General features: G+C 35.3%; 1 protein-coding gene across 2 annotated transcripts; it reads left to right on the top strand.

Annotated features, from left to right (window-relative positions):
* Positions 1–235: 235 nt before the first annotated feature.
* LOC142335133 (neuronal acetylcholine receptor subunit alpha-10-like) lies at positions 236–52,938 on the top strand. 2 transcript variants are annotated; one of them, XM_075383497.1, is made up of 7 exons: positions 236–593; positions 31,298–31,414; positions 40,500–40,739; positions 41,013–41,179; positions 42,108–42,391; positions 47,623–47,999; positions 52,615–52,938. In XM_075383497.1, exons 2-7 carry the CDS (start codon positions 31,339–31,341, stop codon positions 52,884–52,886), a joined length of 1,416 nt encoding a protein of 471 aa, XP_075239612.1. In that variant the 5' UTR covers positions 236–593; positions 31,298–31,338; the 3' UTR covers positions 52,887–52,938. The 2 variants fall into 2 exon arrangements, with proteins under 2 accessions (XP_075239612.1, XP_075239611.1); XM_075383496.1 differs by lacking the exon at positions 236–593 and adding an exon at positions 16,859–17,927.
* The last annotated feature ends 8,010 nt before the right edge of the window (positions 52,939–60,948 follow it).

Below are 60,948 nucleotides of genomic sequence, written 5' to 3'. Positions count from 1 at the left end.
AGAATTTAAAATACCAGAAGTTTCTACTTAAAACACTCACGTGTACATTTAAAATGCTAAAAGTCTGCAGTGTCAGAAGTCAAAATGCCAGAAGTTGAATTTCTTTGACTTGCGTCATTTTAGAACGTGCGCGTTTTGTGTTTTAAGCATGGTTAAGTGACTTTGCAGAAGTCACTTCGAAATTCTAACTGAATATCTCGAACCACTTCGCGGTCTTCGATAAACGCCAGAAGTTCTCAGTGACCTCAAGCAGAGTCACTTAACCATTACTTCGATATTCTCCTGGAATTTCCAGATTCACTTTGACTCTTTAACAGTGGAACGCATTGAGTGTATTATCGAGCTCAAAACAAGTGAATCATCATTTCAGATTATTCAGCTGGTTGAATTTGGATGAACAGTGGTTGAATACAGCTGTAATTTGTGAACTTAGGTGACATTTATTGCTCATGCCGTTCTTTGGGACTAGCGAAGAGGTCGGGAGTTACTTTGTTACGATGGCAAGTAGACGGATTTTTTGCCTGCAATCAAGACAGAAATGCCGAGCCGCAGCAGTACTATAAGGGTATGGCTGATGGACGAGAGATAGTCAGGTAAATATAAAGTTTGAGCTTTTGCTTTGGGTCTTTCCCATTATTGACCCCCCCCCCACAAATAACAAATATATAGCCCCCATTTTGGTATGGCGTATGCTATGACGTCGAAGTTGGGCCATCACTTCAGTTGCTAGAAGGAGAAAGCTTTTACAACAAATCTGCTAGAACTGATGACAACGCTCGACTTGTCATAAAATCAAAGGGCTTGTGGGGGACCAGATTCAGCAGAACTTTGCGACGTGAAAATGTTTAATCCGGTGGCCAAGTCATATCCAAAAGAAGCCAAAAAAGCCTACAAATATGACATGGCAATTAAAAATCTAAAACATGAACACCGAAATTGGGAAATAAAAAAAGTTGTTTTGTTCCGCTCGTGTTTTCCTGCATGGTACACGCACGGCTCTGTGCCACACGCACAATAAAGCAAGGGGCAACAAAAATCTCTGACTGAAAAGACGACTCGGACGCAATAACATACATTCGAACAAAAATACTAAATGCTATATAACCTATAGCCACCCCTCATTCGGACCACCCTAAGCTTTCCGAATAAGAAGTTTTCTTTTTCTCGGAGGGAACCAAGTTTCATACAACTTTGCTGTGAACCGAAGTTTTTCCTGCCTGCGAGGACGTAGCTGGCTGCGAAGAAACGGACGTGCTCAACTCATCCTCCGCCATTGTTTAGGGGGGCTTCTACTTACGCTTGAGTTTGGAAAAAAGATACCTCTGCTAAGATATAGTTTTTCAATGGACATACCTAAAAACTAGCGGGTTAAACATGCTAGGCTCTACAACAATCACGCGTTGTTCGTATTTCGTTTCCGTTAGACTAATGATACTTTTACGCATCCGGCAAGCTTTTCGGAGATTTTCAAGGGGGTAGAAGATCAAAGATTGTTTGGAGGAATGAGTTCTCCATTGACCCGTGGCTTTGATTTCAAGTCTTTCATCACCATCGACAGTAGTTGCGTTTCTGGAGAGGGTCTCGCCTTCGAGCGGCTGATGATGGGGCTTGATTTGAACATCGTGGCCTATTTCGTCTAGGAGACTGAGAAGTGTCTCTGATATGATTGTAATACAAATGTGTAACCACCTTAGTGCAATGCACGGACTGTGTTACTGAAAAACTTTTACCGCTGGTGCATGTGATGGGACCTATTCTTTGTTCCATCCAGATCTCAGACATAGACCATCCCTGAACTCTTGTTTGCTTTCATCGAAATGACAGTTTGAAAGCTGAAGAGCTTTTAGCCACTTCGATGAATTTTTTCTGAAGCTAGAGTGAGATGTTTCTGAGATTGAGATGATTTTTCTAGAAAGTTTGGGTTTTTAGAAGACTGGTTTTTTCCTGATTTTGTATTCTATTTCTGGTTTCTTGCTGCCTTGCTTTAGTTGTCCTCAGATTTTCAATATTCAGGCAGTCTGAAAATTGAATTGAAAGTTGATGACCGCGGGAAAAATTGCTGGGCAGCTGAACATTCGAACCTCCCTAGCGCAGTGGTAATGAAATGATTTCTCTCGGCTACTCTATCAAAAAGAGGCGAGGTTTTGGTGTGGTTCGACATAGGATTGATAGTTTGTTGTGAACTTCTTTGGTGAAGCAGGATTATGCATTCTTTGGGGATGTTCTTGCAAAAATTCTTTTGTGTAATTTGCTGATACTTCGTGTCGCATTGGTTGAAGTAATTTGCGCATGCTTCATCTGAGACAAGCACCAAATCAAAAAGACGTGTGTTATATGTGATTTCAACCTCAGTGTCCTGAAAGAGTTCATTATTTCAGATGTGTTTTTGTAATTAGCAGATGTGTTTTTGTAATCAGCTTGTATTTCTGAGCGTTTACAATGTGTCCAATTGAACCACGGTTATTTAGATTTTCAAATCATGCAGGAAGCGATCAGAGGGAACCTGCGGCATTTTGTGCATACATTTTTTGCATAGTGCTTTCCTGGGATAGCAAAGCTAGTAATGGCAACACTTTTTGCATCGATTTGAAGTATAGCTTGTTGCGCGAATCTTGCTGACAGTTTGTGTATTTCATGTTCCATTCCGCACTTTTGTCCTATTCAAAGCTGCTTTTAGTAGTAGTTTTTGCCGAAGAGTATTAGGTCAACGAACAGACAGTCCACTCTTGCTTTCCCCAATAGCGCGCCTGAGAACTTCGACACCTATTGGTCTGACGCCTGGACATTACAAAATGGAATATGTCTACAAGCATTATACTGCGCTAAGGTGTCTGTAATATCTTTCGTTGAGAATTGGCGTGCGAGCCTGGCAACGAGTTCACGAATGTTTGTTGATGTTTGTCCAAAAGCTGTCAAAAGTCGTGTCTCCACTTATCAGTCTGAAGACCAGAAGGGCCATGACTTCCGTGCGTTCGGAAAGCTGCTAGTTTGGTAACTTGACTCTTGATTTTTATCAGAGATCGTGGGGGCGGTCAGGGGAGGCTGACGAGTTTTCCAAGACAAAAAATGTACATTCAATTCTAAGGCTGCTTGTTTTTCGTTTAAGATTACTACGAAAGTTTTGCTTCCTATTTTTTTAACTAGAACAATTAGAACTTTTAACTAGACCAATAACATTCAATGCAGAATCGAAGTATGATAGGATGAGAATTATTTTCCGTCGTGACAGAACATTTTACTGCAAAGTCGAAAGATAGAAAAATCAGACGACGGAAATGAATTGTCATTTTTAAACGCATTTATTAATAAATTTTTTGCAGACACTGCGGACACTTTTTAAAGCTGTTATTGTTAAAAGTCGCGAATTTGTATGTTGTAAGAGTTATATGTGCTGTAAAATCATGAATGCACTCCATACAAGTGCCTTGGTCATCACTGAGTCCTCCGAGCAGAGTAACTGTACTCAGGCCGAGAGAAGGTACTGACGCACAACATCTATAAGGTCATTCATGGTCCCCCGTCGGTATGAATGAACAACAACCGACTTAGTCTGCTGATCACTAGCCCCTTGGAAGGTTTTCTGCGTTGACCCGTTGAGACCTGCTCGTCTGACACTAATCTTCGCAGGGTCCTCATTCAATCATTCATTCTTTATATGACACTTTAATGAGTTTATCACAAAATTTAGGTTAACTTTAATTCGATTTTTTACATTTAAACAGTGCTTTACCTCGGTTTAATTCTGCGTTTGAAATGCAAAATCTGAGCCGCTTTTTTGGTGTGGTTCGACATAGGATTGATAGTTTGTTTTGAATTTCTTTTGTGAAGCAGGATTATGCATTCTTTGGGGATGTTTTTGCAAAAATTCTCCTCTTTTGTGTAATTTACTGATACTTCGTGTCGCATTGGTTGATATAATTTCAGCATGCTTCATCTGAGACAAGAACCAAATCAAAAACACGTGTGTCATTTGTGATTTCAACCTCAGTGTCCTGCAACAGTTCATTCTTTCAGATGTGTTTTTGTAATTAGCAGATGTGTTTTTGTAATCAGCTTGCATTTCTGAGCGTTTACAATGTGTCCAATTGAACCACATTTATTTAGATTTTCAATTAATGCAGGAAGCGATGAGAGGGAACATGCGGCGTTATCTGCATACACTTATCACATAGTGCTTTCCTGGGATAGCAAAGCTAGTAATGGCAAAATTTGAATTTTAATCGCCACATTTTTTGTATCGATTTGAAGTATAGCTTGTTGCGTGAAACTTGCTGTCAATTTGTGTGTGTCATGTTCACTTCCTTACTTTTGTCCTATGCAAAGCTGCGTAAAGGAGTATTTTTTGCCGAAGAGTATTAGGTCAACGAACAGACAGTCCACTATTGCTTTCCCCAATAACGCGCCTGAGAACTTCAACGCCTATTGGTCTGACGCCTGGACATTACAAAATGGAAGTCTACAAGCATTATACTGCGCTAAGTTGTCTGCAATATCTTTTGTTGAGACTTGGTGTGCGAGCCTGGCAACGAGTTCACGAACGTTTGTTGATGCTTGTCCAAAAGTTGTCAAAAGTCGTGTCTCCACTTATCAGTCTGAAGACCAGAAGGGCCATGACTTCCGCGCGTTCGGAAAACTGCTCGTTTGGTAACTTGACTCTTGATTTTATCAAAGATCATGGGGGCGGTCAGGGGAGGCAGACGAGGTTTCCAAGACAAAAAAATACACATTCAATTCTAAGGCTGCTTGTTTTTCGTTTAATAATACTAGGAAAGTTTTGCTTCCTATTTTGTTAACTAGAACAATTAGACCAACAACATTCAATGCAGAGGCGAAGTATGATGGAATGAGAAATATTTTCCGTCGCGACAGAACGTTTTACTGCAGAGTCGAAAGAAAGAAAAAACAGACGACGGAAATGAATTGTCATTTTTAAACGCATTCAATTTGTTAATTTAATAAATTTTTTGCAGACCTTGCGGACACTTTTTAAAGCTGTTATTGTTAAAAGTTGCGAATTTGTATTTTGTAGGAGTTATATGAGCTGTAAAATCATGAATGCACTCCATACAAGTGCCTTGGTCATCACTGAGTCCTCCGAGCAGAGTAACTGTACTCAGGCCGAGAGAAGGTACTGACGCACAACATCTATAAGGTCATTGATGGTCCCCCGTCGGTATGAATGAACAACCGACTTAAAGTCTGCTGATCACTAGCCCCTTGGAAGGTTTTCTGCGTTGACCCGTTGTGACCTGCGCGTCTGACACTAATCTTCGCAGGGTCCTGATTCAATCATTCATTCTTTATATGACACTTTAATGAGTTTATCACAACAATTAGGTTAACTTTAATTCGATTTTTTACATTTAAATAGTGCTTTACCTCGGTTTAATTCAGCGTTTGAAATGCAAAATTTTTTATCTGAGCCGCTTTTTTGGGTGCTGGTAAAGTTTAATTTGACTAAGAAGATTTTACTGAATAAAGTTTCCTAGTTATAGTTGGGACCGTATAAGATATAGATTACATGTGCATATATGGAGATGTTTAATAGAGCTCATGCTAAGCTGTCCAGAACTATGCTATACTTACATCAGGCGCAATTATAGCTACTTCGTCTAGGAGACTGACAAGTGTCGCTGATATGATTGTAATACAAATGTGTAACCACCTTAGTGCAATGCACGGACTGTGTCACTGAAAAACTTTTACCGCTGGCGCATGTGATGGGACCTATTCTATGTTCCATCCAGATCTCAGACTTAGACCATCCCTGAACTCTTGTCTGCTTTCATCAAAATGATAGTTTGAAAGCTGAAGAGCTTTTAGCCACTTCGATAAATTTTCTGAATCTAGAGTGAGAAGATGTTTCTGAGATTGAGATGATTTTTCTAGAAAATTTGGGTTTTCAGAAGACTGATTTTTTTTCTGATTTTGTATCCTATTTCTGGTTTCTTGCTGCCTTGCTTTAGTTGTACTCAGATGTTCAATATTTCGGGCTGTCTGAAAATTGAGTTGTCAGTTGATGACTGCGGGAAAAATTGCTGGGCAGCTGAATATTCGAACCTCCCGAGCGCAGTGGTAATGAAATGATTTCTCTCGGCTACTTTATCAAAAAGAGGCGAGGTTTTGGTGTGGTTCGACATAGGATTGATAGTTTGTTGTGAACTTCTTTGGTGAAGCAGGATTATGCATTCTTTGGGGATGTTTTTGCAAAAATTCTCCCCTTTTGTGTAATTTGCCGATGCTTTGTGTCGCATCGGTTGATATAATTTGAGCATGCTTCATCTGAGACAAGAACCAAGTCAAAAACACTTGTGTCATATGTGATTTCAAGCTCAGTGTCTTGAAAGAGTTCATTCTTTCAGATGTGTTTTTGTAATTAGCAGATGTGTTTTTGTAATCAGCTGGTATTTCTGAGCGTTTACAATGTGTCCAACTCAACCACGGTTATTTAGATTTTCCAATAATGCAGGAAGCGATGAGAGGGAACCTGCGGCATTATCTGCAGATACATGTCGCTTAGTGCTTTCCAGGAATAGCAAAGCTAGTAATGGCAAAGTTTTAGTTTTTCATCGCCACATTTTTTGTATTTTATTTGAATTGTAGATTGTTGCGTGAAACTTGCTGTCAATTTGTGTGTGTCATGATCACTTCCTTACTTTTGTCCTATGGAAAGCTGCGTATAGGAGTATTTTTTGCCGAAGAGTATTAGGTCAACGAACAGACAGTCCACTATTGCTTTCCCCAATAACGCGCCTGAGAACTTCAACACCTATTGGTCTGACGCCTGGACATTCAGAAAATGGAATAAGTCTACAATCATTATGCTGTGCTAAGGTGTCGGTAATATCCTCCGTAGAGACTTGACGTGCGTTCCTGGCAACGAGTTCATGAATGTTTGTTGATGCTCGTCCAATTATATAAACGACTCATTTGCCAACCTACTGAGCTGCGCTAAGACATATCTGAAACATATAGATATCACGAGAACATAAAAAAGTTTGAAGTACGACCAAAGATTATAGAGTCGAGAAAGGTACCTTCTTCTTCACTGACGTGATCACATACTTCGGATAAAAAAATTTGCTACGCTCTTGTGTAACTCCATACAAGAAATCGGGGTGAACGATCAGTGCTTCGGTGTCCGTTGTTGGAGCACCCATTTGGAAGATTAAAAGAAAGGAAGGTTGCCGGGTGCTGTTCTTAAGTATCCTGTAAATTTTGTTCTAATTATAAGCGCTTTGAGTGCATATTTTCTCATTTCTCTTAAGATGTCTTTTCTTTATGATGTCTTTTAATGTTTGAGTACTGTCGGATTCTCGCCCCCTATCCTTTTTAGGGAATGGGCTTGCTTTTAACTGAGGTTTTTATGTCGGAGTACATTCGCAATTACCGTCCTCGTTTAAAAGTATGGGTTTTTGGTGTCTAATATGAAAAGTTCCATGGGTTATTAGTTTCTCTGAGTCAGTACACTGATTAATCTGATTAGTTATTGAGCACTGGAAAGCTGTAAAAAATCCTCAGCATTTTATAGCGTGCTGTCATACGATAATCATTCGTTTGATGTTCACCTGTCCGCAATGCTAGATATCACGCAAAGTCTGCGAAACAGATGGGCTCATTCCCATAATTCTTCATATTTTGCATCAAATGTGTTACAACTTGCGATTTATCTTCAGTTTAGGTATGAGAAGCAAGATCATAATAATCTGGTTTTGAAAAGTCATTTTGGGACATAAATATTGCATCCTCTTAAAGTTTTTAAACTAAATTCCCCGTGTACTATAAGAAAAGCCTGTTGGTGAAGTATCTTCTGACAGCTTGGTACCTCTCCATTCATTTATGTTTGGTTGTTAATAATTCCTGTTGTGATGAAATTTTTCATCAGTAGATTTTGGAATCAGCTCTCACCTTGTTGACGCTATTACGTATTAGCTGAAACTGGAATCTTTTCACACAGACTTCAACGCCAGAAGGCATCTAGTTTTAATGATACTTTTGATTACGCATACTAATGCAGGAAATCAACATTTGCATCTGACCTTGAACGGCTTGACTCCCTGACCTAAAACCTTTAACAGTACAAAAATGAGATTTCTGGCCACCATTGTTTCGAATTCGATCTGCTCTTCGTGATCCTTTTGTTGCCGGTATCCTGCAAGATAGATTACTGGATCGCGATTATTCCGTTGCCTACGAAAGTTGATGAATGCTGTTTGTTCTTCATTGTTTCTAGTTTTAGATATGGTATTGCCGTATGATGTTCAATGATTTCTCTTGATTAGGTACGTTATATTATTCAACAAAATTACCGAGTGAAGTAGGTGGAAGATAGGATACCAAATTTCCTTTTTTTGATAAAAATTCACCCTGTGGTTAGTTTTGTCTCGAAGGAAACTTGAATTTGCATCAGCATGCCAATATTTTACGCTTTATGAATTATACAGATAGAAATTTGTTGCCCGGCAGCTAGTGTATCTCATTTTACGATGCTTCGTATAAATGTTGAGCATATTGCGCTATTAATTGCCCTCGAACGATGTTTGAAGCAATTATTGTAAACGTATGTTTCTTTTTAATTGCCCTCGAACGAAGTTTGAAGCAATTATTGTAAACATGTTAGGCTTTTTTATGCAAATTTTTTGCTTGACAGTTTTTGCGTAGAGTACTGGTTAAGATGTCGCACTGCTATCCTGGAGGTCACGGGTTCGAATCCCTCAGAGTTTTCGCACCCATAAATAATTCTGAGCTATACCCCAAATTTAATTGCCTCCGCCTGTGGTTCGAGAGTAATTCATCCAACGTTAGTGGGTTATGTTTTTTATTCAAAAGTTTTGCTTGATCATTTTTGCTCTTTTGTTCTAGGACATTCTTTCACTTGTCAACTTATTTATCGCCCTTTTCTTTTTTTGAGTGATCTCAATTGCACTCACTCTGAAGTACAGTCTGTTGCTAAAGTAAAAGAGATTGTGGAATAAGAATTCTCAAGGTCCTGATAGCCGAGTGGTGAATGCGTATGTCGAGGATTCGGGAAGTTGCGGGTTTGAATCCCAACCTGGTCGGAGGTTTTTGCATCCATTAACAAAGATTTATTTAGACTACAGCCATTGAGTTAAATTGCGCCACCTGTCGATCGAGAGCAATTTGTCCGGCGTTAGTGGGCTTATGTTATTGAGTGGTTAGAAGGATGCTGAAATTTAAAGTCCTCGTTCATTTTCTTTCCGATTTTTAATACAGATAATTTACTGTGAGATATTTGTAAATATGGGCTTGTAAGCAATTTAGCGGGAAGCAGATACGATTGAAAAGTTGAGATACTTTCAGAGCCGTTTTTTCCTACCCTACGCCTTTCAATACAGGTTGACCAAACAAGTTTTTTGTCTGTCTTGTACATATCGGAGCGTATCAGTACAATTTACCCTGACTTTTGAGAACTTGAAAACAGCATTATTAAGTTGATAGTGAAATATGGCCATCTTTCATTGTCAGTTTTCTAGTAAATGAATTGGACAATTTTTTATGATGATTGCGTCTAAAGTTTTTGCTTGAACATTAACTTCTGAGTTTCGCGTTCCTTGAAACACTTGACCAATTTTAGTTATTATTCTCACTTTAATATGTTTGCTATTTTAAATAGCCGCGTCAGCAGTTCCAGGCGGCAATTATAGCGCTCCTAATTTTTACAATTCAAAGAATTTGAATTGTATTGGGGCGCTGTTTTTTTAAGATGTGTTCACACATTTTTCAATGACTTTGATCTTTCAAAACGGGATAAACAGGTAAAGCCCAGTGGGCATTAAGTTTCATCAGAGGCCCAAAGTGGGCTGTAGTAGTCCTTCACGTTCTTATAGTGGTGCAACTGCTGGGATGGCCTTTATTAAAGGTTAAAAGGCCATTTTTAGGAGTTTTTAGGCTCAAAATATTGCAATTTTTTTAATGTTTTTTTGTGATTTTTTTTGAATTTTTTTGTTTTAATCTTACGTTGAAGTTTTTGAAGAATGATGAAGGCCTTTTGCGAGACAAAATAACTTGTTATGACCATTTTTTTTCAATTTTTCAAAAAAATTTTTGTCATTTTTTGAGTTTTCCAGCTTCAGGGACAGGAAATGTCATTTGTGGCTTGACAATAGAGCACTGCATGATTTGTAGTAATAGTGGATTGGTTTTCAACATTTTAATGTCTCGAAAATTGGCATTTTTTTAATATAAAATTTGCGGTTTTTTCAAGTCTTCCTAAAATTCTTGTCACTTTTTGATACTTGTCCCTTCTCAAGTGCCAGAAAACCTATTCCACAGTCTGATGACAAATTACTGCATGGTTGTTGGCTTCAGTGCATTTGTTATCAATAATTTAGCTTTTCGAATTTTAGAAATTTTTTGATAAAATTTGCAATTTTTTTCATGTTTTTTTTCAAAATATTTGTCTTGTAATCAATTTTTCTTGCCCCATTAGCCAGCTATCCTCATCCAGGGTGTGACTATATGTTTTTATAGCTGCTATGGGGCAATTGAGCGGTTTTCAACATTTTAATAGAACGAATTTCTAACTTTTGAAATTTGAAATTTTTTCTAAAGGTTATTGCCTATCAATCTTTGAGCCAATGATTTTTTCTAATGCTTGGAATTGGGCTAATTGTAGCGTCTAGAGACACAGAAATGATTCTGAAGATATTAATATCACAATTTTCAGCAAAATTTTATTTATTTTTTGGTCATTTTTGAGTTAATCGATCTTCAAGGGCCAATGAATTTTTTCAGGTCATGCAGATATAATACTGGACCGATTTCAAAAACAAAAAATGGTCTTGAACATATTTTTGAAACATGTATTTTTAAAGGGATGAAATTTCGCCTAAGGGAAAAAGCTTCAAGAGTTTTAGTAATGAGTTTATTTTTGTTTAGTTTGTTTTAGTTTCTCAATTTTTTGAGATGATTTTGTTTGTGTTTTGGCTGGCTTTGTTCAATTGATCTGCTGGTCAGGTAGAGTACTTTTAAGTTTTTCATTCAATTCATTGAATTGTATTTCAGGGCTTGTCCTGCTTTGTCTTTTTACTTCGTCTAACAGATTTTTGTTTCGTCTTACCCTGACTTCTTAGAATTGACTTTTTATATGACTTCAGTGACTACTGCTTTGCAGTTAGTTTGTGTTCGTGACGTCATTTCTGCCTTTAGGTCAATTGCGTGACTAACCTCACTCCAAAAAATGACTTCTGAACTCACTTATGAACATTTACTAATTAAAGGCCAATAGTGTGCATCTAAGTAGTGCCAAACTTATATGCACTAATTCCTGAATAATAGAGTCCTGAGTTTTAATATCGAATATTAATTTTGAAAAATCTCATTAGCGGTTTTTCCTTGTAGGGCAAATGTGTCTCATAAAAATGACAGTCCGAATCTAACCCAAAAAGTCTAGTGGTCTATTAAAAAGCTGGTGGTCGATCTTTCAATCTTATTTCTTTAGTTGTTTCAATTCATGGTAGGCCACAAGCGTCTATCGCGGCTATTTTCCGGCAATCTGCCGGCTATGTTTTCATATTTTGCCCTTTTCTCTTATTAGTTTTACTATCTATCCTTGTTCAAATGTAACAAATCGCTTTATTTTTCTGTTCAGAAAGGCTCTGCGAGGCTGTCTCAGAATAAAATTATTGAGGTAACACAAATTTGCTCTATTTTCATTTTTTTGTAGCTTTCAAACGAAGTTTTGATCCTTCGGTCCATTTTCGGTGTCCTTTTAGTGGGTTTTTGTATTGTTCTCGGACAAATAGTTTGGACTTATCTATTATAACTTTTCAAGCTCCACTTCTTGGTTTTTGCGTAATATTAATTTCTCCAATTCAGAACTTTGATCAGCAGAATTCATTTTGCAGCAGTTTAGTAATTGCTCTCGAACGAAGTTTTAAGCAATTATTGTAACCGTGTTGTTCTTTTATGCACAATTTTTCTTGGCCGTTTTTGCGCTTCTGTTCTAAAGCATTCTTTGACTTCTCAAGTAACTTTATCACACTTGAATTCTTCATTTATGAGTGTTTTTTTCCGTCGAGGAACTCTGAAGGCCGGGGTTTTAATCCGTCCATGGTAGGAATGTTTTTTTCACCCATGAAGAGAAATTTATCTAGGCTGCAGCACCGGAATTAAATTACACCGCATGACGTTCGAGAGCAATGGATCAGATATTAGTCATTTTAATAAGCTTTAATAAGCTACAATGCTCCATAAAAGCATTTTGAGTCTTAAATCACTTGATTTATGTTATTTTGATTAAGATTTTATTTACTGGTTATTAGCGTTGTTAACGCTATTTTAAGGCTGGAGACATTCATTTTTTGTGTCTTCATCATCTGCTAAAATTAATATTCAAATAAACTCAGAGCTAATTTTGACGTTTGAAGGAAGAACTCGAAATGTTTGATTCCAGAACAAAACTTTTCATTAAAATGTGAAATTCAACAAGGCAACCTCTTTTGTAGGAACAACTCATTCAAGACGTTGGCTTCAGCTGCATATATGTTTTTTCCGAAATAGGGTTGCTAAAAAATCATCCAGTAGAGATCTGGCAAATGGAAAAGCATAATCTTGTTTGTTTTCAAGACGATCGCACTTCAACGCCAAAAACGAAAGGTTTTGTAATGTACCTTCCTTAAACTTTGAAATTTTAAACTTAGAAGTTTATAAGTTGGGGTGAGCCTGCAAAAATGAAGTATTCTAATAACTTTTTTGTAGTGTTGATAAAACTATTTGTGTGTGTTCTCAGGGAAATTTGTGGAAATTGAGAAGGGAGACTACAATCTTGACTATTTAAGAAAACGTGACAAAGGCTCCTTCAAGCTATAATTTCTTCCTATGATCCTACATCATCCAATATTGATACTACAAGAAGGACCAACTGTATATCTTTGAGCAAATACTTAACGGCAGAATATGAAAAAAGCAAAACAGAAAATACAATTTTGGAAAGTGGTTGTTTCAGAACAATTATCTTTTAATTTTAGAAAAATAACTATTCAACCCTACTGTTCCAAAATAGTATTAAAAATGAATACTGGAGACGTTTCTACCGTGAAGTGATAGGAGGTTAGAGTTTCAACGAATTATTACAGATCTAGAGCACTCCAATCTCCAATTAAAACGTTTTGTTGAAGGACGGACAAATAAAAAAAATTTGCACTGAAAGACGGCTGCGCATGGAAACAAAAAAAATCAAAAGTTAGCGATAATGAAACTCCAAGCGATCTAATTCATCAAGAAGGAAAACAATTTTTCTCCAGTTTGTTTGAATTGAATAATGAAAGAGCCAGATGCAGCTTCATTCAGAGCATTCGTAATAGAAAAGACTGGAAAAATTCAAGCTAGCTTTTAAAATTTTTTTGGAAACTTGATAACAAAGCCTACAGAAATTGCAAATTACTAAACAAATTTTCAACTTTCCGTGTCTTCAAAAGGCTGCAAAAAAAACTTTGTCCATTCTAAGATCACTGCGAATATCGTATAAATTACCGGTACATAACAAATAAGAGACCAATATGCTGTACTCGTATTCATGCTCTACTCAATATGCTGTACTCATATAGTTTACTCGTATTCATTTAGTAAATACGAGTAAACCTGTCGGTCTTTCAAAAATACCAGCATTGGCAGCAGATGAAAATGCAGAGTTAGTGGAAACCCTCTGTTATCTCATAACTCATCACAGAAGGAAAGTTCCCTGAACATTTTGTGGAAAGAGAGCAGTTATTGTCTGCTTAGTCAGTTTGGGCAAAGAAATCAATTTTCGACAGTTGATGCTCTCATAAAATCTACGTAACTTAGAACGTCATAACAGGAAAATCTTAGTACGCGCTGTTTAAAGATTTTTTAAGGCTTGTGATTCCTTAGACCACAAAATATTCCTACGGAGACTTGGAAACTTAAGTGTCCAATTTAATTGAAAACTATTGGTGTAGATGAAAGCGTAGATTTGTCTTAAATAGAATTCAATCAGATGGGATAGCCTTGTAAAAAGTACCGGTACATATTTTTTAGGTCCTGTTATTAAACCCCATGAACACTTTATCAAAAATTGCAACGATACTATTATACAGACGATACTTTTTTTGACATTAATAGATGAACTTTTGTCAAAAATAAAAAAAACTTAAACATATGATTTCAAAATTAGTTATTTCATGAACCCCAATTAATGGTGAACAAACGAAATGCAGTGTAGATAGTCTTCAGTGCAGAACAGGAAATAGGTTGACTTATGCCGTGTATAATGAAACTTTTGCAGTAGACGATAAATGTAATGTGAGGTGTCTTGACGTAGTTATTGATAGCAAACTAGTTTTTAATGAATCGAAAGATACTTGAATTATTTCTAGAAGGTGTTGAAATATACTAAGCAAAAGCTTACCAGATTTTACTCATTGTTAGTACAATTTTTAGTACATTTTTAGTACAATTCTTTTAAGGTACGTACGTACAAATTTCAGCTGTATTTTTCGTTGGTTGGCAATAAACGTTGATCAACTTTGGCGAAACTTCTCAGTTGGGGAATTACAAACTGTTGGTACCATTGCTCAACAGATATCAAGGTTTTAGAGTTTTTGCCGTTTACCTAGCATAAAAATTGTCCGAGGTTATAAAATTGTGTTTTTTTTCTACTTTAAGAATAAAGAGCATTACAAGTGAAAATGAAATACTTTTGATTTTGAAAAGAACAATAAGTTTTACGTGATTCTTTTGTTGGACGATCCATTCTTTTTAGTAGCCGCACAGCGATAGCTGGGGCTATTATTGGCCTTCTCTTGGTTTTTACAATTCAAAGAATTTGAATTGTATTGGGGCGCTGTCTTTTTTTTTTTTTAAGGTCTGTTCACACATTTTCATGATTTTTGAAGTCAAATTGGAGTGGTGATTTTGGTCACGCCGAAACAAGAAATGGAGCGAAAAAGCGAGTGGTTTTGCGGCGTGAAATTTTTTCGCTCTAATTTTAAAGTAGAGTGAGAATACGGTGTTTGAACAAAAATTCGCTTTATCGGTAGTGGTTTTTTGTTCACATGCGGCAATTTCACTTTGATTTTTACTGTTTTTCCGATTTTTTGGATCGGATTTTTTTCTAAATGGTTTTTCCAAACCATTCATAGTCCGTTCTAGGTCTAGTTTTCTGTTTAGTCAATGAAAATTCTTTGAATTGTACGTCAGGACTTGTCCTGCTATGTTTTTTATTTCGTCGTCATGATTTTTGTTACGACCATATGACGTCACAGCCACTTTTTTGTTCATTCCTTCATGCAATTTCAACTGAATTGCATGTGTGACGTCATTTTTCGCTCTTAGTGGAGCGAGTTTTTTTGTTCATGCGCGTGATTAAATTTTTGGTCACACTTGACTTACCTCACTCTCAAAAATGACTTCCTCACTTTGAAATTGACTTTTATTTACTTTAATTCAAAAAGATAACGTCAAATGGGTGTGTGTCACTCTAAATGAAGGTTATATGAGATCAGCTAATAGGGGCAGCAATAACTTATACAGAATTTTAATCAAAATATAACAGATCAGCCTTCAATGAAAAGACGAATTTGTTTGTTCTGTCTTTTTTACTGTTTTTTTAGACTGCCGATCTACGAATCTACTGCGGCTATTTTCTGGCAATCTGCCAGCTATGTTTTAATGTTCTGTCTGCCCACACCAGACAAAACAAGGCGAGCGCTTCCTTGAAAAAAGAGTTGAAGAACATTTTTGGAAAAATTTTTGAAGGATACAAAAGTAATTGATATGCAAGATATCATTGAAAACAATCGATTTGAAGTTTTGATTGAATTTTAAATCTTCACGCTGTACATTGAAAAAATTATACTTAAAATTTTAAGCTCAATTTTTCTAATGTAAGGTCAAGGTCTTTAAATAACTAATTTAATGTCTTTTAATTTTGATAATGATAAATTCTTAAGTGTACATTGCCTCGACACCATTTGCTTTTTATTTTTGCGTATTAGAGGAAAGTTGCAATGAGTTATAGAGTTGCCTGCCCTGCTTTCCAATTGTCCTTTTTCTTCTCTTGCTATTAACAAAATCTGTGTTTTTTATTGGAGGCATATACTTCAAAGTTGCTGAGATCATATCTCTGCGGAAAACTGCTTCTTTTTACAGAGACGTGAAAATGAGTTCGAACCATTTTTGGAGCACTAATTACATGAACCCATCATTGTGAACGAATGTAAGAACGTCATTGAGTCAATTGTACCTGAACGGGTCGAGGAATTTCTAAGGAAGAAGCTTGATTCACTTGGACCTAAAAACTTCTCTAAAATTAATTCTGGTTTTGTTTGTACCTTTCTCACAGATTGTTTGTTTTTCGAATGCGCTTTTAATTTCAATTTCGTTTTGTATGTTCAATTTGTCCTAAACAATTCTTACTGTATCAATAATGGAAGTAAATGTATCGGTGATTTCACGTGCATCTTGTACTGATTCTTCAACAACACTTTTCTACGTATTGCCATCGGTGCTATTTTGTGCCGGTTGCATGTAATAACTGGTCTTGCTCGCTGGAATGATTGCAAAATATGAGGAGATGTGATGAATGGAAAACTCGCGGGATTTATAAAATTGATAATAAAACGAGGTATGTAGTTTGAAAATTAATGGTTTCCTGTCAATTGACGCTCTTTGTGCTTTCATCACGCAATGCGGATTGTCAGCTGTATTTAGATAGCCTCTTGGGAGTTTGAAAAAGTTCCCCTCTCTTACACTCTGCCCCTGCCCCACCTAACTACCGTCCGTACATTACACTGCCAGACCGCTAGACTAGGCATTTGCCAGTTTTTTCATTGTGTGTATGTTTGCGTGTTTTCCTGAAGGAAGTGATATTGGCCGAAGTACAACCAAGAAGATCATTATTATATATTACAAGTTTTGTGTCTGATTGGTTTCATCGGACTCTACTTTGAGTTTAGAAGTCATTAACAATAGCAATATTTAATATCAGCACCAACGCTAAAAGAACAAATTTGCGCGAGAAAAACTACGAAAAAAACTTTCGGTTCAACCTAGAAATTTTTTAGTTAAACCAATTTTTTGCCGTATAAGAAATTTTTTGGAAAAACTGCAGTTTAATTTCCAGAACATGAATTATTCAATTGAAATAGGTTGTTTTGTAGTGACTCGTACAAAACCATTGTTCCGTTTAGGCGTACTTGTTTGTCGGCTTAATTGAATGCGAGAGTTGCATGTGTATGAATGTGGTAGTTGTAGCAGATTAATAAAAAGGCAGGAGTTGTTAGTATGTATCGAATTATCCTCGAATGTAGTTCCCACTTTATACCACTGACAATTGCTTTCATCACCACTAAATACTTTCCCTTGTTGCCAAGGATAAACTGGCCCCCTAATAGTGTCGTTATGGCTTATACTTTATCCAGACTGTTTTGTTTACGTATTGAAATATTCATTGGGTGAATATAGAAATATTCAAATTTGATTCCCATTGTCCATTTACCTATCTAACTAGTAATTCTTTTCCTTTAATAAACCGTTTCCACGTGAGCTACCGGCCGGGGAGATAGAACGAGCAATGTTAAATCATTGTGAAATAGACAACTTACACAACTGATAAATAATCAATTGGTCACCCTGTCGCTGTCTGAGAATGTTTAGACATTGTGTGTGTGTTTGTATGCCTGCCACCCTTCAGCTTATTTTTATAATCAGTACCTACCTGGAGGGGTGATAAGCAGGAAGGTGCTGCTGCTTTAGGCGACTTGATTTATTCTTTTTCGCACTTGTCTATCCTCGCCTAATTAAAATGCAAATACGTGACATTGCAAAATCCGAGTCATTGAAATAAGTTGCTCTTCCGTGACTTATTAAAATGTTAAGAGCTGGTTTGGTTTTACTCCTCGGCCTATTTGGAGGTTTGACCGATTACGCAAATGCGGGAGGATACGGTTAGTGATTTTTGATTTTTTAATGATTTTGATTTTAATGATCTTAAAATTTTTTCATCCCAGTTCATTAATCTAACCAGTCTTATTTATGCTGGCTTCCAAAGATTGTTTCAAAGCGCCAAAATGGAGCTAATGGTTATATGTTAATTGCGTATATAGTTTTTGTTTCTGCAACATGCTCAGTTTTCATTATTTATCCGGCAAAAAAAAGATCACTCTGTACATCTAACAAAAAATCTGATTACCCTCAAAATCAGGTTTTCTGGTTTGCCAATTTGATCTTATGTTTTTAGTCATATTTTTTTGGACTGAACACAATTCTTTTCTCATGGTCATTTCGACCTATTGATTTACGTGTGGTAAAGCCAATTGACTTTTTCGCTGAGCCAATTTTGGCCACTTGATGTCTTTTGCAGAGACGTATAAAAGTGGCATCATCACAGAGTTGTGGAAGGAACTTTTTAAATTTTCGCTTTGCGACGAATAGAAGGATTTTTTATCACAAAAAATTATTCTGCTTTTTCGTCGTCTGGTGACAGAAAAATCTGCATTATGTTGAAATACATAATATTCCGACCCGGCTCATCCAAATTGATGTCTTAAATATCTACCCTTTCACGCGGAGAAATGGTCAAAATAGCAAAGGGTAGAGCATGCTTTTTAACTTATTCTCCAATTCAGACAGACATAAAAAATTAGTGAGGTTAATAACATTCTGGTTATTTTTCGTTCATTTGATTGAACAAATTGAACTGAGTGACACAGTTCAAATTTAGTTGAAAGGAGAAATCTTGATAAATAATACAACTCGACTGGCGAAAACAACGATTTGCACTAGTAAAAACCTAAATTTGACAGACGAGAAAAATCAGATTCTGAAATTAACTTCTATCCAATTTTCAAACTAAACACTGAGGCCCTTAGAGAAATGAACTTGTTGATTACCAGCTTTATTAACCCTTTATTTTTAAAACAAAAATTGCGTTCTCAAATAATATTTAAGTTTTCTTTAAAGATTCTTCTTTCGATTGGTCAAATCTGAGGCAAAAATTATACAGCAGATTTTAGGAAAATAAATTTACTCTATTTATTACCAAAAATTATAATTCTGCTGAAAACAGTAGGAAAAAATTAACGAGAAAAAAATGAATATGTGGGGAAAATGAATGTGGAGAAGATTTTTGACAATTGGTGGCGTCAAAAATAAAACACGTAAACGGAGTTTAAAGTCGTTAATAATTTCATATTGATCAATAAATGAAACTGCTAGAATGGTTTATTTACTACAGTTTAGCGACAAAGTGACAAATATAACAACAGGTCAAGTAAGTACCAGCAGACGAAAGCAGCATCCGACCAAATCACAAAGTTTTCAAAAGAAAAAGGTTTTAGTCGTTAATTTAAGCTACCAAATAAAGCCAATAAGACTGCATTAGAAAGAAGTCGAAAGTTTTGCTAATCTAAAACCAATCAACAAATTCACTTGGTGTTACTGGAAGCATCCAAGAGCTGTCATTAATGAGACTCATATAGAGGTGGAAAAGAAAAACGATAAAAAATGTGTGAAATTTAATAATTAAAGTTTTTGAAGACAAAAGATTTCAAAGTCGTAAAATCATAAATTGCTTTTCTCTAACAAATTAAGAGTCCATTGGTGGCTGCCTGGAAAGCCCAATGGTCTCTCCATTGATAAGATTGAGCAATAACACTAAAATAAGAAATCAGGCAAAACGAAAACACACGATTACAGCGTTGTCTAATTTCCCTCTTCTTTAGAGAGCCCAACAGTACCATAACGTAATGAGATTTATTGATAGGAAAGGAAAATGAAAACAACAACAAATGTAAACGGAACTCAAAATTTATCAAGTCCAATGAAACAGTGTCAGGGCCATAAAAATCATAAACAATTGACTAAAGAGGCTAAAAAACATCCCATAATTTGTTTATTAAATTTTTTTTTCCGCACCTGAAAACAGTTTGATATACGTTTGACTCTTGTTTAACGTTAAAAATCGTGAAAAAATAGAAGGATGCTTTCGGTTGTAGAAACCACCTGATACTAATAACAGCCTCGTTTGTAGGGCAGGCGGGTATCAACACAAAATTGTTTCTAAGATTATCGTAATTGGGCAGAATTTCGAGAAATTTTTTGGAACTTATTCTAAGAGTGAATAAATTTGCGGCAAAATACCAAATGTGCACAAAAACTTTAATTCTGGATAACTGCTTGAAAAGAAAAAAAATTGGAAGTCTTTTTAAAATACTGTTATTTGCACAAAGGGCTCTCTAATGAATGAAAGCATGCCTTTTTGCGTCAAATATTTCGAGCGGCCGAATTTAATTATAGAAAAGTTTTTAAGGAGGATACTTTAGAAGGAGGATTTCAGTCAATATATCCTTTATCACCTGAAACAAAAGTGCTGGTTAAATTTATTTCTTTTTTGGGGTGAAATGAGAAAGTTGAATAATAGTGTTAATAATAGGTGTCTCATTTAGGTTTGCGTCGTTTTTTAATTAAGTAATCTAGGATTTTGTTCTTAATTCCTCTCAAACGGGCAGCAATGAATAGTGTAGAGAGAATTTCATGTGTTTCAACCCCCTCCCACTCCAGTCTCACCCTGCCCACTCAACCCCCACGAGGTTTTTTAGACAATATATAGTGTGAAGGGCAATTTAAGTTTTGGACTCACTCTGCATTTATGCCCACGCCTTAGGTTTGCCCCCTTCAATTTCCTTCATGTCTCGAAAGATGTCTCGCTATGCTTAAGCTATTGACTGCCAAAGCCAACCTTTCAGTTGTGTGAAAGCATTGCGTACGATGTTATTCAGTTGTTTTTAAATACTTATCAGGGATCTTTTTCTTTGATGAAAGCAGTGTGGAATCACTGATTTAAAATTAATATGCCTAAAAAAGGTCGGAATTTCGATTGCTATCTTAGTCGGGAAAAGATTGTCATATTTCTTGACTCCGTTCTTTCCACTGCCTTATGCTACATTTTGTCATGGACAGTGTGATTGAAAACTGCTCGTCCTATTGAGCAAAAGTTCCCTACTCAAAAGTTTTCAACAGTTGATTAATTTACTTTTCTCAATTGACCGTTTCCGTCTTCAATTTGTTGTTTTTGTCATGATTCCGGCTCATTCTTTCTGTTCTGACAAATTATCTGTTGCTCCTAATTTTTTTTTCTTAGCCTTAGTTATGTTTTAAATAATTATAGAGTTCAAGCATAAGAAAGATGCATTGAATATCGAGCAAAAGAATATCTTTTGTTGGAGTTTTTTTCAATGGGAGCAATGCTTTCTAACTTTTTACCAGTCTTTCATTATTTTTTAAATTGTGTATGATTTCATGGTCTTTTGCGGAGATATTAATCACGGAGAAATCTTTTTTGAGCCTTGCGTTTATTAGGACAGATTGTATTGTCATAGAGATGCGATTTGGAAACTTGAAATGTGCATGAATTTTTCATTGAGTCTACAATTGGTGTTTTGTCAAGCATCAAGACCGGAAATGACTATTGTGAAAAAATTGGGAAAGACCGTTAAACCAATATTTTACTGACAAATCCGTATGGTTCTAAAGTACAGAGGCCTCTACGGGGCAGAACTACAAGTGGGAACCACTCCCAGGATCTATCCGCTCTCTTACCAGACTGCGACAACAAAACAGTGGTTTTTGCACAGTTATTAGCGGTGTAAAAGTGTCTGACAGCAATAACTTACACAATGAGGGTGAAATGGTGTCTGTTGAAGCTCACTGAAATGTTAGCGCAGCAATTTCTGGCCGGCAGTTATCAGAGCCACCGTTCTAATCACAAAACATTTTCAAGTTGTATAGACAAAAGATTTTGAAGTCGTATAATCATAAATTGCTTTTCTCTAACAAAATAAGAGTCCATTTGTAGCTGCCTGGAAAGCCCAATGGTCTCTCCATTGATAAGATTAAGCCATAATACAAAAATAAGAAATCAGACAACATGAAAACACACGATTAAAACGTTAATTAATTTCCTTCTTTAGAAAGCCTAACAGTACCATAACGTAATCAGATTTATTGATAGTAAAAATGAAAATAACAATGGAACAACAATAGAGACGGAACTCAAAATTTACCAAGTCCAATGAAACAGTGTCAAAGCCATAAAAATCATACACATTTGACTAAAGAGGCTAAAAATCATCCAATAATTTATTCATTAAAATTTTCTCCCCGCACCTTTTAACAGTTTGATATACGTTTGACTCTTCATTGACGTTAAAAATTGTGAGAAAACGTGGAAAAATAGAAGGACGCTGTCGTTTGTAGGAACCACTTGATACTATTAAAAGCCTCGTTTGTAGGGCAGGTGGGTATCAACACAAAATTGTTTCTAAGATTATCGTAATTGGGCAGAATTTCGTGAAATTTTTTAGAAATTATTCTAAGAGTGAATAAATTTGCGGCAAAATACCAAATTTGCACAAAAACTTTAATTCTTGATAACTGCTTGAAAAGAAAAAAATTGGAAGTCTTTTTAAAATACTGTTATTTGCACAAAGGGCTCTCTAATGAATGAAAGCATGCCTTTTTGCGTCAAATATATCGATCGGCCAAATTTAATTATAGAAAAGTTTTTCAGGAGGATACTTTAGAAGGAGGATTTCAGTCAATATATCCTTTATCACCTGAAACAAAAGTGCTGGTTAAAATAATTTCTTTTTTTATTTGGGGTGAGGTGAAATGAGAAAGTTGAATAATAGTGTTAATATTAGGTGTCTCATTTAGGTTTGCGTCGTTTTTTAATTAAGTAATCTAGGATTTTGTTCTTAATTCCTCTCAAACGGGCAGCAATGAATAGTGTAGAGAGAAGTTCATGTGTTTCGACCCCCTCCCACTCCAGTCTCACCCTGCCCACTCAACCCCCACGAGGTTTTTTAGACAATATATAATGTGAAGGGCAATTTAAGTTTTGGACTCACTCTGCATTCATGCCCCCGCCTTATGTTTTCCCCCTTCAATTTCCTTCTTGTAGTGACAAAAGATGTCTCACTATGCATAAGCTAACGACTGCAAAAGCGCACCTTTCATTTTTTTCAAAGCATTGCGTCCGATGTTATTCAGTTATGTTTTTAAATACTTATCAGGCATATCTTTTTTTTTAATGAAAGCAGTGTGGAATCACGGATATAAAATTAATATGACTGAAAAAAGGTCGGAATTTCGATTGCTATCTTAGTCGGGAAAACATTGTCATATTTCTTGACTCCGTTCTTTCCACTGCCTTATGCTACATTTTGTCATGGACAGTGTGATTCAAATTTGCTCGTCCTGTTGAACAGAAGTTCCCTTTTCAAAAGTTTTTAACAGTTGATTCATTTGCTCCTCTCAATTGAACGTTTCCTTCTTCAATTTTTTTGTCATGATTCTGGCTCATTCTTTCTGTTCTGGCAAATTATCTGTTGCTCAAAATTTATTATTTCATAGCCTTAGTTTTTTTATATGATTATAGATTTGAAGCATAAGAAATTTGCATTGAATGTCGAGCAAAAGAATATCTTTTGTTGCAGTTTTTTTTCAATGGGACCAATGCTTTCTAACTTTTTACCAGTCTTTCATTTTTTAAATTGTGCATGATTTCTAGGTCTTCTGCGGAAATATTAATCACGGAGAAATCTTATTTTGCGCCTTGGGTTTAGTAGGACAGATTTTCTTGTCAAAGAGATGCGATTTGGGAACTTGAAATGTGCATGAATTTTTCATTGAGTCTACAATTAGTGTTTTGTCAATCATCAAGACCGGAATTGACTATTGAGAAAAAATTGGGAAAGAAACTGTTAAACCAATATTTTTTTACTGACAAATCCGTATGGTTCTCAAGTACGGACGCTTCTACGGGGAACCACTCCCAGGATCTATCCACTCTATTCACAGAGTGAGACAATAAAACAGTGGTTTTTTCACAATTACTAGCGGTGTAAAAGGGTCTCACAGCAATAACTTAAAATGATTGATGCTGCCTGTTGAAGCTCACTGAAATGCTAGCGCAGCAATTTCTGGCCGGCAGTTATCAGTGCGACCGTACTAATCACAAAACAACCTGTTTAGCCAGTTCTGGACCCATAAGATAGACAATGCTTGATACTTAGAGACTGCCTGAAAGAACACACCAGCAATAAAGAGCAAATAGATCGCAAAGATTACAAAATGCACTCAAAAGCGTAAACTTACACAAGATCCATACTCAGCTAAACAGAGACAGCAGGGAACTAGGCAGAGCTCCACTAAAAATAGCAGAGGAAGAACAAATGCTTCCAAATTGCACATGTCTGATTGGCACAACAGAAATTGATACTGCACCCTGCTGAACTCTTATTTGAGTAGGATTTGTAGCCATCTTGGTAACCGATCTTCCAAATGTGAAGTTGCACCACTTGATGTAAACCACATTTTCAATTTTCAACTGCAGTAAGAACACCATGGACCTGAAAGGGATTGGCCTAGGGGGTGGACCCGCAGAGGTAGCTAACTAGCTGGACTAAATACCATCAGTCCAAGACGACCACACTGTACAGAATAATCCGCTTCCCTTGTCCCTCTCCCCGATGTTGACGTTGCGCCTTAGGGCCCCATGAATCAGAGACCGAATGTCACGCACCATGGCGTAAATGCTGAAAGATGGACGCACCACAAGCAAGTTTTGCATAGGCAGTCACCTACCAAAATATCTTATTTTTATTAGACAAATGCCGCTAAGGACCCAGTTAAAAATTTCTCATGCACCACAGTCATTTTATGCTCAACTGAGGTCTCGTGTCTGCTACAGACCAAATTGTAGTTTTTATTTTTGAGTGATTAAACGTTGGTTAGCAGTTGAAAGGTGAACCCTTATGAGCACACGCACATTACCGATCCTCCTTGTAAAAATTTTAAAATCACGATAGATGTGATGAAGTTGTAAATTAATTTCTAACAAAGTTTGATGCAATTATTCTATTCATGTGTGTCGTTTTAATGCAAAATTTTTGCTTGACGATTTTCTGCTGGAGCATTCTTTGACTTCACTTCTCAAGTGAATCTTTCACGCTTGAGTTTTTTACTGATTAATAGCCGCGAAGCGATAGCGGGTATTATTAGGGAAATCGTGGTTTTCTTTTAATTCGTCGTCTCCTTCGATGATTCTTCCGACCTGATTTCTTAACTGATTTTTTCAATTTCAGTGACTTCTACTGCTTTGTAGTTAAAATTTGTGTGCGTGAAGTCATTTGTTCTGGTTTTTGGTCAATTACGTGACCTACCTCACTAGAAAAGTGACTTCTGAACTCAGTTAATTAACTTTTAAATTTTATGAACATATACTAGTTGAAGGTCAATGGTGTGCATCTAAGAAGTGCCAAACTGTATGCCCTAATTCATGAGTATTAGTGTCTTGAGAGTTTGGTTTTGAGTTTTAATTTTGAAAAAGCTCAATTAGGGTTTTTTCATTTTAGAGCGTATGTGTCTCATAAAAATGACAGTCTGAATCTAACCAAAAAGTCTAGTTGTCTATTAAAGAACTGGTGGTCAATCTGTCTATCTTATTTCTTTAGTTGTTTCAATTCATGGAAGGCCACAAGCGTCTATCGCTTGAAACCCATTTTGAACCATTAGTGGGCATAGCCTGTATAGCGCAGCGGTTAATATCGTTGACGCGCATCCAAGATGTCGATGGTGCGAGACCCTTAGAAGTCTTTTTGCACCGTAAAAGTTTCTCTAGCCTATGCCCCCTTCTTTATTGCTTTATTTGGTGTTTCATTAAAGGAAGTTCGGTCCCTCTTTAAAAGCTCTTAAATAGTCTTCTAAAAAGTGAATTGCAAAATTTAATGAGTGAGCTAACTGCAAAATTACAGCCGTCAGAAGGTGAACAAATCTTTTGCCACCGCTGTGACTTCTGCGACGAAAACAAACGGATAAGACTCCTTTTCCAAATCGAAGTGTAATGGAACTGACACAAAACAGGTGAATTTTGGACAACCTCCTGTCAAAAAAGATGCGCAGTCGGATCTTGTTCTTAACGAGGTGTTTTTAACTAGTCGTAGTCTGACAAGAAGACTAAGTTGTTTACTGCGCATCATGCACGGCTTGTGGTTCTAAGTTTGGAATTGCCATTTGATTTATGCAGCTGGTCTTGCTTTGTCAAGGAAAACAATAAATCTATCAATTGTTTGGGTTGGGTTTATGTTCAAAATTATTGGAGCAAAATTTTAATGATTAATCTGAATTATAGTTATTTTGATGGTTTCTTTGATTGCAACTGTTTTGTGCAAGTTTAATTTCCTTTATAATTCGATTTGGTATCAAGTGTTTTTGTTTGTTTTCGCCATAAAGAAGTGATATCGGTGACATCTTTGGTTTGACATGGAGAGTATTTTATCTAAGCATGTTAAAGTCCTTCATTGCATGAGGACCAAGCTATTGTTTTTTAAGGTAAACCGTTTGCAAACTATATTTTCTTATTTAGCAAAAGGAGTGTTTTTGTCCAAAAAATTTTTTTGATTTGTCGCTAACCTGTCAATGTTTTGTAGTCTCAATTTCAATATTGCTCGTTTTTTTTTAGGCTGAGAAGATAAATCAATCTAGAAGATAAATCAATATCTTTGTGATTTCATAAACTGTCAATCAAACTTACTGTTCTGTTGTTCTAATATTCAGTTTTCTTGAATTTTTCCTCATAGGGTCTTGAAGTGGGGTAGCTGAGACTTTGTAAGCCAGTTGATTTACTGCAGGAAGTAGTTTTTTTCCAAAAGGAAGCAAATGGAAACTATATGTTTGCGTTACTTGTCAGCTCCGTGCTTTCGATCTGCTACGGGACATGAATGATTGATGTTGTTTAGTTACAATATTTTAAAATGAAATGGTACCAGATATTGATTCAATATTTTTCCACGTTTTGGGGTCATAGTTGAAGTCTAGTACATCAGACGATCTCAGATGCGACTTTCTCCGAATTGACTGGAAAAAATGCATTGGTGACAAATTTTTCCTTAATTCTGTTTTATTCAAAAAAAACTATGCTTCTAAGCCGGCACGGTCGACAAGATCTTTGAAGCGGTTAGCTTATTGAGTTATCAAAACAGCTATTTTGAGATTTTTTCTCTTCCGATTATAATGACTGGATTTTTCTGAACGATTACCTGGCCCAATTTTCAGCCCTGCCAACTGAATCGGCCTCCTTTAGTTTAAACCAGATAAGTCAAAAGCAGACTCAAACTTACTTTTAGAGCAATTCGTCCAACAGTCTGGCATGTTCTCTTTTTTTTTGCTTCTGACTTGTCTAATTTGTTTAATTTGTCTAATTAAAGTAATAGCTGCGATAGCGAGCTATTACTGGCTTCTATTAACTTTTTCTTTATTTCATCAAGGTTTTTGTTAATATCGTACGACGGTACGCTCACTTAAAATTCGCTTTTTTCCCATGTATTCGCAATTTTGACTGAATTGTGAGCATGACGTCATTTTTCACTCTTAGTGGAGCGAGGTTTTTGCGTGAATAAGTTTTTTTAAGGACGTCACTCAAAAATTACTTTCCCTACTTTCAAAGTTACTTCTGTTTATTTAATTGAAGGAGATGAGATTAGCCGAGTATATGGCACTCTAAGTTTGATGGCAGCTAATAGAAATATCGCACGTTAAACAATTTCATCACAATGAAATTGACATCAGCAATTTATATAAAAAAGTTCTCTTCAGTCTTTTTTTTGTATTTTTGAGACCGTAGGTCTACAAAGCTGTCACAACTATTTTTTGTGAGAATCTGCCAGTTATGTTGTTAACATAGAGCAAAAAAGCGAATTTCCATTGAAACATTTTGAGTTGTTCAAAGTTCGAGAATAAGTTAATATTGTTGAAACCTAACTAAAAGTTTTGAAGCTGACGATTGTTGTCTTATATATTTGTCAATAGCGCACTCGTTACGCATTGTTGTTCTATGCAATTATTTGTGCATTTTTAACCGTAAATTTGCAGTGTGACCTTGTATGACTTGCATTGGTCTAAAATTGCGTTTTTTTTACACACCAGGGCGCTATTATTGAAGGAAGGCAGGCGGCAGACCAGCCTAAGAAAGATGAAAGGGAATGCTGAATGGAATTTTCTCCCGTTAATGTTCATTTAGCTGTCATATACAGACTGTGAACTAACTTGGTCATAATTAATATATCATCTCTTTTCTATTTATTCTAGTTTTATCCTTTTAAATATATTCTTTGAAGCTGGGCAGCCTGTGACAATGGTGGTCTACTGGGTCGATTGTTTAAAAATATTGAGTTTCTTAGATTTAAGAACGTGTGCAAAATTCAATTTAGTATTCTAAATGGAATGAATTCTAATGAGCATAATTGTTTGGCGTTGAAATTTGGAATTAAATATTAACTTCAAAGGTACTGAAATGACAGGCAGAATATTGTTTTTCAGAAAGGAGTCCAGATTGAAGCAAATCTAGAGTTTAACGTGCAGTTAGCAAATTTTAGTTTGAAACTAAACTGCAAAAGTTTATTTTTAGTCTGCTTTATTCGGTCCAATTTTGCAGATTAGTTTGTCCGTTATCGATTATTCCTTTAGCATATTTAATGACATGGAATGATTGGAAATGTCAGATGCAGCTCTTTATTAAATCATTTTTGTTGCATCACCATTTTCTGCTTTCACTGTGCGCCCGCCTCGCTTTAATATTAGAAACTTATTATAGGCCTTTTGTGCGTTTTTTGAATACCAAGTTAATGAATATGGATTACTTTTAGTAAGAACTACTATATAATTTGCCATAAGTAATGTGACGTGTTAATATAGATAAATGAAACATGTAAATATGTTCATTCACCTATGCATCATAGAGAAATGCATTAATCAAAAGAAACGCTAGACAAAGAACTCCTGGACTGGACCTCTAGCTGTGCTACGCGGAATTAACAGCATTTTTGTTCAATTTTTACTTGTTTGTTGTGCACAGTTATTTCGGGAGATTAACACCAGGTTGTCTGATGAAAAAGAATAACATAACTAGAACCTCCTTTTGAAAGATCAGACAACTTTTGTTCCTCCTTGATATTTCTATTAGAATGACGATTAATAAAATGGTTGTCTGTCTTTGGGGGAATAGCTTGGTATTTTCCATCTTCAAAGAATCAAAGAATTTTGTTGCAAATGTCTTCGTGTCTTTGCAGAACCGATTGTAAACTGTCTGTTTTGAAATTTTTGTTTTTTAATGGGAGAGATCTCAAAAATATCAAAGGTTTCTCAATGATTACTTTCTCTACCACTTCTGTGGGCGTTTTGCAAGTAGTTGGCACTCTTGCGGAAACTTCTTTTTGCGTCGGATCAGTGAATGTTTTGTTCTTTTCTTTTTTGACAGTGCTTCTAAATAACAGCGTTGTTTTTTGTCTTGTTCTTTTTTATGCGATATTTTGCTCGATATTTTTCTGTGAGGGACTTGAAGTTTCGTACTCAGAAACAGGACAAATGGCTAGCTCGAGGAAATTAAGTAGCTTTTCAATGCACAACTCCCCTTTTCCCCCTTTCTGCTCAACTACTTTTTCCTCGATTCCAACTTATCCCCCTTACCAAGTGAGGCTAGTCTACTATTAAGTTGGCTACAACCAAAGCCAGCTCCACGCCAATTGTTTGTGATCGATTTGTCCGCCAATAGTGTGTTACCTTTCTGGAAATTTTGATCTCGGCTCCCAGTCCTATTCAAATGTGCCCTAGATTACCAACCGGATTCACATCAATGAAGATAAAACTTATTGTTTCTTTCTATAAAATGACACGCAGAGTTTGAGTAAAGATTTTAACTATTTTGATGCTTTTTGAATCAAGTTACGATCTTAATGTGTATCTTTTATGCTTGACCGTTTCACCTTTCATTTTTCTTCGTCCTTGACTTCCTGAACTATGTTGATCTAAAATGATAAAATGGTCTGCTATTAAGTTTTAAGCAGGTGATCTCATTTGGTGACAGGTTGCAATCAAAAGTCTACCACGTTGGTTGAAGCCAATTTTCAATCGAGCACCGCCTTTAGTTTAAGAGCAATTACCCGACCTTTGGTGACTGTGTTTAAGCTTGTGTATACTATTCCAAGCATAGTTTGCATATAGTAATCCCGGTATGGCCATATGGATTTAAAAGATTTTAATTACTCTCAAACGAAGTTCGTAGCATTTATATTTGTCCCGCTGCTCTTTTTAATGCGTTTTTCTTTGATAGTTTTTTTCGTCTAAACATTTGAGTTTCGTCCTTAAAAACGGGATAAGCAGGTAAAACCTAGAGCGCTTTACTTATCTATGTATACAATTCGCTAAAACTTGAGGAGACTTAAACTCATGGTGAGTGCAGCTTTTAAGAATTTAACCACTCATCCCCCCCCCCCCCCACACACACACACACACACACACACACACACACACTGCTCTCGCCGTCTGCCCTCCGTCACCTTATTCCAACCGTAGCCCCGAACAATCTAGCCCTCACCGCCACTCCGCTCCCTTACTTGCTCTACAAAGTAGCTTGTGCTCTTTTTAACTGTCACTGCTAATTTTTCAATACAGTTCAAAGAATAATAAAACTTGAGGTTTCCAGTGCCGAGCTAACAATTCAGGTGTTTATGCAAATGATCGTTGAGTTCGATAACACCAAATAAGAGTGGATCTTTCTTGCATTCTATGGAGTTTTTCTTGCTTGGATTCAAGTTGCATACGTTGTTTATTTTATTGTCTTGAAATAAGTGGTTGTAATGTGCAATTGTCGCACTAAATGTCCGATTTTCATACATTTCCAAGAATTTTGGGGTGTTCAAATGGTTTATGAGTGCACTTTTACTTTGTACTCTAGCAGGGCGGAGCTTAAAATTGGGAAGCTATTGTAGCTTATAAAACGAATGACTGTTATTATAAAAATTTTGTTGGGCAGACCTTTGATCTGAGCTTTCCAACAGGACGGGGTGAAAATGTGGATGTGTGTAAGTCCCTTATTTTTTTGCAATGGTTACAGGCTAAAGTAAAGCAGCTTTTTGTCTTTTCAGTAATAACTGGCTGCGGTGATATTCGGTTAAAATTACTTGGAATTAAATTTTGAGTTTATTTGTAATCTTTCTTTAGGATAATGGTCTGGAAAATCTTGTTTTATGTGGTGGTTATATGATTAAGTGATGGTATCTTAATTCATTCATTCATTTTTTGCGATAGCAAAATTATACTGTTTTTGACTATTGTTATTTGTTTGAATGCTATCTCTAAATGGATTGACCTCTAACTTGACAGCCAGCTGTCATGTATGTGGAATTCATGAGCTCGTTTAGAACCGTTATATTATTAATTATTACTGGTGTTGGTATTGATAAGAATGTTGCGGTTACAGAGGACATCCACCCCGAACTGTACTATGAGAACCTGGAGGACATGCATGCAATATTTGACACGAAGAGGCTGCTCAACTACTCAACCATTACTCTGCCATCAACGCCACTCTCCCTACGTAAGTTGACTTTTCTATCGATGGGTTTGATTGGAGGTATCTTTTTCTTATTAATAGCCGCCCTCATCTTCTCAGCCGGCTATTATTGCGCTCCTATTTTTTTACAGTTTAAAGAATTTGAATTGTATTGGGGCGCTGTCTTTTTTTTAAAGATCTGTTCACACATTTTCATTATTTTTGAAGTCAAATTGGAGTAGTGATTTTGGTCACGCCGAAACAGGAAGTGGAGCGAAAAAGCGAGTGGTTTTGCGGCGTGAAATTTTTTCGCTCTAATTTTAAAGTAGAAGGAGAAAACGGTGTTTGAACAAAAATTCGGTTTCTCGGTTGTGGTTTTTTGTTCACATGCGGCAATTTCACTTTGATTTTTACTGTTTTTTCGATTTTTGGATTGGATTTTTTTCTAAGTGGTTTTCCCAATCCATTCATAGTCCGTTCTGGGTCTAGTTTTCTGTTTAGTCAATGAAAATTCTTTGAATTGTACGTCAGGACTTGTCCTGCTATGTTTTTTTTACTTCGTCGAACTTTTTTTCGCTTTACCATTTTGCAGCTTTTCAGCATTTTGCGTGAAATCTTTTTGACTTCTTCAGGCTAGTTTCTCTCTTCTCTCATTCTGCTAAAAGTGAATTTGAACATCAGTTGCTCAGCAAAGCAATTCAAAATGAGTTAGTACAAAAATGGATGTCAGAAATAGAAACGGGATAAACCCATAAAGCCCAATTTTAGATGCCCGCTATTTGAACGTCGTTCCTATGAGTCTTATTTACCATCTCTAATGCTTATTGTTATCGATAGGAGCCCCTGTAGCCTCTCTCTCTAAGAAACAGAAGTACGTTATGTTCAACTACGAAATTCCATCAAAATAAATCGGACTTAAAAATGTTTTTGTGCAAAATCTTTTTTTTTCGATATCTTCTATTCTCTCAATCCCAATCATGCTTATTGGAATCAACGGCGGCTATATTCCGGCAATCTGCCGGGTATGTTTTTTATAGCTGCGAAGCTGTAAGCTGAGCGTAGCTATATTGCGGTCCTCTTGGTTTTTTTTACAATTCAAAGAATTTGAATTGTATTGGGGCGCTGTCTTTTTACGACTCGAAGAGTAGTATTGGAGAAGTCCTTTTTACAATTCAAAGAATTTGAATTGTATTGGGGCGCTGTCTTTTTTTTTAAGATCTGTTCACACATTTTCATTATTTTTGAAGTCAAATTGGAGTAGTGATTTTGGTCACGCCGAAACAGGAAGTGGAGCGAAAAAGCGAGTGGTTTTGCGGCGTGAAATTTTTTCGCTCTAAATTTAAAGTAGAGTGAGAAAACGGTGTTTGAACAAAAATTCGCTTTCTCGGTAGTGGTTTTTTGTTCACATGCGGCAATTTCACTTTGATTTTTACTGTTTTTTCGATTTTTGGATTGGATTTTTTTCTAAGTGGTTTTCCCAATCCATTCATAGTCCGTTCTGGGTCTAGTTTTCTGTTTAGTCAATGAAATTTCTTTGAATTGTACGTCAGGACTTGTCCTGCTATGTTTTTTTTACTTCGTCGAACTTTTTTTCGCTTTACCATTTTGCAGCTTTTCAGCATTTTGCGTGAAATCTTTTTGACTTCTTCAGGCTAGTTTCTCTCTTCTCTCATTCTGCTAAAAGTGAATTTGAACATCAGTTGCTCAGCAAAGCAATTCAAAATGAGTTAGTACAAAAATGGATGTCAGAAATAGAAACGGGATAAACCCATAAAGCCCAATTTTAGATGCCCGCTATTTGAACGTCGTTCCTATGAGTCTTATTTACCATCTCTAATGCTTATTGTTATCGATAGGAGCCCCTGTAGCCTCTCTCTCTAAGAAACAGAAGTACGTTATGTTCAACTACGAAATTCCATCAAAATAAATCGGACTTAAAAATGTTTTTGTGCAAAATCTTTTTTTTTTCGATATCTTCTATTCTCTCAATCCCAATCATGCTTATTGGAATCAACGGCGGCTATATTCCGGCAATCTGCCGGGTATGTTTTTTATAGCTGCGAAGCTGTAAGCTGAGCGTAGCTATATTGCGGTCCTCTTGGTTTTTTTTACAATTCAAAGAATTTGAATTGTATTGGGGCGCTGTCTTTTTACGACTCGAAGAGTAGTATTGGAGAAGTCCTTTTTTAAAATCAATTTTATTGGAGTGATTTTTGAAGCAAGAAATGAAACGCGTGAAAAATTTGGAGTGATTTTGGTGCTGAACAAAATTGAAAAGCGGAGCGAAAAGAGTGGTTTTTGTTCATACCGCTGTTTTTGAGAGAGCGAGAAATTGATGTGTGAAAAAATTTTCTAAGTGAGCGAAATTTTTTTTGCAGATTGTGATGGTTGTGAGGTTTGATTATGATATTGTATTAGTTTTAGGTTTGTTTTGATAGGAATTGAAGCTTACAAGTAGTTAGTTTGATTTTTAATGCTAATTTGGAGGTTTTTGATCAGTTTTGCTGATTTTTAGACGAAATTTATTAATTTTTTTTCCTGTTTTTTTGTTTTACTGCTTTAAGTGGGATTTGAATAGAAGCTTTTTAATTAAGGAATTTTCAGATACCAATTGACTAAAGTTTTGTCGTGTAAATCATTTTTTTCTAAGGAAAAATGACCGAAACATTTTAAACCATTTTTCTCATTTTTTGCAGTTTTTCTTTTTTTAAAATCTTACACAAGTGTCTTACCCACCCTATTATAACTTGCGCATTCTTTTGCGAGTTTCTCATTGCTCTAATTGCAAAGGAACCTTATTCGGCTTTGTTTTTCCTTGTACTATTAAAAAAACTCATTTAGTTTTTATAGTTTTTTGTTGAATTTGTTTTTGAATGCCGTTTCTATTCCTTAATTTTTTATGGCATTTGTGGAAGTTTAGGTTTCGTAATTTTTGTTCTAGTTGTTTAGTTATAAGTATGGGCAGTTTTGGATATGAATCTTTTTTTGTTAAGAAATATGACAAAAAATGGCGAAAATTGGATCTATTTTCTTAATTTCATTGCAGTTTTTCGGGTTTTTTTCCCGTTTTATGAGACAAGTTTCTTAGACTATTATGATTTGTCTATTGTTTTGCGAGCATCCGGATGCCCTATTGGCTGAAAAGAATTTTTCTTTGGATTTTTAGTGCAAGTTGTTAAGAGCTGTTTTTCATAATTTGGCCCCAAGTATTTTTAAAACATTCACTCAAGTGGTTTTAGTAAGTACTAGTTGTTTTGATGAAGTAATTTTGGCAGAGATAGTTATTTCGAGATCTCAAGTTATGACAAAGTTTGATCAGATTTTTTATCATATTTTAACAGATTTGATTTTTTTTAAATTTTTTGTTTAACGGTTTGGTTTCAAGAAAATCATGAGTTAGTGGAGGCAAGTTTTTTCTGATGAGTAGTTAGATGGCGGTTAAATAGATTTTCACCTCGAGTCGTTTCCGGAATTCTCCCGGCTATGTTTTTTTTTAAGATCTGTTCACACATTTTCATGATTTTTGAAGTCAAGTTGGAGTAGTGATTTTGGTCACGCCGAAACAGGAAATGGAGCGAAAAAGCGAGTGGTTTTGTGGCGTGAATTTTTTCGCTCTAATTTTAAAGTAGAGTGCGAAAATGGTGTTTGAAGAAAATTTCGCTTTCTTGGTAGTGGTTTTTTGTTCACATGCGGAAATTTCACTCTGATTTTCTGTTTTTTTCGATTTTTTGAATCCGATTTTTTTCTAAATGGTTTTACCAATCCATTCACAGCTCATTCTAGGCCTAGATTTTTGTTTGAATTAAATTTTCATTTCTCGCTAGTGGTTTTTTTTGTTCACATGCGGCATTTTGACTTTGTTTTTTTGTTTTTTTTCTTATTTTTTGATCTGATTTTTTTTAAAATGGTTTTCTCAATTCACTCATAGTCCATTCTATGTCTAGTTTTTCTGTTTAGTCATTGAAAATTCTTTGAATTGTACGTCAGGACTTGTCCTGCTATGTTTTTTTTGTCGTCGTCTGCCGCTCTTTTTTCGTTTTACATTTGTTCACACAGCAAAGCTGAAAAAGTCAAATTTTCTGAATTACTTCTTCCTCTCACTAACGGCATTTGCGCGCGTGATGTCATTTCTCACTCGCTTTAGCGAAAGTTTTTAGGGTATTTGCGTGATTAGATTTTGATCATACGTGACTTACATCACTCGATAAAATGACTCGATAAGGTCAAAGGAATTCATATGTGCAGTAAAGGTCCCTAATAAGAGGCTTCTGTGGAATGAATTTTAACAAGCTTTATTAATTTATCGGTGTTTTTTATCCTAGTTTTTTGAGCGGCGTCAATTTTTTTTAAATATAGATCTGTATCTGTTTCCATCTCTATTAAATGGCACGCAGGTCTATTCTTTCGCAGCTATTCCGGCAATCTGCCGGCTATGTTATTCAACTTGAGCATGATGTCAAAATCTTATGTGGGCATCGGTGAATCCTCTCAAGATGGTTCATGTGATCTATTTCATATCTTAAATTTTAAGACTTATAGTCAAGTTATCGGAATATTTGACCCGGAATGTAGTGGTCACTTGTCTCCTCCCTATCCGTACATGGCACCAGTATCTTATTTCGAAAGTCTTTATTAATCTCGTGGTTTCTTATATGTCCATCAGCTTCTTTTTGCCACTACTACAATCAGTGAGATTCATCATTACTCGAACTGTGACAAACCGCCAGAAAAAAAACATCTGAAGTCAAAACTCAAAAATTTGCTAAAACAAACATTTTCAAACCTCAATACCACAAACTGAGGAAAAAAGGCATTACTAGACCTCGTTAGAACATCAACGAGACCTCTCAGTATTTGGACTTAGTAACAATACAATCTAAAATCAAAAAATGCAAAGAAAAATAATGAAAACAGTGTCAAAGTCAATAGAATCATTAGTTGCCCGCGTAATGATAGACGTGTATGCAAAAACGGGATGGAAAATCCCTTTTTTAGATCAATTTTAATTCAATAAAAGAAAACTAGAACTGATGGAACTACACACATTGAATCAACTCTAATGCCATTTCAGATTGGCTTTCAAAATATAGTTAAAATTGTATAATCTCTCATGTGAGAATTTCGTTATTATTCAGCTTACTTGGCCTCTTTATTGTTTTGATTAGATTCTAATGGGCTCAATTTAGATTTATAAGTGAGCGCAGAAGTAACAAAAATGATATCTGCACTCAAATTGAGAATACAAATTAAAATGGGGTCTTCCCATCTAGATTATGAGTGAGGTGAGGTATACCAGGTTTGCTCTGGGAATTTATCAAACGCTGGTTCTAATAGATAACCAATTACCACCTCACAGAAACTGAATAAACCTCAACTACTAGGAACCAGCACACGTTTGAATCTGAACCAGCTAGAACTTCTTGAAACTAAGAATAAGTTACAGGTCGGAGAAATATTGAGAAAATTTTCTTTTTCGAGATCCGTTAAAGTTTTTGAAATGTTTTTATTTTTGAAATCATTTGCTCTCAGATGGACACATTCAGAAGTTTCAATTATACCTCCTTAGACAGAAATTTGGACCGTCAAGCAATCAGAATAAGCTCTCCGATTTTTTACAAAATTGGTTGACTTCAATTTTGATCTATGATTAACTATCAATAGAAAAAGAATAAATAAATTTCGATATGGCTCATTATCGTTTTACGAAAACTGAATTAACGAAATTAAAGGGCAACACAACAGAATAAGCAAAAACTCCGAACTCAAAATAACCTTTACCAACATCTAAAACAATAATCTCTGAATTTTTTTGGCGTTCAAGTAGACCTGTGTGATGTGAGAGGTGTCATTATTTGGACTCAGGACCGGTACAACAGAAAGGAGAGAAAACAATTTAATGGATTTTAATGAAAAAATTTGTGTCAAAGTCAATAAAATCATTAGTTGCCCACAGACAACTTCAGACAACAACATGTACTCACCTTTAACACGTGATTATCAATTAGCTTACCCAGAAAGTCACGAGAAAAACCAAAAGAGAAGTCAGATGGCACAAAATTATTAAAAACCCGCTCTGAAACCCGAAAAATCGAAACCCGAAGGTAGCTCTAAAACCCAAAAAATCTACATCTAAGTCCAAACTCCAAACTTGTTTTATTCTAAAAAACACCAATAAGACAATAACCTGGGTATCACTTCAGCGTTACTAAAAATGGACAAAAATGAAAAATTAAACATAATTGAGCGAATATTATAAGAATAAAGACCTCAAATGTGAACAAAATTTTTCAACCTCGATAACTCTTCAAAAGTTTTAGCCTCAATAGCTCTTCAAAAAAGCTATATAAATTTTAGAAGCTTTTTAATTTCACACTCTACGATGGAAGGGCTTTCTAGTGATACCTAGTAACAACTCTCCACTATAAATATATCGATCGACCAAATTTGACATGGAACAAGAACATGGAAATCAACTGCTTAGTTGCACTAAAGGAAAGCAAACAATTTAAGTCATATTGGTGGTTTTTTTTTTTTCATTTTTGACTGAACAATTCAATCTTTGTCGAGTAAAGTCGGGTAACAAGATAAAGTCGATGAAACGACAGGGCAATAAGTTCAAGAGCTGTTTTTAAGCTCTGTGAGTGCACACTTTCTCGGGTTTGCATGGGTAACAGTGCGAATAAAATTGATTTTTAGTTCCTGGTAAGATATATATTCGCCCTAGAGCAATTTAGGTTTAAAAGTTTTTCTGTTTCTGATTCTTTAATATAAACAAATATTTTTTTCTTAACCTTTATTATTTTGGCAAATACTTGTACGGACGTGAAATGTTTCAGAAGTTTCGAAATTCCCACTTTTCACCACTGTTTTGTTTTGGCTATTACCTAATGATTATCCAATTTTTCGTACCAATTTGTTGTCTCGCTGTTTTTTCCATCTGATCAACAAATGGGACTTGTTGTCTTGAGAAACGGGATAAACGGGCAAGTCCGCTGTGCTCTCGGTTGCAAAGCTCTAAGATAGGAAACACAAATTCATGGTGTTAAGAATGTAATTCATGGTGCTCTTTACATTGTACAATTTCACCGCCATCCTCCCTCCACCACCATCACACCACAGCTCTAGCGATCATGAAAGAGCAGTTCTATGTGGTTTGGATACCCCCCCCCCCACTGTGTAAGGAAACCAACCCAGCCCAAACGTTTGAGAAATTCGTTTGACGTTAGTTGGTTATTTTCCAAATATTAATCATTTTACCGAAATTTAGCAAGCCTGTCCTTATGTTTTTATACTAGCATTGCAAATTTTAGCTGACAGAAGCTTATGTATCAAACCACTCAGTCACTTATTGATTAATAGCCGCCCTCATCTTCTCAGCCGGCTATTATAGCGCTCCTATTTTTTTTTTTTTACTTCGTCGAATAAAAAAATGTTTCGCTTTACCTCATTTTGCCGCCTTTTCAACATTTTGCGTGAAATCTTTTTGACTTCTCTAGGCTAGTTGCTCTCTTCTCTCATTCTGCTAAAAGTGATTTTGAACATCAGTTGCTCAGCAAAGCAATTCAAAATGAACAGAGTCAGTATAAAAAATTGAAGTCAGAAGTAGAAACGGGATAAACCCATAAAGCCCAATTTTAGATGCCCGCTAATTGAACGTCGTTCCTATAAGTCTTAGTTACCATCTCTAATGCTTATTGGTATTGATAGTAGCCCCTGTAGCCTCTCTCTAAAACAGAAGTACAACCACGAAATGCCATCAAAATAAATCGGACTTAAAAAATGTTTTTGCACAAAAATCTTTTTTTTTCAATGTCTTCTGTTATTTCAATCCCAATCATGCTTATTGGAATCAACGGCGGCTATTTTCCGGCAATCTGCCGGGTATGTTTACTATTTGGTTGTAAAAATTTTTGAAATAAATTTACTTCCTGCACTTTGAGGTTGATCAGAGCCGGATAATTAAAAGGGACTGGTATCTTTTGTTTTAAGAATAAAATTGAATTCTGTACGAAGCAGTCATAGGAAATTTGAAAAAAGGAGTGGTGCAGTAAAGCTTTTTTTTTACCTCGCAAAGGCTTTTAACAAGATCGTTTTCGGACATGAATTATTACTTTTTAAACGATCTTTTCCTAGTAGTACTTTTGATCTGAGTTGTCAGATAATATTTTAGATAACCACGGGTTTTCAGAATGCTTGTTCCCTGGCCGAGAACGGATGTTAATCATGAAGGAACACCTCCCAAGGAAAATATTGCTTTTTTCTCAAAGACGACTCGATATTTTTCATTTACCGATGATACTTTTTTGGCGATCTGATTTGGTTGCATTAAAACGAGCGAATGTTTATGAGACAAATGCTACGTACAAGAGAGCGGTTACAATTAATTGCGGAGAAATTGTATATTTCACCAATAAAAATGAATACAGGAGATGCAATTGAGAGATCTGCTTATTGAACCTTTATGCTTATTGCGATATCTAAAAATTAAATGCTTATTGTGATATCTAAAATTAAAATCTTGCTCTTGTGGTGAACCTTGTGAATAACCGGTGGCGATAGTTTTTTATAGTTTTTTTTTAAAATCATGAGTAATTTTGCATCTTTCATAAATAATTGTCTGCTAAGCAATTGTGTCGTTTAAATCGACATATTAGTTGGGGCATTTTAGTTTGTTACATGCGTCAAATTTATTTCGTTTCCCGAGATCTGGCAATTAAACTGATGTCAGCCAAATTAATCATCAATGGTCTTCCTAACTATTATTCCTGACTTATTACACTGGGGAATATCAGAGTTTTTCAATAGGTGCCAACTACTTAGGGGTACGAAGAACCGAAAGACGAATCAGTTGTTCACAGCTGAAAGTGGCAAACATTTGCTAGTCCTGAAGAGCTACAAATAGGACAAATTTTATCCAAGAATATTGGAAAGCAACTTCAAAATAAAACACAATTTACAATTTGTTTGCTGGAAATCTGCTCTAGAATTTTAACAATTCGGATCATTTACGTAATATTTTTTAGAATAAATTGTATTTAAAGTGTGCGGTTTCTACGTATATAGCCTTTTGATTTACTCTGAAATTACGTGATTGAGCCTCTCTCTCAAAATGCTGTCTCCGAATTTTCAGAAGTGAAGCTGATAGTTCAGGAGCTGATTGAACTAGACGTGAAGAAAGAGCAACTTGAGTTGATGGGATGGATGCGTCTTATTTGGCAGGACACCCGTCTTTCCTGGGACGAACATATCTTTGGCATCCGGGAGGTCCGAGTATTCCCAGCTTGTATCTGGACACCAGACATTGTCATCATCAACTCAGGAACTGAGGTTCCTAAAGGCAGCAGTCTTCCTGCTACTGTAGACTCCAGTGGTTAGAATTAGAATTTACTTTGAGCTTTCTGAAAATAGTGCTAATAGTCCTGCTTCATATAAGCTATTTTTTGTAGTAATGTAATGATTTAAAACAATACCCCATGATTTCTGTTAACTGAAGCGACTTCGAAATTTTGAACGCTGGTTAGATTGATGAGTTTCATTTACCAACGTTTTGAGATCTCAGGCTTCGGATAATGCATGCGTGAATGCATTAATTCTTTTTTAAAAAAATGATGAAAGCGGAGACAGTACATTTCCATCTGTTCAGGAATTGTGTATTGGTTTATGCCTGCAAGAATAACGACCAAATGTGAGACGGATGTCACCTTTTTCCCCTTTGATGTGCAAACCTGCTTCATTGATTTGGGGTCTTGGACCTATTCACAGGACCTGATGAACCTTACGCTTTCGGAATATAGTACGCTGCTTGAGAAGGTGATCAGTCACTCTTATTTAAGAACTTAATAAATGCTATTTTATATCCTTTAATGTGTACAGGGGGAGACGCTTTTGTACCAGTTTGACGGTACGTGGCGGAACTTTTGACGGGCGGGGAACTTTTGGGGGAATCTAATGTTTCCAATTAAAGAACTTGGAAACATTAGATTTAATTCACGTGTTTTGAGGCGTTCATTTTTAATTGCTCTCAAACGAAATTTGTAGTAATTTTATTAGTCTTGTCGGTCTTTTTTATGCGAGTTTTCGCTTGACCAATTTTTCGGCTGACTCATTTGACTTTTCGTCGTCAAAAACGGGATAAACAGGTAGCGCTTCGTCCTCAAAAACGGGATAAACAGGTAGCGCCCAGCTGGTATTAGTGCTCTTAAAGCCTTTCAGTTCACTAGTCTTCAAGTATGCGATTCACAGAATCTGTTTTGGAGACTTATACTTATGGTGCGAAGGGCGGTTCTTAGAGATTGACCCCCCACTGTTGCCCTCCACTGTTGCCACCCCATCTGCACCCCCCCCCCCCCGCTGCGCTCCTTTACGCCCCTTCATTTAAGCTAAAGCTAGCCTCACTAAACCGTGCCTAGCTACTGACGAAGCCAACCGCTCGTCGGTCGTTTGAGATCAATTCGCCCGACGTTAGTCGGTTATGTTTAATTAATCGAACCACGTGAAACAGCACCGCTGCCTGCGTTTATCTGTTACAGAAATTCTCTGAATTATATTTTGAAAATCAGCAGCTTGCCGTTATTTTGGAGAGGCCGTGTTAATTTTTTAAATACCTCAAATAAATGCTGCTCCTCGAGGTAAATGTAAATACTCAGCTATCAATGTAAAGAAATAGAGGCAGGACAAATTTGATTTAATCATTTTAACTCTCCGCTTTGTCTTAATTGAATGGAGTGTTCTTAATTAGGTGTCTGAGAATATTCAATGGAGCATCACAAGCATCAAAGGCTCCTTTCTGATGTCTGAATATTTCTCAGAGTTTCACAATAGATACGTGAATGCCTCCAAAGTGCAGTACTCACTCACAATTGAGAGGAAGCCCAACTTCTACGTGTACTGTATATTTGTGCCAATTTTGGTGGGTGCAAGTTTGGGAACTGTGAGCTTTATGATTCCAGTGGACAATGGGGCTAAAGTGTCGTTCCCGATCTCCATGTTCTTAGCTCTATTTGTCAATCAGCTGGTCATCAAGTAAGCTACTTGGTATTTGACTTATGATACGTTTTATTGCATGAAATCTGACAGGTGTCTCAGTTAGTTATTATAGCTGCGAAGCTGTTAGCTGAGCGTAGCTATATTCCGGTGTATTGGGGCGCTGTCTTTTTTTTTTAAGATCTGTTCACACATTTTCATGATTTTTGAAGTCAAATTGGGGAGTAGTGATTTTGGTCACGCCGAAACAGGAAGTGGAGCGAAAAAGCGAGTGGGTTTGCGGCGTGAATTTTTTCGCTCCAAATTTAAAGTAGAGTGAGAAAACGGTGTTTGAACAAAAATTCGCTTTCTCGCTAGTGGTTTTTTGTTCACATGCGGCAATTTGACTTTGATTTTTACAGTTTTTTCGTTTTTTTTGGATCAGATTTTTTTCTAAATGGTTTTACCAATCCATTCGTAGTCCGTTCTAGGTGTAGTTTTCTGTTTAGTCAATGAAAATTCTTTGAATTGTACGTCAGGACTTGTCCTGCTATGTTTTATTTGTTTCGTCGTCTGACGCTCTTTTTTCGTTTTACATTTGTTCACACAGCAAAGCTGAAAATGTCAATTTTTCTGAATAACTTCTTCCTCTCACTAACGGCATTTGCGCGCGTGACGTCATTTCTCACTCGCTTTAGCAAAAGTTTTTAGGTTATTTGCGTGATTAGATTTTGATCATACGTGACTTACCTCACCCAAAATGACTTTTGCACTTTAAAAACTTAAGTTTAATTTGAATTTGTTTAAGGTCAAAGGAACTCCTGTGTGCAGTAAAGGCCCCTAATGAGAGGCTTCTGTGGAATGAATTTTAACAAGCTTTATTGATTTATCGCTGAATGTTTTTAGCCTAGTTTTTTTGAGCGGCGTCGATTTTTTTTTTCAATTTAGATCTATCTTTTTCTATCTCTATTATATGGCACGCAGGTCGATTCTTTTGCAGCTATTCCGGCGATCTGCCGGCTATGTTTGTTTCGCAAAAATTTGGTTGGTTCATGTTGGTTCATCTTTAAATTTTCAATTTGTCCGGCAGTTTGAAATCTTCTCAAGTGACTTTTTAACTTCTGACTTTTTGGTCTTTTAGAATCTAAATAATAACAAGGCGGCTCGTTAATGTGCTTTCGCACATGATGTTCCGACCCGAGCTCATCTACTTTTTGGACTAAATTGTCAACCAAATGGAGAGATAACGAAAATAGATGTTTGAGTTTTAAACAATCGTTACACAACCTATCTAATTGAATTACATAATGCCATGTCTCATTACAGCGCCAACGGGATCTGACATTGAAGAGACTAAGAGACAAAAAAGAACAAACAACAAAAATACCACATACACGGCAAAAACTAATTATCTAAATTTTAAAGCACCTAGTAACAACGTCAAAATGCAGTCAGATAAAACGTTTACTACACAAGTTTACTTTTTCCTAACAATACAGCAGATGGAAGGTTTTCTTAATGAGACTAGGTAACAAGTCGACAAAAAGAACGAACAGTGAGGCAAAAATTAAAAATTAATCAACATTTAGCTTTTAACTAAATGATCCTTGATAAATTGCCAAAAAGTTATTACAAAACCAAAAGGTTCTGTCTTTGGTTAGACTAAGCCATAGAAACGAACTAAAGAGAAACTCAAAAAATTACAAGCGATTTGCGAAAACAAACTATGGCTACCATTAAAATAATTAGCTATCATCTGATTATTATGTTTTTTAAAATTAAATTGTTACTTTTCATAAATCAGCTGAAGGGTTTATACTGAGAGATAACAAGTTTACTTGCGCCACATTTAAAAACCATTGGGATCTGTTATTACGCGATTGTTCTGAAAGAAGAGAAAAAGAAACAGCGAAATCGGCCACTCAATAAACGTTCAGCAAAACAGATATTGTCCAACAACAAAACTAGATATGTTATCTCTAGAAATGCAAGAAATTGTGACCTCTCATTCATGAAAATATAGTACAATTTGACAATAAGAACAACAAAACTGAAAAGTTTGAAAAATATTTCGAAATGTTTATCATAAATTTCAAGACTATTCGCTGTAAACTGACTGCTTCGGGTAACATCATTCATTCAATCCTCAATTACAAGCCTATGAGACTTGTCGGCAATTTACGGCTACCTAAAGAACAAAAATAGCAAATTCAATAAAAAATTGAGCGAGAAAAGTGTCGAAGGCATGAAAACTAGAACTTTTTACTGAAAACTCTTTTATTTTTTAAGTAATTTTTAAGAGCAGTGGGATTTCTCTTTATTATCAATAAAATTTCAAAAAATCAACAGATATGAACAAATACATTAGAACCACGAAATTTTTGAGAAAACACGTATTATCGACGCCATTAAATTCATTAGCTTTCAAAGGAAGCCAGTAAACACGCTAAATTATGCCTCGATGAGACAGCAAGTTTGTTTGCCAATCATATTTTATAAATAAGACCTTACAACAAGTTTTTGACTATGAAAACAACAACAGAGACAGGCAAAAACCAAAAATTCAGCAGAAAAGTGCCAGAAGAAAATGTCGAAGCAATTCAAATCATAAGCTCTTCTCTGAAAACTTTATCTATGATCCGTTTAACTTCACCCCTAAACTAATGTAGACTATCAGCAGTAGGATGATGTGATAAGATTTCAAAAAGATCCAAAAATAAAAAGTACCCGAAAATTTAAAAAATTATGAAATCTCGTGGCATTGAAGTTTTAAAACTAATAGGTAGAAGATAAAAGCGCTAACCAGATTAATTTTGGCTGCAGTAGACTGGAAAAGGATTATGTTAGCACTGACGTTGACCAACAGATCACGAAAAAAAGTTTAGGATTGGTTAATGTTCAAAAAAAAAATTTCGAAGAAATATTATTAAACTCTTAACAGCAATTAAACTCAAAATCTTTCAACGGAGCTCAATAAGTACGCTCAGATAAAACCCCATGGGATGGGATGATAAAGATGTTTGTCATGCGTTGATAATTAACAAGACATCACAATAAGTCTTATGACTGTGAAAGAAATAACAAAAACAGGCAAAAACCAAAAATCAGTAGAAAAATGCGAAAGTGTCGAAGCCAATTAAACCATTAGCTTTTCTCTGAAAACCTTATCTGTGATCCACTGAAAGTCCTCTTTAAGCTAATAGGATTAGAATAAAATTTTGATAATGTGTATCATGTGATAAGGGTTCAAAAGTAACCAATAATACAAAAATATCCAAAAAAATTAAAAAAAAAATTGAAATCTTGTGTCATTGAAGTCATATAACCAATAATTAGAAGATGAAACCGCTAGCCAGATTCATTTTAGTTGCAGTAGAAAGCAAGTGGGTACTGTCAACACTGACATTGACTAACAGTTCTCGAAAAAATTTAAGACTTGTTAGTGTTCAAAATTTTTGAAAAATTAATTTATTAACAGCCTTCTTAATAGCATTCAACGGAAGTCAATAAATACGCTCAAATATGCTCCGATGGCAGTAAATTTATGCTTGTCATGCATAAGTAATCAATAAGACATCACAATAAGTCCTCTGACTATTAAAACAACCGCCAAAAAAGCCAAAAACCAAAAATTCAAAGAAAAGTGCGAGAAGAACGTGTCGAAGCCATTTAAACCCTAAATTTTTCTTTGAAATTGTTATCTGTGATCCACTGAACATCTTCTTTAAGCCAATGGGAGCTGTCAATATTTGGATAATATGATAAGATTTCAAAAGTAACCAACAATACGAAAATGTGCAAAAAATTTTTTGATTCCTGTGTCATTGAAGTCATATAACCAATAGTTAGAAGATAAAACCCCTAACCAGATTAAATTTGGTTGCAGTAGGACGGAAGAGGGCGCTGTCATCCCTGGAATGACTTACAATTCACGATAATAAATTTATGGTTCTTTATTGTTCAGAAAAAATTCGAAAAATTATTTTTTAAGTCTTAACAGCCATTAGCTGTCCCCTCAAGTCTCTAGATATGTTCACTTAATGCTCATTATGGATCATATTGCACTGTTAGTCAGTGAATCCATGCCATAGGACCTCTTTTTGAGGTTTTACTAATTAGTAAAACCTCAAAAAGAATTTCAAAATTTCATTTAAAATTACGAAAACTCAGAATCGAAGCCAAAAAAAAATGAGCAATTCCTTGAAAACGATGTTTTTTGTTGATTGGGCTTCATTCGACTGTAAAGGAGGTTTGTCATTAATAGAATTTCAATATAAAAAGTGACTTGTCTCTAGGTGAGTTAAAAAAGCAAAAAAAGAGAAAAGTTTTATAAAAAAAAGAGCTCTCAAATAGCATTCGATTTTTTTTTATAGTGAGCTTCCCTATGAGACCAGAACTAGTTTTTTTTATCGCCTTTAGTCTATTAGGAACACAAAATTGTTCCATCTTTTGGCTGAAAATTTAATTTTGATGTACTATTTTTATAGAAAATATTTTAATTTGGAGAAAAATTACACTAAAAGTGAACAAATATCCCGTGTTCAAACAAAACTTCAATCCTCGATAACTCCTCGAAAAAAAAAAACAAAAATCGAAAAAATCTTTTTAAGTTTGAATTCTGGAGCAGCTTTTTAAAGATACTACTCAAATTTCTCTACGACGAATATATCGATCGGCCAAAATTGACTGAACAAAAAAAACCCATTTGAGTATATAGTTCCCCCCCCCCCCACAAGTGGGGTCGGAACAATTAATAATTAAAACTAAGCTGCTGAATTGGGATTGGTAATCGGCGGTAGTTTGGTGCCAAAAGTGAGATGAACAAGGCGTTGGTTGTAGTCTCGTATCACAATTGAAATCAAGAGATTTAATTGAAACGCAGAAAAAATCGGGAATCCAAGTAACTGTTAGTTTCAATGTTTACGTATCTGCACGTGTACCTCAAATTGAGGTAAAGAGTGACGGTGCATCAGCTTTCAAGAAATTTTTATGACAGGGATGCTTTTTACTGAAATCTTAGGAGCCAAATTATGTCTCAAAGCCTCTTATTGACCCGAGGTTTGCTCTATCTCCGCCATTTCTTCCTATAAATTATATGTTATACCAAGGTAATTTTATACTAATTATATGTTATACCAAGCATCAATTTCAGTATCTATATTTTTACTCCAAGCATTAGAGGAATGAAAATCCTCATACTTATACAACGAAGTCTATTTTTACAGATTAAGGTTGTGGTCGGTTTTAAACTCTCAAAATTTAAATCGAAGTCGGTGACGGTTTTTTTTCAGTCAATTCGTGCCACCATCCGCGGACAAACTGCCTCTGGTGACAATCCTCTGCACAGTGCTGGCGACCCTTTTCGCCCTAAACGTCGCTCAAACAGCTGTCGTGTTGCGTGTCTTTCACAGTGGCATGAACGCTCACAAGGCGCCAGTTTCTCAATCAATATTCTCACTGCTCCGTTTTCTGGAAAATATGGGGAAGCGATCCTTCATCTACAGCAAAGTGTATAATCCTCTTCATAGGACCAATTTCAAACACGCCGATGAATTGGCTGATATGGCGGACGATGAGAAGTATAATGAGTTCAATGCGGCCTACTATTTGACTCAGAGGGACATCGCGACACTAATTGAAAACCCAAATGGGACAAAATTGGATCATGGTTTGTGCTCTAACTTCTTTCATGATATCAATGACTTAGTGCTCAGATCTTTTGAAATCTGTGAAGCACAATTGATTTCAGCTATTCAGCTTTCAGCTATTTTTGACCATTTTGGAAACTGTTTTAGCTTTTTTAAAACTTTTTTTTTTAGGATTGAAACAGTATCAGAGGTCGCAACTTAAAGATATTTAATTTTTTAAAAAAAGTTATGAGTCTTTGTTTCCGCCTTTCTTGTCTGCGCGATATGTATCGGTTTTATTGTGATGTCTGCAATGCGACGTTTTCATTGAACATAGCTAACTGAATCATATACTCTGTTCAGACTAAAAAAAATATGGAGTCGCAGCTTTTGAGTTATCATGAATGTCAAAAGGTTCGCTGTCATCGTTTTCAAAAAGGGCATCTCCCGTATTTTGGTTTAGATTGAATTTTGAAGGGAAGTAATTTTTTTATCTATTTTCTGAAGTATTTACCTGAAATCTACGTCAAGTTTTACTTCGAGCCGTTTCTAGTCTTCTGGCAGTTTTTTTTTCGTCTATCAAAATTTTGATTTACTTTTCCTTAGTGCACAGCTTGTTCAACATTTTGTGCGTAAAATAATTTTTATTTTTAGGCTAATTCCATACTTTGCTCTTTCTGCTCGACACGAGTTTTTATAAACAACAGTTTCTCACGAAAGCAGTCTAGAATAAAAGAGTCAATAACGAAAAACGAAAGCAAAAGTAGAAACGGGATAAAACCATGAAGAACTTTGTTCTAATTAGTCTTTTTTACATATTTTATGTTTTGGTATTGATATCAGCACCTGTATTCTCTCAACTTAGAAACAGGAGTTTTTCCAACTAAGAAATCCATTCTAAATAGCTCGAGCTTGAAAAAATTAAACGACAATCAAATGTTTTCAATTTCGTTTTTCAGTTTTAATCTGGATTATGGAATCAATGGAATTTATTTTGCGGCAATCTGCATGCTATGTTTTTGTTGGCATCTTGATGGCATTTTTAAATGATAAATTTTTTGGATTTGCAAGGCTATGAAGACCGAATTTTTGTGGTCTCGTAAGGGAGTAATGGGCAAGAAAAATAATAGTCGCAAAAGTATCCCAATTTTTTTGAACGGAGAGTTGATCACTCACTAACTAATGAATTTTGGGTGGTATTAACACTTGGTGACAGTTTTAAAAGTCTAACGGTCGGCAAACTTTTCTGTTTTGCAAAAGTGCTCTCACAGAAAAAAAGTTCCAGCTGACTGAATATAAGGGTAGATATGGAATATAAGGTATATAAGGAATAAGGTATATAAAATGTTTTCATAGCTTCAAAGCTGTAAGCGGAGCGGAGCTATATTGCGGTGATCTTGTTTTTTTGTTTCGTCTGATCGTTTTTTTTTTCGGTTTACATTTGTTCACACAGCAAAGCTGAAAAAGTCATATTTTCTGATGGACTTCTTCCTCTCGCAAACGGCTTTTGCGGGCGTGACGTCATTTCTCTCTCTCTCTCTCTCTCTCTCTCTCTCTTTCTTCTCTAGCAAAACTTTTTTGCGTGATTAGATTTGGATCATACGTGACTTACCTCAATCAATAAAATGACTTTTGCTCTTTAAAACTTAAATTTATTTTGAATTAGTTTAAGGTTAAAGGAACTCATATGTGTAATAAAGGTCCTTAATAAAAAGGGTTCTGCGCAATGAATTTTAACAACCTTTATTAATTTATCGCTGAATGTTTTTTACATAGCTTTTTGAGTGGCGTCGATAATCTTTTCAATTTATATCTGTCTCTGTTTAATAGCCGCCTCATCTTCTCAGCCGGCTATTATAGCGCTCCTATTTTTTTTACCATTCCAAGAATTTGAATTGTATTGGGGCGCTGTCTTTTTTTTAAGATCTGTTCACACATTTTCATGATTTTTGAAGTCAAATTGGAGTAGTGATTTTGGTCACGCCGAAACAGGAAATGGAGCGAAAAAGGGAGTGGTTTTGCGGCGTGATTTTTTTTCGCTCTAATTTTAAAGTAGAGTGAGAAAACGGTGTTTGAACAAAAATTCGGTTTCTCGGTAGTGGTTTTTTGTTCACATGCGGCAATTTCACTCTGATTTTTACTGTTTTTTCGATTTTTTAGATCGGATTTTTTTCTAAATGGTTTTCACAAGCCATTCACAGCTCATTCTAGGCCTAGTTTTTGTTTGAACTAAATTTTCATTTCTCGCTAGTGGTTTTTTTGTTCACATGCGGCATTTTGACTTTGATTTTCTGTTTATTTCTTATTTTTTTGTTCTTATTTTTTTTAAATTGGTTTTCTCAATTCACTCATAGTCCATTCTAGGTCTAGTTTTCTGTTTAGTCAATGAAAATTCTTTGAATTGTACGTCAGGACTTGTCCTGCTATGTTTTTTTACTTCGTCGAATAAAAAAATGTTTCGCTTTACCTCATTTTGCCGCTTTTTCAACATTTTGCATGAAATTTTTTTGACTTCTCTAGGCTAGTTTCTCTCTTCTCTCATTCTGCTAAAAGTGATTTTGAGCATCAGTTGCTCAGCAAAGCAATTCAAAATGAACAGAGTCAGTATAAAAATTGAAGTCAGAAATAGAAACGGGATAGACCCATAAAGCCCAATTTTAGATGCCCGCTATTTGAACGTCGTACCTATAAGTCTTAGTTACCATCTCTAATGCTTATTAGTATTGATAGTAGCCCCTGTAGCCTCTCTCTCTAAGAAACAGAAGTACGTTATGTTCAACTACGAAATTCCATCAAAATAAATCGGACTTAAAAATGTTTTTGTACAAAATCTTTTTTTTTCAATATCTGTTCTTTCAATCCCAATCATGCTTATCGGAATCAACGGCGGCTTTTTTCCGGCAATCTGCCGGCTATGTTTCTATCTTTATTCCATATAGAAACAAAAAAACAAGAAACAAAAAGAACGACGAGACAAAAAACAAGATCACCGCAATATAGCGCCGCTCATCTTACAGCTATGTAGCTATAAAAACATTTTATATACCTTATTCCTTATATACCTTATATTCCATATATACCCTTATATTCTTTTAGGAGAGAAATCTTTCTTTGGAAAAATAAAAACATAGCCGGCAGATTGCCGGAATAGCTGCGAAAGAATAGACTTAGGTGCCGTATCTTTATTCCATATATGGAATCGGCACCTAAGTCTATGTTTTCGCGGCTCTTCTGGCAATCTGCCGGCTATGTTTATTTTTTTTGCCAAAGAATGATTTCTCTGCTAAAAGAAAATCACTGCTCACGTTTTTACAAAGCGAGTTTTTACCGAGCACTTTGTAACTAAAAAATATTAGTTTTTATCTGTTTTTGAAGTTAGTTATTGTCCTGGAAAATTCAATTATTTAGACAGATTTTAATTAAAAATGAGTGGTTTTGTTTTTATCTGTATAACTAAAAGTAGTATAAGTATAACTGTATAAGTAAAAGTTATAACTGTTGTAAGTTAGTTATAACTGTATCACTAAAGATTATACATGCACTGTCAAATTTATTAGCATTGTTTACGAAGCAAAACACTCTAAATTCAACAAACTTGCAAAATTGATGCTAGAATTTTTCTGATTTGGCACAAAACGAAAAATATTTTCCAGTTAATTTTTTCTTGACTATCCAAACTTGCTAAATGCTTAATTTTCAGTTGTTACTGCAAATTTTGAAACGTTTGCCGATGTGTTTGTGATTTTTTCAGTTTTCATAAAAATGTAAACCATTACCTCCATTGATTTTCAAAATGAAGTTTTGGCAAAAATACTGGTTTCACATTTTTTTCTGAAATTAACTACTCACTGACTTCTTTTTAGATGAATCTGTGACGAAACGCAGTACACTTATTTTCACCTGCACGTTCTGGATTCATCCAGATACGGTAATTTTTGCTTTTTTCAGTTCTCGATTTTTCTGTTTATTTTATAATTGGTTCAATTTAGATCTGTATCTGTTTCTATCTCTATTATACGGCACGCAAGTCTATTCTTTCGCACTTATTCCGGCAATCTGCCAGCTATGTTTTTATTGTTCTGGGGTTTGCATGAGTCGTTTACGGTCTTGTGGCTTTATAGGATGTGAATCGTTATATTTGATAGCTTCTTTTGGTCTGAACGATTTGAGTCTTCGGGAAAAGCTTTTTCATCGTTTGTCCTATATTTTTATTTTTCTGTTTTGTGATTTTCAATTTTTATTATTTTCTCAAGTTTAATTTTTAAATTTTTTTTTGAATGTGGAAGTGTGAAAACAACAGTTGGTTTTCAAACAACTTTTGATTTAAACTCAACATATTTTGACTTTTTTCTGGAAGTTCGAAAATTTGTTTGATAAAAGAATTATATGAGAAAGTGAAGCAATTGATTTTTGATGCAAGGTTTGAGCAATTGATGTCAATTATTCGAGATCATTATTATTTGGAGATTGATTGAGCATAGTAATTTGATGTAGCGAAGATTGTACAAAGTTATGTTAAAAATTAAGTCAAGAAGTAGCGAATTTAGCAATTTATTTCATGATTTTGTATTCTCTTGCAACATCCTATTTTTTTACAGAGTGGATTATTTTCCAGTGTGTTGTTGGTTTTGTTCACGTTGTGTTTTTTATCTCTAGGGGAATCTCAAGAGATAACTCTTCATGATAACGATGTTGATGACGTGCCATACCCCGACAATGTTCAACCGATGGAATATCCTGAAGTCGAATCCTCGTTGAGACAAATTGTGAGTCACCTGGACGGTGCCATGCGCAGAGAGGTGCTGGATCTAGTGCATGCAAAATGGCACAGAGTAGCGGCCGGATCCGATCTTTTGTTTCTTTACTTTTACCTCGCATGCATTGTGGCTCTCTGTGCGTACATGGCAGGCCAATGTATCAATGAATAAATTATTCATATTATATAAATAGACTGAATTAGTAAATACAATCTTTGTCTAACTCTTTTTTAACCTCTAATTGGCAGAATGCAGTGGGCCTTCGTCAAGTCAGTAGGGAGAAATTGTAAAGGGCATTTTTTAAATGAAAGGCAAAATCGTTTCCCATATGCTAATCAAGTGGCATAAATGGAAATATAGCCGCCGACATTTTAACCTGTTTCTTTGTATTGTAAGCTGCAGGAAGACAAAGAGACGAAGCACTAAATTTTGTAATCTTACGATAATTAACTCTGCTGTCAAAATTATTTCTGTCTGTTTTGTTTGTTTGTGTGTTAAATTTTACATCCTCTTGTTTTCACATTTATTTTGGCGTCTGAAGAAAATTCCCGTGAGCGATCAACTTCTTTTATTATGTCTTAAGGTGAAGGTTAGTGGAGTGGCCTTGATTATTTGCGCAAAAAAGCTGTGAAGTTTTAATTTTATGAAAAATTTCACGAAGTTTGAAAACAAGTTTTTTTTTCACCGGTGTTTCACGAGAATGTTGATTTACGAGAAATTTTCTATTGCTCAAGTTTTGCTGAATTGTCGTGTAATTGCTCAAAAGGGTGGAGCTATTTATGAAGTCCTTTCAGCTGTTTAGCTCCTATTATTAGGTCTTTCTTGCAATTTTTACAACATTCGTATCAGCTTTTGTAATTTGAATTGTGTTGTGAAATGTCATTTTAATCAATGTTTTTGTAGAAATTAATTTAAAGCATGAAAAACACCTCGCGAAATAAAAATTTTGCGGGGATGTTGATGAACTCTTGATGTTGGTCTTGATTGAAGGAGTCAATAGGAGAGTTAGAGTGCGAAAGGTAGGTCTACCTAAGTAGGTCAAATGCTGGGATTGGCTTTAGTAGTTTGGTAACAAAAATTTTGGGTTGGTGGATTTTTGAAGCACTTTTCAATATTGATTTTTTGCCGTTATAGTTCCACTAGGTAATTTCGTCAACTGTTTTTGATGACTTCGAACGATATTTTCAAAGCGGGATTGAATGACTCCTCTGGCATTAGTTCTGGTGATTATTTTTTAACCATTTTTGTAGACCATTTTTGTTTTCATGACACTCACAGCCGCATGAACAATTAATACAATCTTTATTGTTCCGACCCCTCTTGAGGTGGGGGAACTATATAATAAAATAGGTTTTTTGTTCACTCAATTTTGACCGATCGATATATTCATCGTAGAGAGTTGTGAGTGGCATCATTAAAAAGCCCGTCTAGCGTAGAATATGGAATTAAAAAGATTTTTTTGAATTTCGTTCTCTAGAGCGAGTTATCGATGTTTAAATTGTATTGAATATAGACCGATTTGCCTTACGCTCATTCACATTTTCCGGAATTTTTGCCTAAATTTTCGTCAATTTCGCTAAAATTTGTTAAAAATTTTAACAATAAACTTGTTGATTTTATTTTCAAAGACGAAAAAGGATTGTTGATTATTTTTGTGTAATTTTTTTGGAAAAAATTTGGCTAAATATTTCAAATTTCAGCCCCGTTTTAATCAAAAATAGCACAAAATAAGCTTCTTTAGTCCACTTTAAATTTGCCGGAAGTACACACCAAAAAACCACAAACACAAAATCTTTGTAGACTCAAAAGGGGGCTATTACTACTTCAACTTCCATTGAGAGTGCTCCGTAATTAAAATTTTGCCGTTCTTTTTTAACTTTACTCGTTGATTATCAAAAACGCAGCATTTATTTTCAATTTTTTGACTAACAAATTACCTAAATCCACTAAATTCGAAAAATTAATTGTTCATTATAGAAAAGCAGCATTAGCAGGGCTAGTTTTGGACCAATCTTGGACTGTTACAATCCAAACTAATTTCGGATCAGTTGGTCTTTTTTTTGCTAAAAAAATGTTCGATCTTTTTATTTTTTAATGAACAGAACATTTCAAATCAAAGCTCACTCGTGATAGGTCTAACTGGCTTCCTACGCAGCTCCAAGTTAATGTACCTAGTTTTTTTTACTTGAAAGCTTATTGTCATTTTTAGTTTTAAAAATATTTGATTTTGGAATAATGGCTTATCGAACTTTGCCTCTATTTTTTCTGAATTCAGTCAACTTGTAGCTTAGGGTTAGCAGAGAAAGAATGCTTCTACTTTCTATTGAATTAAAATTTAGTCGTCAATGCCGTTTTACGCCTTAAGTTATGTTTTCTGGCTTCGATACTAGATTTCACATTTTATTTTTAATTTGCCCATTTTTCATATTTTCTCTCTTTGTCACTTTATTGACAGCTCACCTATCACTTCATTGGCGTTCAGAATAAGGCACAATTGAACATATCAAAATCTTTAAAAAATATAGATTATGGTTTTAACGGCTTCGAGCCCACTTTCTCGAAGATTTAATTGAATTTATTAATTTTGTCTTTAACTGTCGTTTTTACTTTGTCTTTTTAGTCGTATGGATGTTCCCGTATAAGGACAGGCTTCATTGGTTTCATATGGAGGAATAGATAAGCCAATTTTTTGATACTAGTAAACAGCTCATGACTTCAAAAAAAATTGTTTTCAAAGATAAAAAATACATTTCAATTTAGCAATTTTGTTTTTGTCTATTTTTTACCTAGTCTTATTAATTACAGGTTATATATGATATTGTTGTCTTCGAGGGAAGGTGTGAGATAAGATTAGTCTTTTTTTCAAAGAATTCTTTATGACCTAACTTCCACAAATAAAAATTTATTTTATTATTGATTTTTGTCATATTTGACATTCTTTTGTAGACGTAAGACATATTCTGGATAATTGCAGGTCGCAAGGGCTTCCTTTGGAGGGATAAATGAACCTTTTTTAATTTCAATTTGTTATTAAGGGCTTTTATGATTTTGGAAATAATTTTCGAAAAATGCAAAAGTATTACTTAATTTTGCCCCTTTTTCATTTTTGTCTACTTGTTACCTAGGCTCATTAATGAGAAGTCACCTACTACATTATCGGTTACATACTACACTATCGATGCTCGAAGAAGGCGCAATCGAACATATTCTGAAGGGCAAAATATCTTTATGTCTTCGACCGCGTTTTCTCGCTAGTATTGATTGAATTTTTTGTGTGTTCTATTTGGTGTTCTTGTTTTAACCTCATAAAAAATTGAATAGCGATAGGTTTTAATGCCCTTCTATAGAAGCACAAGTAGTCGTAACCCTGTGGTATATTTTAGTTGATCTTTAATGGTTTTTATTACTTTGAAATCATTTGTTCTTTTTTGTCTAATTGTTACCGAGCCTTATTTCGGACTGGTCCCATATCTTTTCTAGCGAATTACAAGTTATTTTGTTTATTTTCAGTTTTATCGGAAGCTATTTTGACATTGCTATCAAATTTTGTTTTTTTAAATGTACATAAAGTCTTGGATTTAATTTTTGTTTGTTGTTGTTTGATTTTGCTGTTCGTCTATACTCGCTTTCTTAGTATTGGCAGATCTCATCAATCTCGTCGATGCGTCATTTTTCACTCCACTGAGCTTTGGAGGCTATCTTTTTGTTCGTATAGCCAAAATTGTGAATGAGCGGGGACTCTGTGCGATCACACATTACCGAGCCTCCTTGTTTATGGTGTAAAATCTACCTTTTCTAGTGTGAAAATCTACCATTGTTATTGTTGCATTTAAATGTCAGTTCTCTTTGCTTGGTGTGTAGTCTGATTAAAAATTATAAATTTAAACGGTTTTGTCAATTTTTTTAATGCTCATGGACAAAGTTTGTACCAAATGATTGGGCTCTGTTTGTCTCTTCTTATTGATTGTTTACTGGATTGTTCTTTGGTCTCGCAAATTTGAGTTTTTGTTGATGGAAACGGGATCTGAGTTCTCGTCGAGGTGAACGGGAGAAAATGGCAACGCCCCTGGGCTATAAATTTGGGTAAACGTTCAATGTCTAAATGTACGTTTCAGCGAAGCGGCGGAGGGCACATATACATGGTCTTCGGGACAATGTTACGAATTGCCCCGAAGACATTGCCCACCTCAATTTAGAAGCCCACTTTTTTTAAACTCCATTGAGCCACTCAATGATGCGAACCTCCCTAAATTGAAGCTAGGTATTACCGAAGCCAATCCATTGGCAGATGCTTAAGAGCTGGACGTCTGACGTTAGTCTATCTTTTTATCTGTAAGTTTTAGTACTCTTTCAATGTGGTAATTGTGGCGCTTTTGAATTGTTTCGAGCCGATACTTCAGTGTTCTGTGGTCTTTTTTAAATTTTTCTTGATCATACTCTAAAGCAATTTTTCAAAGGATGTCCTTTTGTGAAAAATGTTTGCTTGATTGTTTTTGCGCTTGCTTGAGTGAATTGACTTGGAAGAATTGTCGGAAAAAACAAGATCAACTGGTAAAGCAGTATGTCATTAAGAATGTCTGAGCAGCTCTCAGAGCTCTATCAATCTGAGGGCGGGTCAACAAGGTACAGGTGTACGGTCAAGTGTACGTGTCAACAAATGTGCTTGGGAGGTTCATTTTCATGGTTTTGAGGGCCGGCCCTTTAAGCCATAATATGAGTTTTATTTTTCTGAAGTAATCAATATTGGTTCACATAAATTGAAGATCTTCACTTATCACTGCTGTAGCGATATTGTAGTTTTCTTATAACAATTCAAAGAATTTGTAATGTATTGGGCGCTCTCTTTTACGATTCGAAGAAAAGTATTTTAGAAGTATCTTTTTAATCAACTTTATTGGAGTGAATTTTGAAGCAGGAAATGAAACGCGTAGAAAAATTGGAGTGGTTTGGGTGCTGAAAAAAATTGAAGAGTGGAGCGAAAAAAGAGTGGTTTTTTGATCATACGGTGTTCTTTTCGAGAAAACGAGAAATTGTGGCTTGCAAAATTTCTAAGCTAGCGAATTTTTTGGTCACATGCGGCTTTCAAAAGCAGTTTTTTCCCATTTTTTGTTATGAGGTGTGATTGTGCTATTGTCTTAATTTTGGGCTGGTTTTGATTTCAGGCTGGTTTGAAGGTTTCTGGTAATTAATACTACTTTTATGGTAATTTATAGGTTTTCACGCACTTCTTGATTTTTGAGCGATTTCAATTGCTCTCACTCCGAAATAAAGTTTTTTTTTGTTCAAACAAGACGAGTTGTTAGAGTCTTTTAATTAATTTTTTATCTCGTTCAGGGTGTTTTAATTTCTTTTTGTAATCTTTGGTTCAAATTGGTTTTTCTAAGATTTTTAGCTTTCTTTTGATTGAATTGATATTGAATGTTTCATTCGTTGCATTTTTGTTGTTTAATGAAAATCTGTCTGGCGTTGGGTGGGTGAATACTTGGCCGGAAGTAGTACTAACATTTTTGTCAGACAATGGTTGGGAATTAGCATTTTAGCAATTTGTGGGTAAAATGTAGCTAAAATTTGCGAAAGTTTTGCAGAGAATATATTTTGATTTGTCCTTTATTTCTAACCTTTGTTTCTATATATGAAATCCTTTTGTTGGTTTTTTTGTCGGTTGATAGTCGTTGATTGATATGACAACTAAGCGCGCAGCATGGTCTTTACCAGTAGTTTTCTTGGATTCGCAACTTATAAATAAATTTTGGATCTTTTCCGTTAGTGCAAGCTTAGTGGGTGCATGTTATTTGCACCCCCAGACGCACGTGCCATATTTTTACATAATTATTTACTATGTAATGGCACTCGCTCTGTAACATTCATTAATTTTTCTTAGTCTTTTTATTAATTTTTTTTATCTCGTTCAGGGTGTTTTAATTTCTTTTTGTAATCTTTGGTTCAAATTGGTTTTTCTAAGATTTTTAGCTTTCTTTTGATTGAATTGATATTGAATGTTTCATTCGTTGCATTTTTGTTGTTTAATGAAAATCTGTCAGGCGTTGGGTTGGTGAATACTTGGCCGGAAGTAGTACTAAAATTTTTGTCAGACAATGGTTGGGAAGTAGCATTTTAGCAATTTGTGGGTAAAATGTAGCTAAAATTTGCGAAAGTTTTGCAGAGAATATATTTTGATTTGTCCTTTATTTCTGTTCTCTAACCTTTGTTTCTATATATGAAATCATTTTGTTGGTTTTTCTGTCGGTTGATAGTCGTTGATTGATATGACAACTAAGCGCGCAGCATGGTCTTTACCAGTAGTTTTCTTGGATTCGCAATTTATAAATAAATTTTGGATCTTTTCCGTTAGTGCAAGTTTAGTGGGTGCATGTCATTTGCACCCCCAGACGCACGTGCCATATTTTTACATAATTATTTACTATGTAATGGCACGCGCTCTGTAACGGGGGGGGGGGGCGCAAAACGTACTGGGGAGCACAAACGGAAAAGATTCTAAATTTTTGTTAAATGCTTTATCAGCTTTTGTAGTGAGATACTTTCCACTGTTCCTGTTATTGTTTCAAAATATTTAATATTACTAATTATGATTTTCTTTATGTCAGTTAGATCAATTTTCTCCTTAAAGCGTTTCAGGAATTCTTCCGGCTATGTTTTTAGATCTCTGCAACCTTTTTCATGTTTTTTGAAGTCAAATTGGAGACATAATTTTGGTCACACCATAATAGGAAGTGGAGTGAAACTTTATCAACTATCTGTATTATACGGCACACACGTCTATTTCGCTGCTACTGCGGCAATTCGCCGACTATAATTTAAGACCTTGGAAATAATTAAGACCTATAATTAAGACCTTGGAAACCTTGGTAATCTAAAGCATTCTGGATCAAAAATTTATCCTCAATAGATTTTTTACCGGTAGAGAAATAATATGGCGGGTACAATATTGAAATGTTTTTAAAAAGACGTTATCTTAGTCGCAAAGTGGTTTTTGCGGTCCAAAGGGATTTGTATGGGCTGATGTCTTCGCTATTAAAATCTGTTCAGAACGGGTGTTGTGGCTTTAGTCACGCTGGAGTAGTAAACGAAGTAAAATAGCAAGTTAATTTTTTCAAACTTGAAGTGGAGTGGAAATTGGCTTCTGAACAAATTTACTTTCCGAGAATTTATTTTATTTGAAAAAATTGGACTGATGTTAAACAGCTGTGATAGCTGAGGTAAAGTTAAGTCAATTTGGAATCCTTCTGCAGGTAACATATATTTTCCCCTTCTCTTTGGTTTTTTTCGCCAGTTTTTTAAACGAAAAATGAGTTCACGGTCACTTCAGATCAGCTATTTTTATTACTGAATATCGTACGTGATGTTATGTTAAACAGCTATTGGAGCAACCTTTAACAGATCCTGGTCAGTGGTGACTTCTCTCTAAATTACTTTTACTCTGTCAAATTAATTTTAGCGTTTTTAAATTGGTGTTGATAATATCCTAATCTGATTAAAATTAGTTTATGGCAGCTATAAGTACATAAGTCTATTTCAATTTAAGGCATTTTTGCAGATCTTACTGGTGTACAATTGCTGCTATGGTAGATGGTAACAATGATTTGAATCCGTCAATGGTCTGCACCATTTGTTTTTATTAAATATGCGCGTTTTTTTCTACTTTTGTTATTTGGAAGTCAGCTTGGAGTATTGATTTGTCATGCTGGCGTTGCGAAAGGAGCGAGTATTTTTAAAAAGGGATTATTTTTGAAGGAGTATTTTTTCAAATTGCTTCTGAAGCGAAGCGAAAAATTTGTGATCAGATTTTCGGCTTTTGCGAGCAAATGTTTGTTCACTTGCTGCCATTTGTCTTCTTTTTTTGCTGTTTTTGTCTAATTTTCTGCTCATACCTTCAACGCGTAGTGAGTTTTAATGGTTCATACCTTTGTTCTAATAAGTACTTGTACTGTATAGCTGTTTTCCGATTTCATCAAAGCGCAGTTAATAGTTTATATGATTTAAACACGTTTATTTTAACGAAATATCAGTGATTTGAGTTTTGCCCATCCATGAAATATCAGTGATTTGAGTTTTGCCCATTATGTAGATTGTATAGTTGTCCTGTTTCTCAGTCTCATTTTTGACTGGTCTCATTGGAACACTAATGAGGCGTAATTGTTTCAATTGATATCTAAATGTTTTAATTTTTTTGAAATTTGTTTTCAAGAATATTGATATTTTGTTTCTTCACTTA

This window comes from Convolutriloba macropyga, chromosome 2 (assembly GCF_964194025.1).
Source record: "Convolutriloba macropyga chromosome 2, txConMacr16.3, whole genome shotgun sequence".
Taxonomy (NCBI): domain Eukaryota; kingdom Metazoa; phylum Xenacoelomorpha; order Acoela; family Convolutidae; genus Convolutriloba; species Convolutriloba macropyga.
Note: the sequence above shows the minus strand (reverse complement) of the source record. Positions and strands in the feature narration are given on the sequence as shown.

What these genes read in the sequence shown, in the direction of transcription:
- LOC142335133 (XM_075383496.1), top strand. Translation starts at nt 17,852, where the DNA reads ATGTTAAGAGCTGGTTTGGTTTTACTCCTCGGCCTATTTGGAGGTTTG. An exon ending in TGCTACTGTAGACTCCAGTG is followed by an intron (nt 40,740 to 41,012) that starts GTTAGAATTAGA and finishes CCATCTGTTCAG; the next exon opens with GAATTGTGTATTGGTTTATG. An exon ending in TGGGACAAAATTGGATCATG is followed by an intron (nt 48,000 to 52,614) that starts GTTTGTGCTCTA and finishes TTTTATCTCTAG; the next exon opens with GGGAATCTCAAGAGATAACT.